Below are 68587 nucleotides of genomic sequence, written 5' to 3' on the forward strand. Positions count from 1 at the left end.
GCCCTGTGGTGCCCGAAGTGTGTTCGCCGGGCCTTTTCCGGCCAATTCTCACGAGCGTTCTGCCCAAATCGGGATCGATTTGGGCAGAACGCTCGTGAGAATTGGCCGGCGTTGGGCAGCCCTGGTCAGCGCCAAGTTCCGCGTGGAGCAGGGCCCTTTCTCGCTCGGGGCATGTCGCGGCCACCCGGAAAAGGAGCCGCGACGATGGGGCGCGGCCGGCAGCCGCGGCGCCGGGGAGTTTTCCCCGAGCAGAGTGGATGGAGGCGCCGTGGCCGGGCGTCCGCCTCCGCCGTGGCGGGCGGCCGGGGCGCCCCTGGAGGGGGCTGGCCTCTGTGGGGAAACGGACTGGTCTCTCACTCCGCGGCTAGGACGAAGCCGCGAAAGGTGCCGTTGTCGCCGGGACGGTCGGGGGACTCGTCGCGCGGGACTCAGGGTTCCCCATGGGGAGGCCCCCAGGCTCAGGCCCCTGGCAACGGAAGGCTGAGCAAGCAGGCCCTGGCCCGGGCCCGGCTTTCGGGGCTGGCCCGGCCCCAGCTGCCGGCGCCAGGGAGGGGACCCCCGGAGGCTGAGGAGCGGGAGGCGTCGGCCTCCCCGCGGCACGCCTCCCGGAGCTCCTCCTGGCGGTGCCAGAACGCGACGACACGCGATCCCGGACAGGACCCCGGGGGGGGCCCCCCTGCGGCCCTGTGGTGCCCGAAGTGTGTTCGCCGGGCCTTTTCCGGCCAATTCTCACGAGCGTTCTGCACAATTCGGGATCGATTTGGGCAGAACGCACGTGAGAATTGGCCGGCGTTGGGCAGCCCTGGTCAGCGCCCAGTTCCGCGTGGAGCAGGGCCCTTTCTCGCTCGGGGCATGTCGCGGCCACGCGGAAAACGAGCCGCGACGATGGGGCGTGGCCGGCAGCAGCGGCGCCGGGGAGTTTTCCCCGAGCAGAGTGGATGGAGGCGCCGTGGCCGGGCGTCCGCCTCCGCCGTGGCGGGCGGCCGGGGCGCCCCTGGAGGGGGCTGGCCTCTGTGGGGAAACGGACTGGTCTCTCACTCCGCGACTGGGACGAAGCCGCGAAAGGTGCCATTGTGGCCGGGACGGTCGGGGGACTCGTGGCGCGGGACTCAGGGTTCCCCATGGGGAGGCCCCCAGGCTCAGGCCCCTGGCAACGGAAGGCTGAGCAAGCAGGCCCGGGCCCGGGCCCGGCTTTCGGGGCTGGCGCGGCCCCAGCTGCCAGCGCCAGGGAGGGGACCCCCGGAGGCTGAGGAGCGGGAGGCGTCGGACTCCCCGCGGCACGCCTCCCGGAGCTCCTCCTGGCGGTGCCGGAACGCGACGACACGCGGACCCGGACAGGGCCCCGGGGGGGGCCGCCCTGCGGCCCTGTGCTGCCCGAAGTGTTTTCGCCGGGCGTTTTCCTGCCAATTCTCACGAGCGTTCTGCCCAAATCGGGATCGGTTTGGGCAGAACGCTCGTGAGAATTGGCCGGCGTTGGGCAGCCCTGGTCAGCGCCCAGTTCCGCGTGGAGCAGGGCCCTTTCTCGCTCGGGGCATGTCGCGGCCACCCGGAAAACGAGCCGCGACGATGGGGCGCGGCCGGCAGCCGCAGCACCGGGGAGTTTTCCCCGAGCAGAGTGGATGGAGGCGCCGTGGCCGGGCGTCCGCCTCCGCCGTGGCGGGCGGACGGGGCGCCCCTGGATGGGGCTGGCCTCTGTGTGGAAACGGACTGCTCTCTCACTCCGCGGCTAGGACGAAGCGGCGAAAGGTGCCTTTGTGGCCGGGACGGTCGGGGGACTCGTGGCGCTGGACTCAGGGTTCCCCATGGGGAGGCCCCCAGGCTCAGGCCCCTGGCAACGGAAGGCTGAGCAAGCAGGCCCGGGCCCGGGCCCGGCTTTCGGGGCTGGCCCGGCCCCAGCTGCCGGCGCCAGGGAGGGGACCCCCGGAGGCTGAGGAGCGGGAGGCGTCGGCCTCCCCACGGCACGCCTCCCGGAGCTCCTCCTGGCGGTGCCGGAACGCGACGACACGCGGTCCCGGACAGGGCCCCGGGGGGGCCGCCCTGCGGCCCTGTGGTCCCCGAAGTGTGTTCGCCAGGCGTTTTCCGGCCAATTCTCACGAGCGTTCTGCCCAAATCGGGATCGATTTGGGCAGAACGCTCATGAGAATTGGCCGGCGTTGTGCAGCCCTGGTCAGCGCCCAGTTCCGCGTGGAGCAGGGCCCTTTCTCGCTCGGGGCATGTCGCGGCCACCCGGAAAACGAGCCGCGACGATGGGGCGCGGCCGGCAGCCGCGGCGCCGGGGAGTTTTCCCCGAGCAGAGTGGATGGAGGCGCCGTGGCCGGGCGTCCGCCTCCGCCGTGGCGGGCGGTTGGGGCGCCCCTGGAGGGGGCTGGCCTCTGTGGGGAAACGGACTGGTCTCTCACTCCGGGGCTAGGACGAAGCCGCGAAAGGTGCCGTTGTCGCCGGGACGGTCGGGGGACTCGTGGCGCGGGACTCAGGGTTCCCCATGGGGAGGCCCCCAGGCTCAGGCCCCTGGCAACGGAAGGCTGAGCAAGCAGGCCCTGGCCCGGGCCCGGCTTTCGGGGCTGGCCCGGCCCCAGCTGCCGGCGCCAGGGAGGGGACCCCCGGAGGCTGAGGAGCGGGAGGCGTCGGCCTCCCCGCGGCACGCCTCCCGGAGCTCCTCCTGGCGGTGCCAGAACGCGACGACACGCGATCCCGGACAGGACCCCGGGGGGGGCCCCCCTGCGGCCCTGTGGTGCCCGAAGTGTGTTCGCCGGGCCTTTTCCGGCCAATTCTCACGAGCGTTCTGCACAATTCGGGATCGATTTGGGCAGAACGCACGTGAGAATTGGCCGGCGTTGGGCAGCCCTGGTCAGCGCCCAGTTCCGCGTGGAGCAGGGCCCTTTCTCGCTCGGGGCATGTCGCGGCCACGCGGAAAACGAGCCGCGACGATGGGGCGTGGCCGGCAGCCGCGGCGCCGGGGAGTTTTCCCCGAGCAGAGTGGATGGAGGCGCCGTGGCCGGGCGTCCGCCTCCGCCGTGGCGGGCGGCCGGGGCGCCCCTGGAGGGGGCTGGCCTCTGTGGGGAAACGGACTGGTCTCTCACTCCGCGACTGGGACGAAGCCGCGAAAGGTGCCATTGTGGCCGGGACGGTCGGGGGACTCGTGGCGCGGGACTCAGGGTTCCCCATGGGGAGGCCCCCAGGCTCAGGCCCCTGGCAACGGAAGGCTGAGCAAGCAGGCCCGGGCCCGGGCCCGGCTTTCGGGGCTGGCGCGGCCCCAGCTGCCAGCGCCAGGGAGGGGACCCCCGGAGGCTGAGGAGCGGGAGGCGTCGGCCTCCCCGCGGCACGCCTCCCGGAGCTCCTCCTGGCGGTGCCGGAACGCGACGACACGCGGACCCGGACAGGGCCCCGGGGGGGGCCGCCCTGCGGCCCTGTGCTGCCCGAAGTGTTTTCGCCGGGCGTTTTCCTGCCAATTCTCACGAGCGTTCTGCCCAAATCGGGATCGGTTTGGGCAGAACGCTCGTGAGAATTGGCCGGCGTTGGGCAGCCCTGGTCAGCGCCCAGTTCCGCGTGGAGCAGGGCCCTTTCTCGCTCGGGGCATGTCGCGGCCACCCGGAAAACGAGCCGCGACGATGGGGCGCGGCCGGCAGCCGCAGCACCGGGGAGTTTTCCCCGAGCAGAGTGGATGGAGGCGCCGTGGCCGGGCGTCCGCCTCCGCCGTGGCGGGCGGACGGGGCGCCCCTGGATGGGGCTGGCCTCTGTGTGGAAACGGACTGCTCTCTCACTCCGCGGCTAGGACGAAGCGGCGAAAGGTGCCTTTGTGGCCGGGACGGTCGGGGGACTCGTGGCGCTGGACTCAGGGTTCCCCATGGGGAGGCCCCCAGGCTCAGGCCCCTGGCAACGGAAGGCTGAGCAAGCAGGCCCGGGCCCGGGCCCGGCTTTCGGGGCTGGCCCGGCCCCAGCTGCCGGCGCCAGGGAGGGGACCCCCGGAGGCTGAGGAGCGGGAGGCGTCGGCCTCCCCGCGGCACGCCTCCCGGAGCTCCTCCTGGCGGTGCCGGAACGCGACGACACGCGGTCCCGGACAGGGCCCCGGGGGGGCCGCCCTGCGGCCCTGTGGTCCCCGAAGTGTGTTCGCCAGGCGTTTTCCGGCCAATTCTCACGAGCGTTCTGCCCAAATCGGGATCGATTTGGGCAGAACGCTCATGAGAATTGGCCGGCGTTGTGCAGCCCTGGTCAGCGCCCAGTTCCGCGTGGAGCAGGGCCCTTTCTCGCTCGGGGCATGTCGCGGCCACCCGGAAAACGAGCCGCGACGATGGGGCGCGGCCGGCAGCCGCGGCGCCGGGGAGTTTTCCCCGAGCAGAGTGGATGGAGGCGCCGTGGCCGGGCGTCCGCCTCCGCCGTGGCGGGCGGTTGGGGCGCCCCTGGAGGGGGCTGGCCTCTGTGGGGAAACGGACTGGTCTCTCACTCCGCGGCTAGGACGAAGCCGCGAAAGGTGCCGTTGTGGCCGGGACGGTCGGGGGACTCGTGGCGCGGGACTCAGGGTTCCCCGTGGGGAGGCCCCAGGCTCAGGACCCTGGCAACGGAAGGCTGAGCAAGCAGGCCCGGGCCCGGGCCCGGCTTTCGGGGCTGGCCCGGCCCCAGCTGCCGGCGCCAGGGAGGGGACCCCCGGAGGCTGAGGAGCGGGAGGCGTCGGCCTCCCCGTGGCACGCCTCCCGGAGCTCCTCCTGGCGGTGCCGGAACGCGACGACACGCGGTCCCGGACAGGGCCCCGGGGGGGGCCCCCCTGCGGCCCTGTGGTGCCCGAAGTGTGTTCTCCGGGCGTTGTCCGGCCAATTCTCACGAGCGTTCTGCCCAAATCGGGATCGTTTTGGGCAGAACGCTCCTGAGAATTGGCCGGCGTTGGGCAGCCCTGGTCAGCGCCAAGTTCCGCGTGGAGCAGGGCCCTTTCTCGCTCGGGGCATGTCGCGGCCACCCGGAAAACGAGCCGCGACGATGGGGCGCGGCCGGCAGCCGCGGCGCCGGGGAGTTTTCCCCGAGCAGAGTGGATGGAGGCACCGTGGCCGGGCGTCCGCCTCCGCCGTGGCGGGCGGCCGGGGCGCCCCTGGAGGGGGCTGGCCTCTGTGGGGAAACGGACTGGTCTCTCACTCCGCGGCTAGGACGAAGCCGCGAAAGGTGCCGTTGTCGCCGGGACGGTCGGGGGACTCGTGGCGCGGGACTCAGGGTTCCCCTTGGGGAGGCCCCAGGCTCAGGACCCTGGCAACGGAAGGCTGAGCAAGCAGGCCCGGGCCCGGGCCCGGCATTCGGGGCTGGCCCGGCCCCAGCTGCCGGCGCCAGGGAGGGGACCCCCGGAGGCTGAGGAGCGGGAGGCGTCGGCCTCCCCGCGGCACGCCTCCCGGAGCTCCTCCTGGCGGTGCCGGACCGCGACGACACGCGGTCCCGGACAGGGCCCCGGGGGGGGCCGCCCTGCGGCCCTGTGGTGCCCGAAGTGTGTTCGCCGGGCCTTTTCCGGCCAATTCTCACGAGCGTTCTGCCCAAATCGGGATCGATTTGGGCAGAACGCTCGTGAGAATTGGCCGGCGTTGGGCAGCCCTGGTCAGCGCCAAGTTCCGCGTGGAGCAGGGCCCTTTCTCGCTCGGGGCATGTCGCGGCCACCCGGAAAAGGAGCCGCGACGATGGGGCGCGGCCGGCAGCCGCGGCGCCGGGGAGTTTTCCCCGAGCAGAGTGGATGGAGGCGCCGTGGCCGGGCGTCCGCCTCCGCCGTGGCGGGCGGCCGGGGCGCCCCTGGAGGGGGCTGGCCTCTGTGGGGAAACGGACTGGTCTCTCACTCCGCGGCTAGGACGAAGCCGCGAAAGGTGCCGTTGTCGCCGGGACGGTCGGGGGACTCGTGGCGTGGGACTCAGGGTTCCCCATGGGGAGGCCCCCAGGCTCAGGCCCCTGGCAACGGAAGGCTGAGCAAGCAGGCCCGGGCCCGGGCCCGGCTTTCGGGGCTGGCCCGGCCCCAGCTGCCGGCGCCAGGGAGGGGACCCCCGGAGGCTGAGGAGCGGGAGGCGTCGGCCTCCCCGCGGCACGCCTCCCGGAGCTCCTCCTGGCGGTGCCAGAACGCGACGACACGCGATCCCGGACAGGACCCCGGGGGGGGCCCCCCTGCGGCCCTGTGGTGCCCGAAGTGTGTTCGCCGGGCCTTTTCCGGCCAATTCTCACGAGCGTTCTGCACAATTCGGGATCGATTTGGGCAGAACGCACGTGAGAATTGGCCGGCGTTGGGCAGCCCTGGTCAGCGCCCAGTTCCGCGTGGAGCAGGGCCCTTTCTCGCTCGGGGCATATCGCGGCCACGCGGAAAACGAGCCGCGACGATGGGGCGTGGCCGGCAGCAGCGGCGCCGGGGAGTTTTCCCCGAGCAGAGTGGATGGAGGCGCCGTGGCCGGGCGTCCGCCTCCGCCGTGGCGGGCGGCCGGGGCGCCCCTGGAGGGGGCTGGCCTCTGTGGGGAAACGGACTGGTCTCTCACTCCGCGACTAGGACGAAGCCGCGAAAGGTGCCATTGTGGCCGGGACGGTCGGGGGACTCGTGGCGCGGGACTCAGGGTTCCCCATGGGGAGGCCCCCAGGCTCAGGCCCCTGGCAACGGAAGGCTGAGCAAGCAGGCCCGGGCCCGGGCCCGGCTTTCGGGGCTGGCGCGGCCCCAGCTGCCAGCGCCAGGGAGGGGACCCCCGGAGGCTGAGGAGCGGGAGGCGTCGGACTCCCCGCGGCACGCCTCCCGGAGCTCCTCCTGGCGGTGCCGGAACGCGACGACACGCGGACCCGGACAGGGCCCCGGGGGGGCCGCCCTGCGGCCCTGTGCTGCCCGAAGTGTTTTCGCCGGGCGTTTTCCTGCCAATTCTCACGAGCGTTCTGCCCAAATCGGGATCGGTTTGGGCAGAACGCTCGTGAGAATTGGCCGGCGTTGGGCAGCCCTGGTCAGCGCCCAGTTCCGCGTGGAGCAGGGCCCTTTCTCGCTCGGGGCATGTCGCGGCCACCCGGAAAACGAGCCGCGACGATGGGGCGCGGCCGGCAGCATCGGCGCCGGGGAGTTTTCCCCGAGCAGAGTGGATGGAGGCGCCGTGGCCGGGCGTCCGCCTCCGCCGTGGCGGGCGGCCGGGGCGCCCCTGGATGGGGCTGGCCTCTGTGTGGAAACGGACTGCTCTCTCACTCCGCGGCTAGGACGAAGCGCGAAAGGTGCCGTTGTGGCCGGGACGGTCGGGGGACTCGTGGCGCGGGACTCAGGGTTCCCCATGGGGAGGCCCCCAGGCTCAGGCCCCTGGCAACGGAAGGCTGAGCAAGCAGGCCCGGGCCCGGGCCCGGCTTTCGGGGCTGGCCCGGCCCCAGCTGCCGGCGCCAGGGAGGGGACCCCCGGAGGCTGAGGAGCGGGAGGCGTCGGCCTCCCCGCGGCACGCCTCCCGGAGCTCCTCCTGGCGGTGCCGGAACGCGACGACACGCGGTCCCGGACAGGGCCCCGGGGGGGCCGCCCTGCGGCCCTGTGGTGCCCGAAGTGTGTTCGCCAGGCGTTTTCCGGCCAATTCTCACGAGCGTTCTGCCCAAATCGGGATCGATTTGGGCAGAACGCTCGTGAGAATTGGCCGGCGTTGTGCAGCCCTGGTCAGCGCCCAGTTCCGCGTGGAGCAGGGCCCTTTCTCGCTCGGGGCATGTCGCGGCCACCCGGAAAACGAGCCGCGACGATGGGGCGCGGCCGGCAGCCGCGGCGCCGGGGAGTTTTCCCCGAGCAGAGTGGATGGAGGCGCCGTGGCCGGGCGTCCGCCTCCGCCGTGGCGGGCGGTTGGGGCGCCCCTGGAGGGGGCTGGCCTCTGTGGGGAAACGGACTGGTCTCTCACTCCGCGGCTAGGACGAAGCCGCGAAAGGTGCCTTTGTGGCCGGGACGGTCGGGGGACTCGTGGCGCGGGACTCAGGGTTCCCCGTGGGGAGGCCCCAGGCTCAGGCCCCTGGCAACGGAAGGCTGAGCAAGCAGGCCCGGGCCCGGGCCCGGCTTTCGGGGCTGGCCCGGCCCCAGCTGCCGGCGCCAGGGAGGGGACCCCCGGAGGCTGAGGAGCGGGAGGCGTCGGCCTCCCCGTGGCACGCCTCCCGGAGCTCCTCCTGGCGGTGCCGGAACGCGACGACACGCGGTCCCGGACAGGGCCCCGGGGGGGGCCCCCCTGCGGCCCTGTGGTGCCCGAAGTGTGTTCTCCGGGCGTTGTCCGGCCAATTCTCACGAGCGATCTGCCCAAATCGGGATCGATTTGGGCAGAACGCTCGTGAGAATTGGCCGGCGTTGGGCAGCCCTGGTCAGCGCCAAGTTCCGCGTGGAGCAGGGCCCTTTCTCGCTCGGGGCATGTCGCGGCCACCCGGAAAACGAGCCGCGACGATGGGGCGCGGCCGGCAGCAGCGGCGCCGGGGAGTTTTCCCCGAGCAGAGTGGATGGAGGCGCCGTGGCCGGGCGTCCGCCTCCGCCGTGGCGGGCGGCCGGGGCGCCCCTGGAGGGGGCTGGCCTCTGTGGTGAAACGGACTGGTCTCTCACTCCGCGGCTAGTACGAAGCCGCGAAAGGTGCCGTTGTCGCCGGGACGGTCGGGGGACTCGTGACGCGGGACTCAGGGTTCCCCATGGGGAGGCCCCCAGGCTCAGGCCCCTGGCAACGGAAGGCTGAGCAAGCAGTCCCGGGCCCGGGCCCGGGTTTCGGGGCTGGCCCGGCCCCAGCTGCCGGCGCCAGGGAGGGGACCCCCGGAGGCTGAGGAGCGGGAGGCGTCGGCCTCCCCGGGGCACGCCTCCCGGAGCTGCTCCTGGCGGTGCCGGAACGCGACGACACGCGATCCCGGACAGGGCCCCGGGGGGGCCCGCCCTGCGGCCCTGTGGTGCCCGAAGTGTGTTCACCGGGCGTTTTCCGGCCAAATCTCACGAGCGTTCTGCCCAAATCGGGTTCGATTTGGGCAGAACGCTCGTGAGAATTGGCAGGCGTTGGGCAGCCCTGGTCAGCGCCCAGTTCCGCGTGGAGCAGGGCCCTTTCTCGCTCGGGGCATGTCGCGGCCACGCAGAAAACGAGCCGTGACGATGGGGCGCGGCCGGCAGCCGCGGCGCCGGGGAATTTTCCCCGAGCAGAGTGAATGGAGGCGCCGTGGCCGGGCGTCCGCCTCCGCCGTGGCGGGCGGCCGGGGCGCCCCTGGAGGGGGCTGGCCTCTGTGGGGAAACGGACTGGTCTCTCACTCCGCGACTAGGACGAAGCCGCGAAAGGTGCCGTTGTGGCCGGGACGGTCGGGGGACTTGTGGCGCGGGACTCAGGGTTCCCCATGGGGAGGCCCCCAGGCTCAGGCCCCTGGCAACGGAAGGCTGAGCAAGCAGGCCCGGGCCCGGGCCCGGCTTTCGGGGCTGGCCCGGCCCCAGCTGCCGGCGCCAGGGAGGGGACCCCCGGAGGCTGAGGAGCGGGAGGCGTCGGCCTCCCCGCGGCACGCCTCCCGGAGCTCCTCCTGGCGGTGCCGGAACGCGACGACACGCGGTCCCGGACAGGGCCCCGGGGGGGCCGCCCTGCGGCCCTGTGCTGCCCGAAGTGTTTTCGCCGGGCGTTTTCCTGCCAATTCTCACGAGCGTTCTGCCCAAATCGGGATCGATTTGGGCAGAACGCTCGTGAGAATTGGCCGGCGTTGGGCAGCCCTGGTCAGCGCCCAGTTCCGCATGGAGCAGGGCCCTTTCTCGCTCGGGGCATGTCGTGGCCACCCGGAAAACGAGCCGCGACGATCGGGCGCGGCCGGCAGCCGCGGCGCCGGGGAGTTTTCCCCGAGCAGAGTGGATGGAGGCGCCGTGGCCGGGCGTCCGCCTCCGCCGTGGCGGGCGGCCGGGGCGCCCCTGGAGGGGGCTGGCCTCTGTGGGGAAACGGACTGGTCTCTCACTCCGCGGCTAGGACGAAGCCGCGAAAGGTGCCGTTGTGGCCGGGACGGTTGGGGGACTCGTGGCGCGGGACTCAGGGTTCCCCATGGGGAGGCCCCAGGCTCAGGCCACTGGCAACGGAAGGCTGAGCAAGCAGGCCCGGGCCCGGGCCCGGCTTTCGGGGCTGGCCCGGCCCCAGCTGCCGGCGCCAGGGAGGGGACCCCCGGAGGCTGAGGAGCGGGAGGCGTCGGCCTCCCCGCGGCACGCCTCCCGGAGCTCCTCCTGGCGGTGCCGGAACGCGACGACACGCGATCCCGGACAGGGCCCCGGGGGGGGCCGCCCTGAGGCCCTGTGGTGCCCGAAGTGTGTTCGCCGGGCGTTTTCCGGCCAATTCTCACGAGCGTTCTGCCAAATCGGGATCGATTTGGGCAGAACGCTCGTGACAAGTGGCCGGCGTTGGGCAGCCCTGGTCAGCGCCCAGTTCCGCGTGGAGCAGGACCTTTTCTCGCTCGGGGCATGTCGCGGCCACCCGGAAAACGAACCGCGACGATGGAACCAGATGGGCCTTCATATTTATACTGACCTATATACTTACTGGAGTCCATTATGGAAAGATTTCCATCTGGGTGTGAGCCTGAGTCCTGTGGTATTGCTCAGGCATCCCCAAATCCTAGGGCTTTGGAGCCCACCCTTAGGGGACGGAGACATGAGAACCCAAGCTAGGGATAGAGTTAGGGCCGAAGGACATTGCAGGCCCAAACAGCTGACAGTGTGTGTGGTTCCTAGAGGCTGGAATTAAGGATGAGTGTTTTGTTTCTGGTCAGGCACAGGGTTTGTGACCTAGAGGCCACTGAAATTGGGGGTTTGCTGGTATAGGCTCAGATGGGCAGGCATTTTAATCCTGCTTTGAATACTTTCTAGAGGTCTACATGGCACGCTTTCCTCCTGTCTGTTAGGATGAGTCCTGTGGTATGGCTAAGGTGACCCCAGTCCGTGGGGTAGGGAGCCAGACCCCTAGGAATTGAATGCTCAGAACACAAACTAAGCTTCAGTTAGGGGTTAGGAGCATGGCAGGCCCAATCTGATGGTGGTGTGGCAAGCTATCCAGAGGGCTGAGTACAGAGGGATGGATAGAGTAAGTGTCAGGTTCAGGTTTGTGTCCAGCTGCTGACTCTGGGTGAACTCAGTGGTGCGTGGCAGATTTCTCCTGCTCAGAATCCTTTGCAGAGTCCCAAATGGTATGGTTTCCTTCTGGGTGGCAGGCAGAGATCTCAAATCTTGCTCAGGGGTCCCCATCCGTGGGACTTGGGTGCCAGTCCTCTGGGGACAGAGCATGAAACCCCAACCTAGGGTTGGGGCTAGGTCCCAGCAACATGACAGGCCTGATTTGCTGGTGCTGTGCAGAGCTCTCACGGGGACTGAGTAGAGAACATGGGTCAGTCTGAGTCAGGCTCCGGGTTGGTGGCCATGGGGGGAAAGGCAGATTTCTCCTGCTCTCAGTCCTTGGCAGAGTTCCAATTCTACTGTTTCCTTCTGGGTTGAAGACAGAGTCCTCTGGCATTTCTCAGGGGTCCCACATATGTGGGGCTTTGGTACCTGTATTCTTGGGACACAAGACAGAAAATGTACCTAAGTTTTGGTTAGGGCTGAGGGTCATGTCAGTCTCAATAGGCCACCCTGAGAGGAGTGACCTGGGGAGCAGAGTTGAGGACGTGGGTCAGTGTGAGTGTTAAGATCCAGGTGTGAACGGGGGGTGCTGAAAGTGGGATAGCCTCAGGGGGCCAAGAAATATTCTGGTATAGTTCAGGTGTAACCCATCAGCGGAGCTTTGGTGTCAATCATCAGAGGACAGAAGACTGAAAACACAACCTAGGGCTTGGAAAAGAGCACAGGGGCATGGCTGGCCTGATCTGCTGGTGCCGAGGCTAGATGTCTGGGGTACTGAGTTGAGGGCCATGGTCAGGTGGTGCATTACGATCTGGGTTTGTGCCTGGGGGGTGGCCGAAGGTGGAGGTGGCTTCAGGGAGCATGAAGATTTCTCCCATTCCGATGGTTCTGTGCAGCTCCAAACAGAACGGTTTCCTCCCGGGTGGCAGACAGAGCACTGGGTTGTGGCTCAGGGGTCCAAATATGGAGGAATTGGGGGACCAGCCTCTGGGGATGAAGACTGAAAATGCAACCTAGGCTTAAGGTTAGGGTCAGGGGCATGGCAGGCCCAATTTGCTGGCACTGAGAAGGGATCCCAGGGGGATGAATTGAGGGCAGAGGTCCGGTGGCATGAGAGGGTCCAGGTTTGTGGTCAGGGGACCGCTGAAGGAGGGGGTTGTGCTCAGGGAGGCATGCAGTTTCTCCCACTCTGAGTGTTCTACTCAGTTTCAAATGGCACGGTTTCCTCCTGGGTGGTAGGCAGGCTGAGTGCCAGCCTCCACATTTGTGGCCCAATAGTGCGCAGAGGGTGGGGGATAGCCTCGGGTGAACCGTGCAGGTTTCTCCCGCTCTGAGGATTCGACACAGCTCCAAACAGCATGGTTTCCTCCTGCATGGTGGACAGAGTCCTGAGGTGTCACTCAGGATTCTTTAATCTTGGGGTCTTGGGGTCAGGACTCTTGGGGATGATACCTGAAAACCAAAATTAGGGATAGGGTTAAGGCCTAGGGCCATGGTAGACCTGATATGCTAGTGCAGAGGCAGGTGCCCTGGTGCGCTGAGTTGAGCTCGGGTGTCAGACGGGGCCTTAGCCTCTAGGTGTGTGTCCAGACGTTCGCATAACCTGGGGGTGACTTCAGGGGTGCATGGAAGTTTCTCCAGCTCTGAGGGTTCAGCGCAGCTCCAAACAGCACAGCGGTGCCCTGCGTGGCAGGCAGATTCCCAGCATGAGTATCAGGCATCCTCAATCCTTGTGACGCAGTATGTGGTCTATTCTGGAGAAGGTTCCATGTGCACTTGAGAAGAATGAGTATTCTGTTGTTTTAGGGTGGAATGTTCTGTATATGTCTATGAGGTCCATCTGGTCCAATGTTTCATTCAATGCTCTTATTTCTTTTTTAATTTTCTGCTTCGATGATCTGTCTATTTCTGAGAGAGGCGTATGAAGATCTCCTACTATTATTGTATTCATATCAATATGACTCTTTATCTTGATTAATAGTTTTCTTATGGAATTGGGTGCTCCCATATTGGGGGCATAGATATTCACAATTGTTAGATCATCTTGGCGGATAGTCCCTTTAAGAATTATGGAGTGTCCTTCTGTATCTCTGACTACAGTCTTTAGTTTAAAATCTAATTTATCTGATATGAGAATCGCTACCCCGGCCTTCTTTTGAGGCCCATTGGCATGAAAGATGCTTCTCCATCCGTTCACGTTCAGTCTGGGTGTATCCTTAGGTTCAAAATGGGTCTCTTGTAGACAACATATGGATGGGTCCTGTCGTTTTATCCAATCTGCAACCCTGTGTCGTTTTATGGGCGCATTTAGGCCATTCACATTGAGAGTGGTTATTGAGAGATAGGTTTTGATTCATGTCATGTTGCCTTTGAAGTCTTTCTGTCTGTAGATTGTTTCTATATTTCTGTTCAATGATATTCTTGGGATTTTTTCTCTTTTATAGGACCCCCCCTTAATATTTCCTGCAGTGTCGGCTTGCTGGTTGCATAGTCTTTTAAGCCTTGCTGGTCTTGGAAACTCTTTATCTCTCCATCCATTTTAAATGTCAGTCTTGCCGGATAGAGTATTCTTGGTTGCATGTTCTTCTCATTTAGTACTCTGAATATATTTTGCCAGCCCTTCCTGGCTTGCCAGGTCTCTGTGAAAAGGTCTGACGTTATTCTAATGGGCTTGGATGCCCACTCTCACCACTCTTGTTCAACATAGTATTAGAAGTCCTAGCAACGGCAATCAGACAACAAAGAGAAATAAAAGGTATCCAAATTGGCAAGGAAGAAGTCAAACTCTCTCTCTTCGCAGATGACATGATTTTGTATATGGAAAACCCCAAAGACTCCACCCCCAAACTACTAGACTCATACAGCAATTCAGTAACGTGGCAGGATACAAAGTCAATGTACAGAAATCAGTGGCTTTCTTATACACTAACAGTGAAAATACAGAAAGGGAAATTAGAGAATCGATTCCATTTACTATAGCACCAAGAACCATAAGATACCTGGGAATAAACCTAACCAAAGAGGTAAAGGATCTGTACTCGAGGAACTACAGCACACTCATGAAAGAAATTGAAGAAGACCCAAAAAGATGGAAGACAATTCCATGCTCTTGGATTGGAAGAATAATCATTGTTAAAATGTTTATACTGCCTAGAGCAATCTATGCTTTTAATGCCATTCCGATCAAAATTCCACCGGTAGTTTTCAAAGAGCTGGAGCAAATAATCCTAAAATTTGTATGGAATCAGAAGAGACCCCGAATTGCTAAGGCAATGTTGAAAAACAAAAACAAAACTGGCGGCATCACGTTACCCGATTTTAAGCTTTACTACAAAGCTGCGATCACCAAGACAGCGTGGCCCTGGCATAAAAACAGACACAAAGACCAGTGGAACAGAGTGGAGAGCCCATATATGGACCCTCAACTCCACGGTGAAATAATGTTCGACAAAACAGGAAAAAATATTCAATGGAAAAAAAGACAGTCTCTTCAATCAATGGTGCTGGGAAAACTGGACAGCTATATGTAGAATAATGAAACTCAACCATTCTCTTACACTCGAAATGGATAAAAGACCTCATCATGAGACAGGAATCCATCAGAATCCTAGAGGAGAACATAGGCAGTAACCTCTTCGATATCAGCCACAGCAACTTCTTTCAAGATATGTCTCCAAAGGCCAAGGAAACAAAAGCGAAAATAAACTTTTGGCACTTCATCAAGATCAAAAGCTTCTGCACAGCAAAGGAAACAGTCCACCAAACAAAAAGGCAACCCACGGAATGGGAGAAGATATTTGCAAATGACAGTACAGACAAAAGGTTGATATCCAGGATCTAGAAAGAACTTCTCAAACTCAACACACACAAAACAGAGAATCATATCCAAAAATGGGCAGAAGATATGAACAGACACTTCTCCAACGAAGACCTACAAATGGCTATCAGACACATGAAAAAATGTTCATCATCACTAGCCATCAGGGAGATTCAAATGAAAACCACATTGAGATACCACCTGACACCAGTTAGAATGGCCAAAATGAGCAAGACAGGAAACAACGTGTGTTGGAGAGGATGTGGAGAAAGGGGAACCCTCTTACACTGTTGGTGGGAATGCAAGTTGGTGCAGCCACTTTGGAGAACAGTGTGGAGATTCCTCCAGAAATTAAGAATAGAGCTTCCCTATGACCCTGCAATTGCACTGCTGGGTATTTACCCCAAAGATACAGATGTAGTGAAAAGAAGGGCCATCTGTACCCCAATGCTTATTGTAGCAATGGCTATGCTCACCAAACTGTGGAAAGAACCAAGATGCCCTTCAACGGATGAATGGATAAGGAAGATGTGGTACATATACGCAATGGAGTATTATGCCTCCATCAGAAAGGATGAATACCCAACTTTTGTAGCAACATGGACGGGACTGGAAGAAATTATGCTGAGCGAAATAAGTCAAGCAGAGAGAGAGTCATGTATCATATGGTCTCACTTATTTGTGGAGCATAGCAAATAACACGGAGGACATAGGGAGATGGAGAGGAGAGGGAGTTGAGAGAAACTGGAAGGGGAGATGAACCATGAGAGACTATGGACTCTGAAAAACAACCAGAGGGTTTTGGAGGGGCAGGGTGGGGTGGGAGTTTGAGGAATCAGGTGGTGGTTAATAGGGAGGGCACGTACTGCATGGAGCACTGGGTGTGATGCCAAAACAATGAACACTGTTATGCTGTAAATAAACAAATAAAAAAAAAAAATGAGTCTATGGAAGGCCCGGCAGTGCCAGTTCACTCCACTGGAGGGAGTGGTGAGCCGTGGTGTGAGATACCCTGGAAGGCATGGCGATGCTGCTTGCCACCACTGGAGGCAGCGGCGAGCTGCCATGGGAAACACACCTGAAGAGGAGTCAGTGCAGCTTGCTGGCTCTGAAGGCAGGGCGGAGGTGCCCGGTGAGAGACCCTGAAACGTGAGGCACTACAGCTTATTTTTACAGGATGGAGTGGTGAGCTGTATAGTCTCTGTTTCTCCAGGCTCAAGGGTGGTGGTAAGAATTGATGGAGCCTGTCCCCCACTCAGCATTGTGCCCTCTTTCCCCAGGTTTGCTGGTAATGTGCTGTCAGGATGGTTCAGGAGGGTCCTCCCAGTTGGGCTCTGGAGCCAGGGGAACCAAACCCGACTCATGGTGCATTTGGAACCGAGGAGCTGAGTGTTTGTTTGGAAAAGTATGTTTGTTTCTCCAAAAAGGACAAGGGCATTGACCAGCTTGAGAGGGAAGTGAATGACCAGTTAAGAAACAAGCCTGTGTCTCTCCTTCTCCCAGGAATCAGAGCAGATGTGCAGGCTTTAGGTGGGAGACGCCTGCTTATCTGCACCTGACAACCCTTCTTCACTCTGGCTCCATGAGACCTGAAGTTTGGAAGTCAGCGTCTGAGTCAGTCATGCAGCTTGTCCCAGGACGTCAGTGTTCAGAGAAAACAGCAGGCCTGTGGGTGACAATGTCACATCCATGCCAGGATGGCAGGTAAAAATTCCCTTTCACCCCAAATTTCCTGGGCTTTTCTCTTGTCTCCAGTGGAGCTCACAAATGGCACCCTGAACCAGCTGTAAGCAATCTCGTGTGGGTGCCAGAGCTCCTGAGTTTCTCTGCAGGGAGCACCTGGAGGGATCTCATTTTCTGTTTATTTCTGGCTTACAAAGGTATTTGGAACATCTCTTTCCTAGGAAATCCCTTGGATTCGAAAGGGAAGGTGAGATTGACTTGGTGTGCCTTTTGAACATAGAAAGTATTCCTTCACCGAACAGTGTTTACTCCACTGGGCCTAGACTCTGGTGGAACGGCTGGCATCTAGAGTGAGGTGGCTGTTTGTGGTCAGATAGAGACTTGGATGATGGCTTCTTCTTTGTCCAAGGTGATGTATCCTAATGGATTCGTCTTTGAATCCAAAGAGTTCCAATGAGGGCAGAGGGAAAATTCAAAATGATTCCAAGGAGTCTTGGACAATTTAAAAGGGATGCTTGTCTTCCTAGGTTCACTCAAACGGCTATATATGGTTGGACATGCTGTATTTTCTCTGCAGTTTCATGGGTAGTGAAGTCAGAAGGAGAGTCTTTGGGAATTTCCCTGGATAAAGGCACTCTGTTGGCTTCAAGGGACTTGGTGTCAGGAACCCTGGGCTGAATTTCTGTGGCTGCTTTCCTGATGCTCAGTGAGTCAGGTTTTCCCACAGGTTTTATATTTCCTCCTTAGGAAATTGCTGGCAGGGAATGTTCTGTTTAAAGTGGAACCCTCGGGGGCACCTGTGTGGCTCAGTGGGTTAAGCCACTGCCTTCGGCTCAGGTCATGGTCTCAGGGTCCTGAGATCGAGCCCCGCATTGGGCTCTCTGCTCAGCGGGGATTCTGCTTCGTCCTCTCTCTCTGCCTGCCTCTCTGCCTACTTGTGACCTCTGTCAAATAAATAAATAAAATCTAAAAAAAAAAAAAAACAAAACCCAAAACCGGGACCCTCCTACATTGTTGGTGGGCCTGCGTGTTGTTGCAGCCACTCTTGGAAAGAATACAGTCTGTCCTCCAAAAGCTAAGAACTGAACAACAGTAGGATCCAGCAATTGTCCTCCTAGTTATTTCCCTAAAGGGCACAAAAATGCACATTCAGTGGGGTATAAGCACCGTGATATTTACAGCAGCATTTTCAACCATTGTAAAACAATGGAGGGAGACCAAATGTCCATTCACTGATGAGTGATATATATATATATATATCACTCGTATATATCATATGTGTGTGTGTGTGTGTGTATGTGTATTCATTCTCCCACATCTTCTTAATGGAATAGGATCCAGGTTCAAAAAGGATGAAATCTTACCATCTGCAAGGATGTGGATGGATCTACAGTGGATTTAGCTAAGTAAAATCAGTAAGAAAAGACCAATAGCCTATATCTTGACCTCTATGGAATTTCAGAAAGAAAACAGATGAACATAGTGAGGGGAGAAAGGCCAATGAGGAAACAGACTCTAACCTAGAGCAAAATCGAGGGTTGCTAGGGGGCAGGGGTGTGGGGCGAAGGGTTAAGTGGGTGACAGCTATTAGGGAGAGTACTTGTTGTGATGAGCTCTGGGTGTTCTATGCAGGTGAGGAATCACAAAATCCTACCCCTGAAGGAGAGGAATGAACATTGCATGGAAACGAATTGGAATTGAAGTCAATGAAGAAAAGAAGACCATGTTCTACTTCATGAAGACTGAGGTCAAACTGGAATGACTTTTGCTCTCCTGTTCTGTAGCTGTTCATTATGAAACACTCTGTGGCAGGATACACTAGTTTCCTATTGCCCTCAGGAGCCCTCAGAAAGTTGCCATGAAAGATTTAGATCTCAGAGCATGTACATGTTCCATTGATATGTTACTTTCAGTTTGCCCAGGTGCAAAGGTAAGTGGAGAGAAATAGGGCTGAAGAGGAAAGGAGGTATTAAGCATTCAAGAGGTAGCCTTCCCCTTTCTCATGAATGCCTGGGCCAGTGTAAATTGGGAAGAAGGAGGGGGGATCCCAGAGCTTTGCCGCAGACAGGGGAGTTCTAGGTCTGCCTAGAGCTGGTGGTGTCCATGAGCAGAGCTGAGCTAGTGGCGTGGCAGGCCCGAACTGCTGGTGTTGAGGTGAGTTCCCCAAGGAGCTGAGTTGAGAATGGGGGTCAGGTGGTGAATCAGGCTCTGGGTTTGTGGCCAGGGGGCTGCAGAATGTGGGGGAGTCCTAATGGGGTCATGCAGGTTTCTCTGGCTCTGAGGGTTCTGCACAGCTCCAAAGGGACAAGTTTCCTGCTGGGTGGCAGGGGGACTCCTACAGTGTGGCTCCAAGTTTACCAATCTAGAGGGCTTGGTGGATAGGCCCCTGGGGAAGGAAGCCTGAAAATGCAACATAGGGTTAAGGGTAATGGGCTGGGCAGGACAGGCCTGATCAGCCTACACAGAGGTGAGATACCCTCAGAATTGAGTTGAGGAAATGCATCCTGCAATGCAGAAGAGTCAGGGTTTCTGGCCAGAGGGACGGCTGATCGTGGGGGTGGCTTTAGAGGGGCATGCTGGTTTCTCCCTCTCTGAGGAAACTTTGGAGCTCCAAATGTCATGGCTTCCCCCTGCATGGCATTCAGGTTTCTGCCTTGTTACAGGGGGGTCCTGAATCTGGGGAGTTTGGGGGCCAGGCCTCTTGGGATGGAAGCCCGAAATCAGAAACTAGAGCTACGGTAAGGGCGTAGGGGCATGGCATGCTCAATCTGCTACTGCTGAGGTGGGCTCCCTGGTGGGCTGACTTCAGGGTGGGTATCAGGTGGCATGTCAGACTCAGAGTTTGTGTCCAGGGATGCCACAGAAGCTGGGCGTGACCTCAGGGTTGCATGCAGGTTTCTCCTACCCTGAGGGTTCTGCAGAGCTCCAAATGGCATGGTTTCCTCCTGTGTGGCAGACGCAGTCCTGGGGTGTCACTGAGGAATCCTTAATCTCTACTGGCATGAATCTCGGAGGTGCCCAATCTGGCGGGCTTGGGGGACAGGCCTCTGTTCATGAAAGCCTGTACACCCCACCTAGGTTTATGGTTAGGGCCGAAGGGCATGGCAGGTCCAATGTGCCGGTGCTGATGCGGGCTCCCCTAAGGGTCGAGTTGAGGGCATAGATCTGGCATCGCAGGAGAATCTGGTTTTATGGCCATGGGGGTGACTCATGGTGGGGTGGCATTACGGGGGTTTGCAGGTTTCTCCCCGTCTGAGTGTTCAGTGCAGCTCTAAACCACAAGTTTTCCTCATGAGTGCCAGGTGGAGTCCCGTGGTGGCGCTCAGTAGACCTTAATCTGGGGGGACATGGGAGGCAGGCCCCTGGGATGGAAGCCTGAAAACCTAAAGAGGGGTTCTGGTAAGGGCTTAGGGGCATGGTGGCCTGATCTGCTTATGTTGAGGTGGGGCGCCCTAGGGTCTGAATTTATGGCATGCGTCCGGCAGCTCAGCAGAATCTGGTTTATGGCCGGGGGGACGGGTGCAGATGATGGGAGTGCCTTTAGAGGGGCAAGTTTCTCCCCCTCTGAGGGTTCAGCACAACTCCAAGGCACAGGTTCCTACTGTGTGGCAAGCGGAGTCCTGAGGTGTATGTCAAGATTCCTTAATCCAGGGGATTTTGTTGCCTGGACCCTCAGAATGGAAGACTGAACACCCAAACTTGTGTTAGGGTTAGGGCCTAGGGGCAATGGCAGGCCCGATCTGCCAGTGCTGAGGCGGGATCCCCTATGGGCTCAGTTGAGGGTATGCATTTGGTGGCGGGATGGAATCCAGCTCTATGGCCAGAGTGGCTGTTGATTATTGGGGTGGCTTTAGGGTGGCATGAAAGTTTCTCCCCATCTGAGGGTTCATTGCAGCTCCAAACCACAAGGTTTCCACTTGTGTGACAGGCTGTGTCCTGTGGTGTTGCTCAGAAGTCCTTAATCTGGGGGGCGTGGGGGCCAGGCCTCTTGGGATGGAAGCCTGAAAATCCAAACTAGGGTTAGGGTTAAGGCTTAGGGACATGGCAGGCCCGATCTGCTGCAATTGAGGTGGTCTCCTGGATAGGCCGAATGGAGGGTGGGAATCAGGCAGGACTTGAGGTCTGTGTTTGTGTTTGTGGGGGCAAAGAAGCTAGTGGTGTCCGCGGGGGGCATGCAGCTTTCTCCTGCTCTGAGGTTCCTGCACAGTTCCAAATGGCACCATTTTGCCCTAGGAGGCTGGAGGAGTGCTGGCGGGAGTCTCAGTCATCCCCAGTCTGATGGGCTTGGGGTACAGGCCTCTGGGCACGGAAGGCTGTATACCCCACCTAGGGTTAGGGTTAGGGTCTAGGGTCATGGCAGGCCCAATCTGCCGGCGCTGAGATGGGCTCCCCTCAGGGCTGAGTTGAGGGCATGTGTCCGGTAGCTTCATAGAAAACAGCTTTCTGGCCTGGGGTGCCGCAAATTGTGCGGATAGCTTTACGGGGGCTTGAAGGTTTCTCACCCTCTGAGTATTCAGCAGCTCCAAACTGCAAGGTTTCATCCTGCGTGGCTGTTGGAGTCCTGCAATGTCACTCAGGGGTCCTTAATCCAGGGGGCCTGGAGGCTAGGCATCTTGGGATGGAAGCCTGGAAACTCAAACTAAGGGTGAGGTCTTGGGGCGCGACAGGCCCAATCTGCCAGTGCTGAGGCGGACTCCCCGGTGGCCTGAGTTGAGGGTCGGTGATAGGTGGCTAGTGTGAATCTGGGTTTGTGTTCAGGAGGGGCTCAGATGCTGGGGCTTGCCTTGGGGGGCATGAAGTTATCTTTTGCTCTGAGGTCTAAGTAGCTCCAAATGGCACTGTAACAGCATAGGCAGCCTCCAGACTGCCAGAGTGAGTCTCATGCATCCACAATCTGGCGGGTTTGGGGGCTAGGCCTCTGGGTACGGAAGACTGTACACCCAACCTAGGGTTAGGGTTAAGGCCTAGGGGCATGGCAGTTCTGATATGCTGCTGATATGCTGTGTTGAGGCGGGCTCCCTCAGGGCTGAGTGGATGACATGCATCTGGCGTTGTGGCAGAATCTGGCATTATGTCTGGGGCATTTCCAATGGCGGGTGTGTTTAGGTGCTCATGCACCTTTCTTTCTGGAGGGCAGGCAGAGTCCTGTGTTGTGACTTTGGAATCCCCAGTCTGGAGGGTTAGGGTTAGGGATAGAGGTTCGGAGAGTGTTAGGGTTAGTTGTTAGGGGTTAGGGTTAGGGTTAGGGTTAGGAGTTAGGGGATAGGGTTAGAGGTAAGGTTTAGGGTTAGGCTTAGGGTTAGGCGTATGTCTTAGGGACAAGGCATGTCAGATCTGCCAACACAGATATGGACTCACCCAAGGGCTGTGTTGAGGGCGGGACTCAGGAGTCTCCTCAGGCCCTGGATTTTTGGACTGGAGGGGCAAAGAAGGTGGGAATCGCCTCTGGGGAGCATGATGGTTTCTACTGCTCCGAGGTTGTTATGTTAGGTTTAGAGGTTAGGGTTAGGTTTTGTGGTTAGGGTTAGTGTTAAGATTAGTGTTAAGGTGGGGCGCCTGGGTGGCTCAGTTGGTTAAAGCCTCTGCCTTCCGCTCAGGTCATGATCTCAGGGTCCTGGGATGGAGCCCCACATCAGGCTCTCTGCTCAGCGGGGAGCGTGCTTCGTCCTCTCTGTGCCTTCTTCTGATCTGTCTCTGTCAAAGAAATGAATAAAATCTTAAAAAAAATAAAAAGATTAGGGTTAGGGTTATGTCTTAGGGACAAGGCATGTTGGATCTGGTAACACTTATATGGGCTCACCCAAGGGCTGAGTTGAAGGCGGGACTCAGGAGGCTCCTTAGGCCCTGGGTTTTTTTCCTAGAAGGTAAAGATGGTGGGAATGGCCTCAGGGGAGCATGCTGGTTTCGAGGTCTCTGAGAGTGTTAGATAGCACTAAATGAAATGGTTTATTTCATTTATTCTCCTGGCTGAGAGGCTGAGTCCTGCCATCAGTCTGATGTTCCTATCCACTGGGATGGAATTGGGTATCAGGCCTCTGGGGTCCAGAGCCTGACCACCTGAGCTAGGGTATTAGGGTTTGGTCCTGGGAGCATGGCAGGCCTGAGGTGCCAGTGCGGACTCAGGCTCTCCGGAGGGCTGAGTTGAGGGTATTGCTCTGGAGGCCCATCAGGCACTGGGCGGTGGTGTGTGGGTCCTCGGAAGGTGTGGGTGTCTTTAGGGGGCGTGGAGGTTTCTCCGGCCAGGAGCGTACTGCACAGGGCCATGTGGGCCATTTTCCTTGTGGGTGGCAGCCGGAGTCCAGCATTGCAAATACAGGGTCCCCAGTCTGGACGGCTAGGGAGCCAGGCCTCTGTGGATCGAAGCATAAACACCCATCCTAGCATTATGGTTAAGTCTTTGGGGCATGGTAACCCCGATCTGCCGGTGCTGTGGTGACCCATCCTGATGCCTGAGTTGAGGCTATGTCTGCAGGACATTGAGACTCTGGTTCCCGGTCCTTGGGAGGGTCCAGAAGTGCTTTGGCCTCAGGGAGACTTGCAGGCTTCTCCTGCTCTGTGGCTTCAGCCCATTTCTAAACGGCACGGTTCATGCTGGGATCATGTGCAATTATGGGGTGCAACTCAGGGGTCCCCTATCTGGGGTTTTGAGGACCAGTTCTGGGAGGATGATGCCTGAGCACGAACCTGGGCTAGGGTTAGTATTAGGATTAGGGTTAAGGTTATGTCTTAGGGACAAGGCATGTCGGATATGCAAGCACAGATATCAGCTCGCCCAAGGGCTGAGTTGAGGGTGGGACTCAGGAGGCTCCTCGGGCACTGGGGTTTTGGGCTGTACGGGCAAAGATGTTGAAAATCGCCTCAGGGGAGCATGCCAGTTTCTACAATTCTCAGGGCATTAGATAGCACGAAATGAAAGGTCACCTTCTGGCTGAGAGGGTGAGTCCTGCTGTGAGGGTTAGGTTGTAGGGGCATTGCAGCCCCAATCTGCTGGCGCTGTGGTGGCCCATCCCAATGCTTGAGTTCAGAGCGTGTGTCTGCAGGACCATGAGACTCCTGGTTCTTGGTCCTTGGGGGCGCTGGAAGTGGGGTGGCCTCAGGGAGACATTCAAATTTATCCCGCTCTGTGGGTTCAGCACAATTCTAAACAGCATGGTTTCCTCCTGGTGTCAGGTTCAATGATGGGGTATCGCTCACGGGTCCCCCATCTGGGGCCTTGGGGACCAGGAGTCAGAGTATGGACGCCTGAACACACAACCTGGGCTAGGTATAGTATTATGGTTAGTGTTAGGCTTAGGGACAGGGCATGTCGGATCTGCTAGCACAGATACGGGCTCACCCAAGGGCTGAGTTGAGGGCAGGACTCAGGAGGCTCCTCAGGCCCTGGGTTCTTGGCCTGGAGGAGCAAAGCTGGTGGGAATGGCCTCAAGGGAGAATGGCTAGTTGCTACTGCTCTGAGGGTGTGAGAGAACACCAAATGAAAAGGTCTCCTCCTGGCTGAGAACTGAGTCCTGCCGACAGTCTGATGCTCAACCCATGGGAGGAATTGGGTGTCAGGCCTCTGGGTCCAATGCCTGAACACCCAAGCTAGTGTTAGGGTTTCGTCCTGGGAGAATGGCAGGCCTGCCAGTGCGGCTCAGGTTCTCCGGAGGGCTGAGTTGAGGGCATTGCTCTGGTGGCCTGTCAGGCTCTGGGTTTGTGGTGTGGCATTTCTTGGAAGGCGTGGGTGGCTTTAGGGGGCATGGAGGATTCTGTGGCCAGGAGCATACTGCACAGGATCATATGGTCCAGTTTCATCGTGGGTGGCAGCCAGAGTCCTGCATTGGGAATCCAGGGTCCCCAGTCTGGAGGGCTAGGGGTCCAGTCCTCAGGGGACAGAAGCCTGACACCCAACCTAGGGTTAGGGTAGGGTTGTAAGGGCATGGCAGCCCCGATCTGATGGCGCTGTGGTGATGCTTCCCAATGCCTGAGTTGAGGGCGCGAGTCTGTAGCACTGTGAGAGTCCTGGTTCCTGGTCCTTGGGTGTGCCAGAAGTGGCAGTGGGCTCTGGGAGGCATGCAGGTTTCTCCCGCTCTGCGGGTTCAACACATTTCTAAAGGGCAGGGTTTCCTCCTGGGATCAGGCGCAATTATGGGGTGCAGCTCAGGGGTCCCCCATCTGGCCGTTTGGGGGACCAGGCTATGGAGGAGGGATGCCTGAACACACAACCTGGGCTAGAGTTAGTATTAGGGTTAGGCTTAGCGTTAAGGTTATGTCTTAGGGAGAAGGCATGTGGGATCTGCCAGCACAGATATTGGCTCACTCAAGGGCTGAGTTGAGGGCAGGGCTCCGGAGGCTTCTCAGGCCCTGGGTTTTTGGCCTGGAGGTGCAAAGATGGCGGGAATGGCCTCAGGGCAGCTTGGCCGGTTCCTAGGGCTCTGAGGGTGTTGGAGAGCACCAAATGGAATCTCCTGCTGGTTGAGAAGCTGAGTCATGCCATCAGTTTGATGCTCCCACCCATGGGTGGAATTGGGTGTCAGGGTTCTAGAACCTGAACACCCAACCTAGGCTTAGGGTTTGGTCCTGGGAGAATGGCAGGCCTGATGTGCCAGCACGGACTCAGGCTCTCTGGAGGGCTGGGCTGAGGGCATTGTTCTGGCGGCCTGTAAGGCTAAGGAATTGTGGTGTGGGGGTGCTCAGAAGATGTGGTTGGCTTTAGGGGTCATGGAGGTTTCTCCGGCAAGGAGCGTTCTGCAAAGGTCCATTGGTCAAGTTTCATCATGGGTGGCGGCCAGAGTCCTACGTTGGGAATATGGGGTCCCCAGTCTGGAGGGCTAGGGAGCCAGTCCTCTGGGGACTGAAGCCTGAACACCCAACGAAGGGTTAGGTTTAGGTCACAGGGGCATGGCGGCCCTGATCTGCCGGCACAGTGATGACCAATCCCGATGCCTGAGTTGAGGACGTGAGTCTGCAGGACCGTGAGACTCCTCATTCCTGCTCCTCAGGGGCGCCGGTATTGGGGGTGGCGTCAGGGAGGCATTCTGGTTTCTTCTGCTCTGTAGGTTCAGCACATTCCTTTTTTTTTTTCACTTTCAATATCTATCTATCTATCTATATTATTTCTTTTCAGCATAACAGTATTCCTTATATTTGCACCACACCCAGTGCTCCATGCAACACGTGCCCTCCCTAATACCCACCACCTTGTTCTCCCAACCTCCCACTCCCCACCCATTCAAGACCCTCAGGTTCTTTTTCAGAGTCCGTAGTCTCTCATGGTTCACATCCCCTTCCCATTTCCCACAACTTCCTTCTCCTCTCCATCTCCCCATGTCCTCCTTGTTCTTTGTTATGCTCCACAAATAAGTGAAACCATATGATAGTTGACTCTCTCTGCTTGACTTATTTCACGCAGCATAATCTCTTCCACTCCCGTCCATATTGCTACAAAAGTTGGTATTCATCCTTTCTGATGGAGGCATAATACTCCATCTTGTATATGGACCACATCTTCCTTATCCATTCGTCCATTGAAGGGCATCTTGGTTCCTTCCACAGTTTGGCGACCGAGGCCTTTGCTGCTATAAACATTGGGGTACAGATGGCCCTTCTTTTCACTACATCTGTATCTTTGGGGTAAATACCCAGCAGTGCAATTGCAGGGTCATAGGGAAGCTCTATTCTTAATTTCTGGAGGAATCTCCACACTGTTCTCCAAAGTGACTGCACCAACTTGCATTCCCACCAACAGTGTAAGAGGGTTCCCCTTTCTCCACATCCTCTCCAACACACGTTGTTTCCTGTCTTGCTAATTGTGGCCTTTCTAACTGGTGTCAGGTGGTATCTCAATGTCGTTTTCATTTGAATCTCCCTGATGGCTAGTGATGATGAACATTTTGTCATGTGTCTGATAGCCATTTGTATGTCTTCGTTGGAGGAGTGTCTGTTCATATCTTCTGCCCATTTTTGGATATGATTATCTGTTTTGTGTGTGTTGAGTTTGAGAAGTTCTTTCTAGATCCTGGATATCAACCTTTTGTCTGAACTGTCATTTACAAATATCTTCTCCCATTCCGTGGGTTGCCTTTTGATTGGTGGACTGTTCCCTTTGCTGTGCAGAAGCTATTGATCTTGATGAAGTGCCAAAAGTTCATTTTCGCTTTTCTTTCCTTGGCCTTTGGAGACATATCTTGAAAGAAGTTGCTGTGGCTGATATCGAAGAGGTTACTGCCTATGTACTCCTCTAGGATTCTGAGAGAATCCTGTCTCACGTTGAGCTCCTTTATCGAGTTCGAGTTTATCATTGTGTATGGTGTAAGAGAATGGTCGAGTTTCATTCTTCTACATATCGCTGTCCAGTTTTCCCAGCACCATTGATTGAGGAGAATGTCTTTTGTTACATTGAATATTTTTTCCTGATTTCTCGATGATTATATCACAATAGAGTTGAGGGTCCATATCTAATCGGGATCGATTTGGGCAGAGCGCTCATGAAAATTAGCTGGCGTTGGACAACCATGGGGACGGCCTTGTTCCGCGTGGCCCAGGACCCTTTCTCGCTCGGGGTATGTCCCAGCCACCCAAAAACGCGCCGAGACGACGGGGCCCGGCCGGGGGCCTCAGCGCCGTGGAGCTTGCTCCGAGCAGAGTTGATGGAGGGGCTGTGGTCGGGCATTCGGCTCCGCCTTGGAGGGAGGCCGGGGCGCCCGGGAAGGGCTTGGCCTCTCTGGGGGAACAAGAAGATCTGTCGCTCCACAGCTGTGTCGCAGCCGCAAAACGTGCCGTTGTCGCCGGGACGGTCAGGGGACTCGTGGCGCGGGACTCAGGGTTCCCCATGCGGAGGCCCCCAGGCTCAGGCCCCTGGCAACGGAAGGCTGAGCAAGCAGGCCCGGGCCCGGGCCCGGCTTTCGCGGCTGGCCCGGCCCCAGCTGCCGGCGCCAGGGAGGGGACCCCCGGAGGCTGAGGAGCGGGAGGCGTCGGCCTCCCCGGGGCCCGCCTCCTGGAGCTCCTCCTGGCGGTGCCGGAACGCGTCGACACGCGATCCCGGACAGGGCCCGGGGGGGGCGGCCCTGCGGCCCTGTGGTGCCCGAAGTGTGTTCGCCGGGCGTTTTCCGGCCAATTCTCACGAGCGTTCTGCCAAAATCGGGATCGATTTGGGCAGAACGCTCGTGAGAATAGGCCGGCGTTGGGCAGCCCTGGTCAGCGCCCACTGCCGCGTGGAGCAGGGCCCCTACTCGCTCGGGGCATGTCGTTGCCACCCGGAAAAGGCGCAGTGACGATGGGGCGCGTCCGGCGGCACAAGGACCGGGGAGTTTTCCCCGAACAGAGTTGATGGCGCGGCTGTGGCCGGGCATCCGCCTCCGCCGTGGCGGGAGGCCGGGGCGCCCGTGGAGGGGGCTGGCCTCTGTGGGGAAACGGATGGATCTCTCAATCCATGGCTGGGACAAAGCCGCGAAAGGTGCCGTTGTAGCCGGGACGGTCAGGGGATTCGTGGCGCGGGACTCAGGGTTCCCCATGGGGAGGCCCCCAGGCTCAGGCCCCTGGAAACGGAAGGCTGAGCAAGCAGGCCCGGGCCGGGCCCGGCTTTCGGGGCTGGCCCGGGTTCACCTGCCGGCGCCAGGGAGAGGACCCCCGGAGGCTGAGGAGCGGGAGGCCTCGGCCTCCCCTGGGCACGCCTCCCGGAGCTCCTCCTGGCGGTGCCAGAACACGACGACACGCGATCCCGGACAGTGCCCCGGGGGGGCGGCCCTGCGGCCCTGTGGTGCCCGAAGTGTGTTCGCCGGGCGTTTTCCGGCCTATTCTCACGAGCGATCTGCCGAAATCGGGATCGATTTGGGCAGAACGCTCGTGAGAATTGGCCGGCGTTGGGCAGCCCTTGTCAGCGGCCAGTTCCGCGTGGAGCAGAGCCCTTTCTCGCTCGGGGCATGTCGCGGCCACCCGGAAAACGAGCCGCGACGATGGGGCGCGGCCGGCGGCTCCGGCGCCGGGAAGTTTTCCCCGAGCAGAGTGGATGGAGGCGCCGTGGCCGGGCGTCCGCCTCCGGCGTGGCGGGCGGCCAGGGCGCCCGTGGAGGGGGCTGGCCTCTGTGGGGGAACGGAGTGATCTCTCACTCCACGGCTAGGACGAAGCCGCGAAAGGTGCCGTTGTCGCCGGGACGGTGGGGGGGACTCGTCGCGCGGGACTCAGGGTTCCCCATGCGGAGGCCCCCAGGCTCAGGCCCCTGGCAACGGAAGGCTGAGCAAGCAGGCCAGGGCCCGGGCCCGGCTTTCGGGGATGGCTCGGCCCCAGCGGCCGTCGCCAGGGAGGGGACCCCCGGAGGCTGAGGAGCGGGAGGCGTCGGCCTCCAAAGGGCCCGCCTCCCGGAGCTCCTCCTGGCGGTGCCGGAACGCGACGACACGCGATCCCGGACAGGGCCCCGGGGGGGGCCGCCCTGCGGCCCTGTGGTGCCCGAAGTGTGTTCGCCGGGCGTTTTCCGGCCAATTCTCACGAGCGTTCTGCCCAAATCAGGATCGATTTGGGCAGAACGCTCGTGAGAATTGGCCGGCGTTGGGCAGGCCTGGTCAGCGCCCAGTTCCGCGTGGAGCAGGGCCCTTTCTCGCTCGGGGCATGTCGCGGCCACCCGGAAAACGAGCCGCGACGATGGGGCGCGGCCGGCAGCGGCGCCGCCGGGGAGTTTTCCCCGAGCAGAGTGGATGGAGGCGCCGTGGCCGGGCGTCCGCCTCTGCCGTGGCGGGAGGCCGGGGCGCCCCTGGAGGGGGCTGGCCTCTGTGGGGAAACGGACTGGTCTCTCGCTCCGCGGCTAGGACGAAGCCGCGAAAGGTGCCGTTGTCGCCGGGACGGTCGGGGGACTCGTGGCGCGGGACTCAGGGTTCCCCATGGGCAGGCCCCCAGGCTCAGGCCCCTGGCAACGGAAGGCTGAGCAAGCAGGCCCGGGCCCGGGCCCGTCTTTCGGGGCTGGCCCGGCCCCAGCTGCCGGCGCCAGGGAGGGGACCCCCGGAGGCTGAGGTGCGGGAGGCGTCGGCCTCCCCGCGGCACGCCTCCCGGAGCTCCTCCTGGCGGTGCCAGAACGCGACGACACGCGATCCCGGACAGGGCCCCGGGGGGGGCCGCCCTGCGGCCCTGTGGTGCCCGAAGTGTGTTCGCCGGGCCTTTTCCGGCCAATTCTCACGAGCGTTCTGCCGAAATCGGGATCGATTTGGGCAGAACGCTCGTGAGAATTGGCCGGCGTTGGGCAGCCCTGGTCAGCGCCCAGTTCCGCGTGGAGCAGGGCCCTTTCTCGCTCGGGGCATGTCGCGGCCACCCGGAAAACGAGCCGCGACGATGGGGCGCGGCCGGCAGCCGCGGCGCCGGGGAGTTTTCCCCGAGCAGAGTGGATGGAGGCGCCGTGGCCGGGCGTCTGCCTCCGCAGTGGCGGGCGGCCGGGGCGCCCCTGGAGGGGGCTGGCCTCTGTGGGGAAACGGACTGGTCTCTCACTCCGCGGCTAGGACGAAGCCGTGAAAGGTGCCGTTGTCGCCGGGACGGTCGGGGGACTCGTGGCGCGGGACTCAGGGTTCCCCAAGGGGATGCCCCCAGGCTCAGGCCCCTGGCAACGGAAGGCTGAGCAAACAGGCCCGGGCCCGGGCCCGGCTTTCGGGGCTGGCCCAGCCCCAGCTGCCGGCGCCAGGGAGGGGACCCCCGGAGGCTGAGGAGCGGGAGGCGTCGGCCTCCCCGCGGCACGCCTCCCGGAGCTCCTCCTGGCGGTGCCGGAACGCGACGACACGCGATCCCGGACAGGGCCCCGGGGGGGGCCGCCCTGCGGCCCTGTGGTGCCCGAAGTGTGTTCGCCGGGCGTTTTCCGGCCAATTCTCACGAGCGTTCTGCCCAAATCGGGATCGATTTGGGCAGAACGCTCGTGAGAATTGGCCGGCGTTGGGCAGCCCTGGTCAGCGCCCAGTTCCGCGTGGAGCAGGGCCCTTTCTCGCTCGGGGCATGTCGCGGGCACCCGGAAAACGAGCCGCGACGATGGGGCGCGGCCGGCAGCCGCGGCGCCGGGGAGTTTTCCCCGAGCAGAGTGGATGGAGGCGCCGTGGCCGGGCGTCCGCCTCCGCCGTGGCGGGCGGTCGGGGCGCCCCTGGAGGGGCTGGCCTCTGTGGGGAAACGGACTGGTCTCTCACTCCGCGGGTAGGACGAAGCCGCGAAAGGTGCCGTTGTCGCCGGGACGGTCGGGGGACTCGTGGCGCGGGACTCAGGGTTCCCCATGGGGAGGGCCCCAGGCTCAGGCCCCTGGCAACGGAAGGCTGAGCAAGCAGGCCCGGGCCCGGGCCCGGCTTTCGGGGCTGGCCCGGCCCCAGCTCCCGGCGCCAGGGAGGGGACCCCCGGAGGCTGAGGAGCGGGAGGCGTCGGCCTCCCCGCGGCACGCCTCCCGGAGCTCCTCCTGGCGGTGCCGGAACGCGACGACACGCGATCCCGGACAGGGCCCCGGGGGGGGGCCGCCCTGCGGCCCTGTGGTGCCCGAAGTGTGTTCGCCGGGCGTTTTCCGGCCAATTTTCACGAGCGTTCTGCCCAAATCGGGATCGATTTGGGCAGAACGCTCGTGAGAATTGGCCGGCGTTGGGCAGCCCTGGTCAGCGCCCAGTTCCGCGTGGAGCAGGGCCCTTTCTCGCTCGGGGCATGTCGCGGCCACCCGGAAAACGAGCCGCGACGATGGGGCGCGGCCGGCAGCCGCGGCGCCGGGGAGTTTTCCCCGAGCAGAGTGGATGGAGGCGTCGTGGCCGGGCGTCCGCCTCCGCCGTGGCGGGCGGCCGGGGCGCCCCTGGAGGGGGCTGGCCTCTGTGGGGAAACGGACTGGTCTCTCGCTCCGCGGCTAGGACGAAGCCGCGGAAGGTGCCGTTGTCGCCGGGACGGTCGGGGGACTCGTGGCGCGGGACTCAGGGTTCCCCATGGGGAGGCCCCCAGGCTCAGGCCCCTGGCAACGGAAGGATGAGCAAGCAGGCCCGGGCCCGGGCCCGGCTTTCGGGGCTGGCCCGGCCCCAGCTCCCGGCGCCAGGGAGGGGACCCCCGGAGGCTGAGGAGCGGGAGGCGTCGGCCTCCCCGCGGCACGCCTCCCGGAGCTCCTCCTGGCGGTGCCAGAACGCGACGACACGCGATCCCGGACAGGGCCCCGGGGGGGGGCCGCCCTGCGGCCCTGTGGTGCCCGAAGTGTGTTCGCCGGGCGTTTTCCGGCCAATTCTCACGAGCGTTCTGCCCAAATCGGGATCGATTTGGGCAGAACGCTCGTGAGAATTGGCCGGCGTTGGGCAGCCCTGGTCAGCGCCCAGTTCCGCGTGGAGCAGGGCCCTTTCTCGCTCGGGGCATGTCGCGGCCACCCGGAAAACGAGCCGCGACGATGGGGCGCGGCCGGCAGCCGCGGCGCCGGGGAGTTTTCCCCGAGCAGAGTGGATGGAGGCGCCTTGGCCGGGCGTCCGCCTCCGCCGTGGCGGGCGGCCGGGGCGCCCCTGGAGGGGGCTGGCCTCTGTGGGGAAACGGACTGGTCTCTCGCTCCGCGGCTAGGACGAAGACGCGAAAGGTGCCGTTGTCGCCGGGAAGGTCGGGGGACTCGTGGCGCGGGACTCAGGGTTCCCCATGGGGAGGCCTCCAGGCTCAGGCCCCTGGCAACGGAAGGCTGAGCAAGCAGGCCCGGGCCCGGGCCCGGCTTTCGGGGCTGGCCCGGCCCCAGCTGCCGGCGCCAGGGAGGGGACCCCCGGAGGCTGAGGAGCGGGAGGCGTCGGCTTCCCCGCGGCACGCCTACCGGAGCTCCTCCTGGCGGTGCCGGAACGCGACGACACGCGATCCCGGACAGGGCCCCGGGGGGGGCCGCCCTGCGGCCCTGTGGTGCCCGAAGTCTGTTCGCCGGGCCTTTTCCGGCCAATTCTCACGAGCGTTCTGCACAAATCGGGATCGATTTGGGCAGAACGCTCGTGAGAATTGGCCGGCGTTGGGCAGCCCTGGTCAGCGCCCAGTTCCGCGTGGAGCAGGGCCCTTTCTCGCTCGGGGCATGTCGCGGCCACCCGGAAAACGAGCCGCGACGATGGGGCGCGGCGGGCAGCCGCGGCGCCCGGGAGTTTTCCCCGAGCAGAGTGGATGGAGACGCCGTGGCCGGGCGTCCGCCTCTGCCGTGGCGGGCGGCCGGGGCGCCCCTGGAGGGGGCTGGCCTCTGTGGGGAAACGGACTGGTCTCTCGCTCCGCGGCTAGGACGAAGCCGCGAAAGGTGCCGTTGTCGCCGGGACGGTCGGGGGACTCGTTGCGCGGGACTCAGGGTTCCCCATGGGGAGGCCCCCAGGCTCAGGCCCCTGGCAACGGAAGGCTGAGCAAGCAGGCCCGTGCCCGGGCCCGGCTTTCGGGTCTGGCCCGGCCCCAGCTCCCGGCGCCAGGGAGGGGACCCCCGGAGGCTGAGGAGCGGGGGGCGTCGGCCTCCCCGCGGCACGCCTCCCGGAGCGCCTCCTGGCGGTGCCGGAACGCGATGACACGCGATCCCGGACAGGGCCCTGGGGGGGGCCGCCCTGCGGACTGTGGTGCCCGAAGTGTGTTCGCCGGGCGTTTTCCGGCAAATTCTCACGAGCGTTCTGCCCAAATCGGGATCGATTTGGGCAGAACGCTCGTGAGAATTGGCCGGCGTTGGGCAGCCCTGGTCAGCGCCCAGTTCCGCGTGGAGCAGTGCCCTTTCTCGCTCGGGGCATGGCGCGGCCACCCGGAAAACGAGCCGCGACGATGGGGCGCGGCCGGCAGCCGCGGCGCCGGGGAGTTTTCCCCGAGCAGAGTGGATGGAGGCGCCGTGGCCGGGCGTCCGCCTCCGCCGTGGCGGGCGGCCGGGGCGCCCCTGGAGGGGGCTGGCCTCTGTGGGGAAACGGACTGGTCTCTCACTCCGCGGCTAGGACGAAGCCGCGAAAGGTGCCGTTGTCGCTGGGACGGTCGGGGGACTCGTGGCGCGGGACTCAGGGTTCCCCATGGGGAGGCCCCCAGGCTCAGGCCCCTGGCAACGGAAGGCTGAGCAAGCAGGCCCGGGCCCGGGCCCGGCTTTCGGGGCTGGCCCGGCCCCAGCTCCCGGCGCCAGGGAGGGGACCCCCGGAGGCTGAGGAGCGGGAGGCGTCGGCCTCCCCGCGCCACGCCTCCCGGAGCTCCTCCTGGTGGTGCCGGAACGCGACGACACGCGATCCCGGACAGGGCCCCGGGGGGGGCCGCCCTGCGGCCCTGTGGTTCCCGAAGTGTGTTCGCCGGGCGTTTTCCGGCCAATTCTCACGAGCGTTCTGCCCAAATCGGGATCGATTTGGGCAGAACGCTCGTGAGAATTGGCCGGCGTTGGGCAGCCCTGGTCAGCGCCCAGTTCCGCGTGGAGCAGGGCCCTTTCTCGCTCGGGGCATGTCGCGGCCACCCGGAAAACGAGCCGCGACGATGGGGCGCGGCCAGCAGCCGCGGCGCCGGGGAGTTTTCCCCGAGCAGAGTGGATGGAGGCGCCGTGGCCGGGCGTCCGCCTCCGCCGTGGCGGGCGGCCGGGGCGCCCCTGGAGGGGGCTGGCCTCTGTGGGGAAACGGACTGGTCTCTCGCTCCGCGGCTAGGACGAAGACGCGAAAGGTGCCATTGTCGCCGGGAAGGTCGGGGGACTCGTGGCGCGGGACTCAGTGTTCCCCATGGGGAGGCCTCCAGGCTCAGGCCCCTGGCAACGGAAGGCTGAGCAAGCAGGCCCGGGCCCGGGCCCGGCTTTCGGGGCTGGCCCGGCCCCAGCACCCGGCGCCAGGGAGGGGACCCCCGGAGGCTGAGGAGCGGGAGGCTTTGACCTCCCCGCGGCACGCCTCCCGGAGCTCCTCCTGGCGGTGCCGGAACGCGACGACACGCGATCCCGGACAGGGCCCCGGGGGGGCGGCCCGGCGGCCCTGTGGTGCCCGAAGCGTGTTCGCCGGGCGTTTTCCGGCCAATTCTCACGAGCGTTCTGCCCAAATCGGGATCGATTTGGGCAGAACGCTCGTGTGAATTGGCCGGCGTTGGGCAGCCCTGGTCAGCGCCCAGTTCCGCGTGGAGCAGGGCCCTTTCTCGCTCGGGGCATGTCGCGGCCACCCGGAAAACGAGCCGCGACGATGGGGCGCGGCCGGCAGCCGCGGCGCCGGGGAGTTTTCCCCGAGCAGAGTGGATGGAGGCGCCGTGGCCGGGCGTCCGCCTCCCCCGTGGCGGGCGGCCGGGGCGCCCCTGGAGGGGGCTGGCCTCTGTGGGGAAACGGACTGGTCTCTCGCTCCGCGGCTAGGACGAAGCCGCGAAAGGTGCCGTTGTCGCCGGGACGGTCGGGGGACTCGTTGCGCGGGACTCAGGGTTCCCCATGGGGAGGCCCCCAGGCTCAGGCCCCTGGCAACGGAAGGCTGAGCAAGCAGGCCCGGGCCCGGGCCCGGCTTTCGGGGCTGGCCCGGCCCCAGCTCCCGGCGCCAGGGAGGGGACCCCCGGAGGCTGAGGAGCGGGCGCGTCGGCCTCCCCGCGGCACGCCTCCCGGAGCTCCTCCTGGCGGTGCCGGAACGCGACGACACGCGAACCCGGACAGGGCCCCGGGGGTGCCGCCCTGCGGCCCTGTGGTGCCCGAAGTGTGTTCGCCGGGCCTTTTCCGGCCAATTCTCACGAGCGTTCTGCCCAAATCGGGATCGATTTGGGCAGAACGCTCATGAGAATTGGCCGGCGTTGGGCAGCCCTGGTCAGCGCCCAGTTCCGCGTGGAGCAGGGCCCTTTCTCGCACGGGGCATGACGCGGCCACCTGGAAAACGAGCCGTGACGATGGGGCGCGGCCGGCAGCCGCGGCGCCGGGGAGTTTTCCCCGAGCAGAGTGGATGGAGGCGCCGTGGCCGGGCGTCCGCCTCCGCCGTGGCGGGCGGCCGGGGCGCCCCTGGAGGGGGCTGGCCTCTGTGGGGAAACGGACTGGTCTCTCACTCCGCGGCTAGGACGAAGCCGCGAAAGGTGCCGTTGTCGCCGGGACGGTCGGGGGACTCGTGGCGCGGGACTCAGGGTTCCCCATGGGGAGGCCCCCAGGCTCAGGCCCCTGGCAACGGAAGGCTGAGCAAGCAGGCCCGGGCCCGGGCCCGGCTTTCGGGGCTGGCCCGGCCCCAGCTGCCGGCGCCAGGGAGGGGACCCCCGGAGGCTGAGGAGCGGGAGGCGTCGGCCGCCCCGCGGCACGCCTTCCGGAGCTCCTCCTGGCGGTGCCGGAACGCGACGACACGCGATCCCGGACAGGGCCCCGGGGAGGCGGCCCGGCGGCCCTGTGGTGCCCGAAGCGTGTTCGCCGGGCGTTTTCCGGCCAATTCTCACGAGCGTTCTGCCCAAATCGGGATCGATTTGGGCAGAACGCTCGTGAGAATTGGCCGGCGTTGGGCAGCCCTGGTCAGCGCCAAGTTCCGCGTGGAGCAGGGCCCTTTCTCGCTCGGGGCATGTCGCGGCCACCCGGAAAACGAGCCGCGACGATGGGGCGCGGCCGGCAGCCGCGGCGCCGGGGAGTTTTCCCGGAGCAGAGTGGATGGAGGCGCCGTGGCCGGGCGTCCGCCTCTGCCGTGGCGGGCGGCCGGGGCGCCCCTGGAGGGGGCTGGCCTCTGTGGGGAAACGGACTGGTCTCTCGCTCCGCGGCTAGGACGAAGCCGCGAAAGGTGCCGTTGTCGCCGGGACGGTCGGGGGACTCGTGGCGCGGGACTCAGGGTTCCCCATGCGGAGGCCCCCAGGCTCAGGCCCCTGGCAACGGAAGGCTGAGCAAGCAGGCCCGGGCCCGGGCCCGGCTTTCGGGGCTGGCCCGGCCCCAGCTGCCGGCGCCAGGGAGGGGACCCCCGGAGGCTGAGGAGCGGGAGGCATCGGCCGCCCCGCGGCACGCCTTCCGGAGCTCCTCCTGGCGGTGCCGGAACGCGACGACACGCGATCCCGGACAGGGCCCCGGGGGGGCGGCCCAGCGGCCCTGTGGTGCCCGAAGCGTGTTCGCCGGGCGTTTTCCGGCCAATTCTCACGAGCGTTCTGCCCAAATCGGGATCGATTTGGGCAGAACGCTCGTGAGAATTGGCCGGCGTTGGGCAGCCCTGGTCAGCGCCCAGTTCCGCGTGGAGCAGGGCCCTTTCTCGCTCGGGGCATGTCGCGGCCACCCGGAAAACGAGCGGCGACGATGGGGCGCGGCCGGCAGCCGCGGCGCCGGGGAGTTTTCCCCGAGCAGAGTGGATGGAGGCGCCGTGGCCGGGCGTCCGCCTCTGCCGTGGCGGGCGGCCGGGGCGCCCCTGGAAGGGGCTGGCCTCTGTGGGGAAACGGACTGGTCTCTCACTCCGCGGCTAGGACGAAGCCGCGAAAGGTACCGTTGTCGCCGGGACGGTCGTGGGACTCGTGGCGCGGGACTCAGGGTTCCCCATGGGGAGGCCCCCAGGCTCAGGCCCCTGGCAACGGAAGGCTGAGCAAGCAGGCCCGGGCCCGGGCCCGGCTTTCGGGGCTGGCCCGGCACCAGCTGCCGGAGCCAGGGAGGGGACCCCCGGAGGCTGAGGTGCGGGAGGCGTCGGCCTCCCCGCGGCACGCCTCCCGGAGCTCCTCCTGGCGGTGCCGGAACGCGACGACACGCGATCCCGGACAGGGCCCCGGGGGGGGCCGCCCTGCGGCCCTGTGGTGCCCGAAGTGTGTTCGCCGGGCCTTTTCCGGCCAATTCTCACGAGCGTTCTGCCCAAATCGGGATCGATTTGGGCAGAACGCTCGTGAGAATTGGCCGGCGTTGGGCAGCCCTGGTCAGCGCCCAGTTCCGCGTGGAGCAGGGCCCTTTCTCGCTCGGGGCATGTCGCGGCCACCCGGAAATCGAGCCGCGACGATGGGGCGCGGCCGGCAGCCGCGGCGCCGGGGAGTTTTCCCCGAGCAGAGTGGATGGAGGCGCCGTGGCCGGGCGTCCGCCTCCGCCGTGGCGGGCGGCCGGGGCGCCCCTGGAGGGGGCTGGCCTCTGTGGGGAAACGGACTGGTCTCTCAATCCGCGGCTAGGACGAAGCCGCGAAAGGTGCCGTTGTCGCCGGGACGGTTGGGGGACTCGTGGCGCGGGACTAGGGTTCCCCATGGGGAGGCCCCCAGGCTCAGGCCCCTGGCAACGGAAGGCTGAGCAAGCAGGCCCGGGCCCGGGCCCGGCTTTCGAGGCTGGCCTGGCCCCAGCTGCCGGCGCCAGGGAGGGGACCCCCGGAGGCTGAGGAGCAGGAGGCGTCGGCCTCCCCGCGGCACGCCTCCCGGAGCTCCTCCTGGCGGTGCCGGAACGCGACGACACGCGATCCCGGACAGGGCCCCGGGGGGGGCCGCCCTGCGGCCCTGTGGTGCCCGAAGTGTGTTCGCCGGGCCTTTTCCGGCCAATTCTCACGAGCGTTCTGCCCAAATCGGGATCGATTTGGGCAGAACGCTCGTGAGAATTGGCCGGCGTTGGGCAGCCCTGGTCAGCGCCAAGTTCCGCGTGGAGCAGGGCCCTTTCTCGCTCGGGGCATGTCGCGGCCACCCGGAAAACGAGCCGCGACGATGGGGCGCGGCCGGCAGCCGCGGCGCCGGGGAGTTTTCCCCGAGCAGAGTGGATGGAGGCGCCGTGGCCGGGCGTCCGCCTCTGCCGTGGCGGGCGGCCGGGGCGCCCCTGGAGGGGGCTGGCCTCTGTGGGGAAACGGACTGGTCTCTCACTCCGCGGCTAGGACGAAGCCGCGAAAGGTGCCGTTGTCGCCGGGACGGTCGTGGGACTCGTGGCGCGGGACTCAGGGTTCCCCATGGGGAGGCCCCCAGGCTCAGGCCCCTGGCAACGGAAGGCTGAGCAAGCAGGCCCGGGCCCGGGCCCGGCTTTCGGGGCTGGCCCGGCACCAGCTGCCGGAGCCAGGGAGGGGACCCCCGGAGGCTGAGGAGCGGGAGGCGTTGGCCTCACCGCGGCACGCCTCCCGGAGCTCCTCCTGGCGGTGCCGGAACGCGATGACACGCGATCCCGGACAGGGCCCCGGGGGGGGCCGCCCTGCGGCTCTGTGGTGCCCGAAGCGTGTTCGCCGGGCGTTTTCCGGCCAATTCTCACGAGCGTTCTGCCCAAATCGGGATCGATTTGGGCAGAACGCTCGTGAGAATTGGCCGGCGTTGGGCAGCCCTGGTCAGCGCCCAATTCCGCGTGGAGCAGGGCCCTTTCTCGCTCGGGGCATGACGCGGCCACCCGGAAAACGAGCCGTGACGATGGGGCGCGGCCGGCAGCCGCGGCGCCGGGGAGTTTTCCCCGAGCAGAGTGGATGGAGGCGCCGTGGCCGGGCGTCCGCCTCCGCCGTGGCGGGCGGCCGGGGCGCCCCTGGAGGGGGCTGGCCTCTGTGGGGAAACGGACTGGTCTCTCACTCCGCGGCTAGGACGAAGCCGCGAAAGGTGCCGTTGTCGCCGGGACGGTCGGGGGACTCGTGGCGCGGGACTCAGGGTTCCCCATGGGGAGGCCCCCAGGCTCAGGCCCCTGGCAACGGAAGGCTGAGCAAGCAGGCCCGGGCCCGGGCCCGGCTTTCGGGGCTGGCCCGGCCCCAGCTGCCGGCGCCAGGGAGGGGACCCCCAGAGGCTGAGGAGCGGGAGGCGTCGGCCGCCCCGCGGCACGCCTTCCGGAGCTCCTCCTGGCGGTGCCGGAACGCGACGACACGCGATCCCGGACAGGGCCCCGGGGGGGCGGCCCGGCGGCCCTGTGGTGCCCGAAGCGTGTTCGCCGGGCGTTTTCCGGCCAATTCTCACGAGCGTTCTGCCCAAATCGGGATCGATTTGGGCAGAACGCTCGTGTGAATTGGCCGGCGTTGGGCAGCCCTGGTCAGCGCCCAGTTCCGCGTGGAGCAGGGCCCTTTCTCGCTCGGGGCATGTCGCGGCCACCCGGAAAACGAGCCGCGACGATGGGGCGCGGCCGGCAGCCGCGGCGCCGGGGAGTTTTCCCCGAGCAGAGTGGATGGAGGCGCCGTGGCCGGGCGTCCGCCTCTGCCGTGGCGGGCGGCCGGGGCGCCCCTGGAGGGGGCTGGCCTCTGTGGGGAAACGGACTGGTCTCTCGCTCCGCGGCTAGGACGAAGCCGCGAAAGGTGCCGTTGTCGCCGGGACGGTCGGGGGACTCGTGGCGCGGGACTCAGGGTTCCCCATGGGGAGGCCCCCAGGCTCAGGCCCCTGGCAACGGAAGGCTGAGCAAGCAGGCCCGGGCCCGGGCCCGGCTTTCGGGGCTGGCCCGGCCCCAGCTGCCGGCGCCAGGGAGGGGACCCCCGGAGGCTGAGGAGCGGGAGGCGTCGGCCTCCCCGCGGCACGCCTCCCGGAGCTCCTCCTGGCGGTGCCGGAACGCGACGACACGCGATCCCGGACAGGGCCCCGGGGGGGGCCGCCCTGCGGCCCTGTGGTGCCCGAAGCGTGTTCGCCGGGCGTTTTCCGGCCAATTCTCACGAGCGTTCTGCCCAAATCGGGATCGATTTGGGCAGAACGCTCGTGAGAATTGGCCGGCGTTGGGCAGCCCTGGTCAGCGCCCAGTTCCGCGTGGAGCAGGGCCCTTTCTCGCTCGGGGCATGACGCGGCCATCCGGAAAACGAGCCGTGACGATGGGGCGCGGCCGGCAGCCGCGGCGCCGGGGAGTTTTCCCCGAGCAGAGTGGATGGAGGCGCCGTGGCCGGGCGTCCGCCTCCGCCGTGGCGGGCGGCCGGGGCGCCCCTGAAGGGGGCTGGCCTCTGTGGGGAAACGGACTGGTCTCTCACTCCGCGGCTAGGACGAAGCCGCGAAAGGTGCCGTTGTCGCCGGGACGGTCGGGGGACTCGTGGCGCGGGACTCAGGGTTCCCCATGGGGAGGCCCCCAGGCTCAGGCCCCTGGCAACGGAAGGCTGAGCAAGCAGGCCCGGGCCCGGGCCCGGCTTTCGGGGCTGGCCCGGCCCCAGCTGCCGGCGCCAGGGAGGGGACCCCCGGAGGCTGAGGAGCGGGAGGCGTCGGCCGCCCCGCGGCACGCCTTCCGGAGCTCCTCCTGGCGGTGCCGGAACGCGACGACACGCGATCCCGGACAGGGCCCCGGGGGGGCGGCCCGGCGGCCCTGTGGTGCCCGAAGCGTGTTCGCCGGGCGTTTTCCGGCCAATTCTCACGAGCGTTCTGCCCAAATCGGGATCGATTTGGGCAGAACGCTCGTGAGAATTGGCCGGCGTTGGGCAGCCCTGGTCAGCGCCCAGTTCCGCGTGGAGCAGGGCCCTTTCTCGCTCGGGGCATGTCGCGGCCACCCGGAAAACGAGCCGCGACGATGGGGCGCGGCCGGCAGCCGCGGCGCCGGGGAGTTTTCCCCGAGCAGAGTGGATGGAGGCGCCGTGGCCGGGCGTCCGCCTCTGCCGTGGCGGGCGGCCGGGGCGCCCCTGGAGGGGGCTGGCCTCTGTGGGGAAACGGACTGGTCTCTCACTCCGCGGCTAGGACGAAGCCGCGAAAGGTGCCGTTGTCGCCGGGACGGTCGTGGGACTCGTGGCGCGGGACTCAGGGTTCCCCATGGGGAGGCCCCCAGGCTCAGGCCCCTGGCAACGGAAGGCTGAGCAAGCAGGCCCGGGCCCGGGCCCGGCTTTCGGGGCTGGCCCGGCACCAGCTGCCGGAGCCAGGGAGGGGACCCCCGGAGGCTGAGGTGCGGGAGGCGTCGGCCTCCCCGCGGCACGCCTCCCGGAGCTCCTCCTGGCGGTGCCGGAACGCGACGACACGCGATCCCGGACAGGGCCCCGGGGGGGGCCGCCCTGCGGCCCTGTGGTGCCCGAAGTGTGTTCGCCGGGCCTTTTCCGGCCAATTCTCACGAGCGTTCTGCCCAAATCGGGATCGATTTGGGCAGAACGCTCGTGAGAATTGGCCGGCGTTGGGCAGCCCTTGTCAGCGCCCAGTTCCGCGTGGAGCAGGGCCCTTTCTCGCTCGGGGCATGACGCGGCCACCCGGAAAACGAGCCGCGACGATGGGGCGCGGCCGGCAGCCGCGGCGCCGGGGAGTTTTCCCCGAGCAGAGTGGATGGAGGCGCCGTGGCCGGGCGTCCGACTCTGCCGTGGCGGGCGGCCGGGGCGCCCCTGGAGGGGGCTGGCCTCTGTGGGGAAACGGACTGGTCTCTCGCTCCGCGGCTAGGACGAAGCCGCGAAAGGTGCCGTTGTCGCCGGGACGGTCGGGGGACTCGTGGCGCGGGACTCAGGGTTCCCCATGGGGAGGCCCCCAGGCTCAGGCCCCTGGCAACGGAAGGCTGAGCAAGCAGGCCCGGGCCCGGGCCCGGCTTTCGGGGCTGGCCCGGCCCCAGCTGCCGGCGCCAGGGAGGGGACCCCCGGAGGCTGAGGAGCGGGAGGCGTCGGCCTCCCCGCGGCACGCCTCCCGGAGCTCCTCCTGGCGGTGCCGGAACGCGACGACACGCGATCCCGGACAGGGCCCCGGGGGGGGCCGCCCTGCGGCCCTGTGGTGCCCGAAGCGTGTTCGCCGGGCGTTTTCCGGCCAATTCTCACGAGCGTTCTGCCCAAATCGGGATCGATTTGGGCAGAACGCTCGTGAGAATTGGCCGGCGTTGGGCAGCCCTGGTCAGCGCCCAATTCCGCGTGGAGCAGGGCCCTTTCTCGCTCGGGGCATGACGCGGCCACCCGGAAAACGAGCCGTGACGATGGGGCGCGGCCGGCAGCCGCGGCGCCGGGGAGTTTTCCCCGAGCAGAGTGGATGGAGGCGCCGTGGCCGGGCGTCCGCCTCCGCCGTGGCGGGCGGCCGGGGCGCCCCTGGAGGGGGCTGGCCTCTGTGGGGAAACGGACTGGTCTCTCACTCCGCGGCTAGGACGAAGCCGCGAAAGGTGCCGTTGTCGCCGGGACGGTCGGGGGACTCGTGGCGCGGGACTCAGGGTTCCCCATGGGGAGGCCCCCAGGCTCAGGCCCCTGGCAACGGAAGGCTGAGCAAGCAGGCCCGGGCCCGGGCCCGGCTTTCGGGGCTGGCCCGGCCCCAGCTGCCGGCGCCAGGGAGGGGACCCCCAGAGGCTGAGGAGCGGGAGGCGTCGGCCGCCCCGCGGCACGCCTTCCGGAGCTCCTCCTGGCGGTGCCGGAACGCGACGACACGCGATCCCGGACAGGGCCCCGGGGGGGCGGCCCGGCGGCCCTGTGGTGCCCGAAGCGTGTTCGCCGGGCGTTTTCCGGCCAATTCTCACGAGCGTTCTGCCCAAATCGGGATCGATTTGGGCAGAACGCTCGTGTGAATTGGCCGGCGTTGGGCAGCCCTGGTCAGCGCCCAGTTCCGCGTGGAGCAGGGCCCTTTCTCGCTCGGGGCATGTCGCGGCCACCCGGAAAACGAGCCGCGACGATGGGGCGCGGCCGGCAGCCGCGGCGCCGGGGAGTTTTCCCCGAGCAGAGTGGATGGAGGCGCCGTGGCCGGGCGTCCGCCTCTGCCGTGGCGGGCGGCCGGGGCGCCCCTGGAGGGGGCTGGCCTCTGTGGGGAAACGGACTGGTCTCTCGCTCCGCGGCTAGGACGAAGCCGCGAAAGGTGCCGTTGTCGCCGGGACGGTCGGGGGACTCGTGGCGCGGGACTCAGGGTTCCCCATGGGGAGGCCCCCAGGCTCAGGCCCCTGGCAACGGAAGGCTGAGCAAGCAGGCCCGGGCCCGGGCCCGGCTTTCGGGGCTGGCCCGGCCCCAGCTGCCGGCGCCAGGGAGGGGACCCCCGGAGGCTGAGGAGCGGGAGGCGTCGGCCTCCCCGCGGCACGCCTCCCGGAGCTCCTCCTGGCGGTGCCGGAACGCGACGACACGCGATCCCGGACAGGGCCCCGGGGGGGGCCGCCCTGCGGCCCTGTGGTGCCCGAAGCGTGTTCGCCGGGCGTTTTCCGGCCAATTCTCACGAGCGTTCTGCCCAAATCGGGATCGATTTGGGCAGAACGCTCGTGAGAATTGGCCGGCGTTGGGCAGCCCTGGTCAGCGCCCAGTTCCGCGTGGAGCAGGGCCCTTTCTCGCTCGGGGCATGACGCGGCCATCCGGAAAACGAGCCGTGACGATGGGGCGCGGCCGGCAGCCGCGGCGCCGGGGAGTTTTCCCCGAGCAGAGTGGATGGAGGCGCCGTGGCCGGGCGTCCGCCTCCGCCGTGGCGGGCGGCCGGGGCGCCCCTGAAGGGGGCTGGCCTCTGTGGGGAAACGGACTGGTCTCTCACTCCGCGGCTAGGACGAAGCCGCGAAAGGTGCCGTTGTCGCCGGGACGGTCGGGGGACTCGTGGCGCGGGACTCAGGGTTCCCCATGGGGAGGCCCCCAGGCTCAGGCCCCTGGCAACGGAAGGCTGAGCAAGCAGGCCCGGGCCCGGGCCCGGCTTTCGGGGCTGGCCCGGCCCCAGCTGCCGGCGCCAGGGAGGGGACCCCCGGAGGCTGAGGAGCGGGAGGCGTCGGCCGCCCCGCGGCACGCCTTCCGGAGCTCCTCCTGGCGGTGCCGGAACGCGACGACACGCGATCCCGGACAGGGCCCCGGGGGGGCGGCCCGGCGGCCCTGTGGTGCCCGAAGCGTGTTCGCCGGGCGTTTTCCGGCCAATTCTCACGAGCGTTCTGCCCAAATCGGGATCGATTTGGGCAGAACGCTCGTGAGAATTGGCCGGCGTTGGGCAGCCCTGGTCAGCGCCCAGTTCCGCGTGGAGCAGGGCCCTTTCTCGCTCGGGGCATGTCGCGGCCACCCGGAAAACGAGCCGCGACGATGGGGCGCGGCCGGCAGCCGCGGCGCCGGGGAGTTTTCCCCGAGCAGAGTGGATGGAGGCGCCGTGGCCGGGCGTCCGCCTCTGCCGTGGCGGGCGGCCGGGGCGCCCCTGGAGGGGGCTGGCCTCTGTGGGGAAACGGACTGGTCTCTCACTCCGCGGCTAGGACGAAGCCGCGAAAGGTGCCGTTGTCGCCGGGACGGTCGTGGGACTCGTGGCGCGGGACTCAGGGTTCCCCATGGGGAGGCCCCCAGGCTCAGGCCCCTGGCAACGGAAGGCTGAGCAAGCAGGCCCGGGCCCGGGCCCGGCTTTCGGGGCTGGCCCGGCACCAGCTGCCGGAGCCAGGGAGGGGACCCCCGGAGGCTGAGGTGCGGGAGGCGTCGGCCTCCCCGCGGCACGCCTCCCGGAGCTCCTCCTGGCGGTGCCGGAACGCGACGACACGCGATCCCGGACAGGGCCCCGGGGGGGGCCGCCCTGCGGCCCTGTGGTGCCCGAAGTGTGTTCGCCGGGCCTTTTCCGGCCAATTCTCACGAGCGTTCTGCCCAAATCGGGATCGATTTGGGCAGAACGCTCGTGAGAATTGGCCGGCGTTGGGCAGCCCTTGTCAGCGCCCAGTTCCGCGTGGAGCAGGGCCCTTTCTCGCTCGGGGCATGACGCGGCCACCCGGAAAACGAGCCGCGACGATGGGGCGCGGCCGGCAGCCGCGGCGCCGGGGAGTTTTCCCCGAGCAGAGTGGATGGAGGCGCCGTGGCCGGGCGTCCGACTCTGCCGTGGCGGGCGGCCGGGGCGCCCCTGGAGGGGGCTGGCCTCTGTGGGGAAACGGACTGGTCTCTCGCTCCGCGGCTAGGACGAAGCCGCGAAAGGTGCCGTTGTCGCCGGGACGGTCGGGGGACTCGTGGCGCGGGACTCAGGGTTCCCCATGGGGAGGCCCCCAGGCTCAGGCCCCTGGCAACGGAAGGCTGAGCAAGCAGGCCCGGGCCCGGGCCCGGCTTTCGGGGCTGGCCCGGCCCCAGCTGCCGGCGCCAGGGAGGGGACCCCCGGAGGCTGAGGAGCGGGAGGCGTCGGCCTCCCCGCGGCACGCCTCCCGGAGCTCCTCCTGGCGGTGCCGGAACGCGACGACACGCGATCCCGGACAGGGCCCCGGGGGGGGCCGCCCTGCGGCCCTGTGGTGCCCGAAGCGTGTTCGCCGGGCGTTTTCCGGCCAATTCTCACGAGCGTTCTGCCCAAATCGGGATCGATTTGGGCAGAACGCTCGTGAGAATTGGCCGGCGTTGGGCAGCCCTGGTCAGCGCCCAGTTCCGCGTGGAGCAGGGCCCTTTCTCGCTCGGGGCATGACGCGGCCATCCGGAAAACGAGCCGTGAGGATGGGGCGCGGCCGGCAGCCGCGGCGCCGGGGAGTTTTCCCCGAGCAGAGTGGATGGAGGCGCCTTGGCCGGGCGTCCGCCTCCGCCGTGGCGGGCGGCCGGGGCGCCCCTGAAGGGGGCTGGCCTCTGTGGGGAAACGGACTGGTCTCTCACTCCGCGGCTAGGACGAAGCCGCGAAAGGTGCCGTTGTCGCCGGGACGGTCGGGGGACTCGTGGTGCGGGACTCAGGGTTCCCCATGGGGAGGCCCCCAGGCTCAGGCCCCTGGCAACGGAAGGCTGAGCAAGCAGGCCCGGGCCCGGGCCCGGCTTTCGGGGCTGGCCCGGCCCCAGCTCCCGGCGCCAGGGAGGGGACCCCCGGAGGCTGAGGAGCGGGAGGCTTCGGCCTCCCCGCGCACGCCTCCCGGAGCTCCTCCTGGCGGTGCCGGAACGCGAAGACACGCGATCCCGGACAGGGCCCCGGGGGGGGCCGCCCTGCGGCCCTGTGGTGCCCGAAGTGTGTTCGCCGGGCGTTTTCCGGCGAATTCTCACGAGCGTTCTGCCCAAATCGGGATCGATTTGGGCAGAACGCTCGTGAGAATTGGCCGGCGTTGGGCAGCCCTGGTCAGCGCCCAGTTCCGCGTGGAGCAGGGCCCTTTCTCGCTCGGGGCATGTCGCGGCCACCCGGAAAACGAGCCGCGACGATGGGGCGCGGCCGGCAGCCGCGGCGCCGGGGAGTTTTCCCCGAGCAGAGTGGATGGAGGCGCCTTGGCCGGGCGTCCGCCTCCGCCGTGGCGGGCGGCCGGGGCGCCCCTGGAGGGGGCTGGCCTCTGTGGGGAAACGGACTGGTCTCTCGCTCCGCGGCTAGGACGAAGACGCGAAAGGTGCCGTTGTCGCCGGGAAGGTCGGGGGACTCGTGGCGCGGGACTCAGGGTTCCCCATGGGGAGGCCCCCAGGCTCAGGCCCCTGGCAACGGAAGGCTGAGCAAGCAGGCCCGGGCCCGGGCCCGGCTTTCGGGGCTGGCCCGGCCCCAGCTGCCGGCGCCAGGGAGGGGACCCCCGGAGGCTGAGGAGCGGGCGCGTCGGCCTCCCCGCGGCACGCCTCCCGGAGCTCCTCCTGGCGGTGCCGGAACGCGACGACACGCGAACCCGGACAGGGCCCCGGGGGTGCCGCCCTGCGGCCCTGTGGTGCCCGAAGTGTGTTCGCCGGGCCTTTTCCGGCCAATTCTCACGAGCGTTCTGCCCAAATCGGGATCGATTTGGGCAGAACGCTCGTGAGAATTGGCCGGCGTTGGGCAGCCCTGGTCAGCGCCCAGTTCCGCGTGGAGCAGGGCCCTTTCTCGCTCGGGGCATGTCGCGGCCACCCGGAAAACGAGCCGCGACGATGGGGCGCGGCCGGCAGCCGCGGCGCCGGGGAGTTTTCCCCGAGCAGAGTGGATGGAGGCGCCGTGGCCGGGCGTCCGCCTCCGCCGTGTCGGGCGGCCGGGGCTCCCCTGGAGGGGGCTGGCCTCTGTGGGGAAACGGACTGGTCTCTCACTCCGCGGCTAGGACGAAGCCGCGAAAGGTGCCGTTGTGGCCGGGACGGTCGGGGGACTCGTGGGGCGGGACTCAGGGTTCCCCATGGGGAGGCCCCCAGGCTCAGGCGCCTGGCAACGGAAGGCTGAGCAAGCAGGCCCGGGCCCGGGCCCGGCTTTCGGGGCAGGCCCGGCCCCAGCTGCCGGCGCCAGGGAGGGGACCCCTGGAGGCTGAGGAGCGGGAGGCGTCGGCCTCCCCGGGGCACGCCTCCCGGAGCTCCTCCTGGCGGTGCCGGAACGCGACGACACGCGATCCCGGACAGGGCCCCGGGGGGGCCGGCCCTGCGGCCCTGTGGTGCCCGAAGTGTGTTCGCCGGGCCTTTTCCGGCCAATTCTCACGAGCGTTCTGCCCAAATCGGGATCGATTTGGGCAGAACGCTCGTGAGAATTGGCCGGCGTTGGGCAGCCCTGGTCAGCGCCCAGTTCCGCGTGGAGCAGGGCCCTTTCTCGCTCGGGGCATGTCGCGGCCACCCGGAAAACGAGCCGCGACGATGGGGTGCGGCCGGCAGCCGTGGCGCCGGGGAGTTATCCCCGAGCAGAGTGGATGGAGGCGCCGTGGCCGGGCGTCAGCCTCCGCCGTGTCGGGCGGACGGGGCGCCCCTGGAGGGGGCTGGCCTCTGTGGGGAAACGGACTGGTCTCTCACTCCGCGGCTAGGACGAAGCCGCGAAAGGTGCCGTTGTCGCCGGGACGGTCGGGGGACTCGTGGCGCGGGACTCAGGGTTCCCCATGGGGAGGCCCCCAGGCTCAGGCCCCTGGCAACGGAAGGCTGAGCAAGCAGGCCCGGGCCCGGGCCCGGCTTTCGGGGCTGGCCCGGCCCCAGCTCCCGGCGCCAGGGAGGGGACCCCCGGAGGCTGAGGAGCGGGAGGCGTCGGCCTCTCCGCGGCACGCCTCCCGGAGCTCCTCCTGGCGGTGCCGGAACGCGACGACACGCGATCCCGGACAGGGCCCCGGGGGGGGCCGCCCTGCGGCCCTGTGGTGCCCGAAGTGTGTTCGCCGGGCGTTTTCCGGCCAATTCTCACGAGCGTTCTGCCCAAATCGGGATCGATTTGGGCAGAACGCTCGTGAGAATTGGCCGGCGTTGGGCAGCCCCGGTCAGCGCCCAGTTCCGCGTGGAGCAGGGCCCTTTCTCGCTCGGGGCATGTCGCGGCCACCCGGAAAACGAGCCGCGACGATGGGGCGCGGCTGGCAGCCGCGGCGCCGGGGAGTTTTCCCCGAGCAGAGTGGATGGAGGCGCCGTGGCCGGGCGTCCGCCTCTGCCGTGGCGGGCGGCCGGGGCGCCCCTGGAAGGGGCTGGCCTCTGTGGGGAAACGGACTGGTCTCTCGCTCCGCGGCTAGGACGAAGCCGCGAAAGGTGCCGTTGTCGCCGGGACGATCGGGGGACTCGTGGCGCGGGACTCAGGGTTCCCCATGGGGAGGCCCCCAGGCTCAGGCCCCTGGCAACGGAAGGCTGAGCAAGCAGGCCCGGGCCCGGGCCCGGCTTTCGGGGCTGGCCGGGCCCTAGCTGCCGGCGCCAGGGAGGGGACCCCCGGAGGCTGAGGAGCGGGAGGCGTCGGCCTCCCCGCGGCACGCCTCCCGGAGCTCCTCCTGGCGGTGCCGGAACGCGACGACACGCGATCCGGGACAGGGCCCCGGGGGTGCCGCCCTGCGGCCCTGTGGTGCCCGAAGTGTGTTCGCCGGGCGTTTTCCGGCCAATTCTCACGAGCGTTCTGCCCAAATCGGGATCGATTTGGGCAGAACGCTCGTGAGAATTGGCCGGCGTTGGGCAGCCCTGGTCAGCGCCCAGTTCCGCGTGGAGCAGGGCCCTTTCTCGCTCGGGGCATGTCGCGGCCACCCGGAAAACGAGCCGCGACGATGGGGCGCGGCCGGCAGCCGCGGCGCCGGGGAGTTTTCCCCGAGCAGAGTGGATGGAGGCGCCGTGGCCGGGCGTCCGCCTCTGCCGTGGCGGGCGGCCGGGGCGCCCCTGGAGGGGGCTGGCCTCTGTGGGGAAACGGACTGGTCTCTCGCTCCGCGGCTTGGACGAAGCCGCGAAAGGTGCCGTTGTCGCCGGGACGGTCGGGGGACTCGTGGCGCGGGACTCAGGGTTCCCCATGGGGAGGCCCCCAGGCTCAGGCCCCTGGCAACGGAAGGCTGAGCAAGCAGGCCCGGGCCCGGGCCCGGCTTTCGGGGCTGGCCCGGCCCCAGGTCCCGGCGCCAGGGAGGGGAACCCCGGAGGCTGAGGAGCGGGAGGCTTCGGCCTCCCCGCGGCACGCCTCCCGGAGCTCCTCCTGGCGGTGCCGGAACGCGACGACACGCGATCCCGGACAGGGCCCCGGGGGGGGCCGCCCTGCGGCCCTGTGGTGCCCGAAGTGTGTTCGCCGGGCGTTTTCCGGCCAATTCTCACGAGCGTTCTGCCCAAATCGGGATCGATTTTGGCAGAACGCTAGTGAGAATTGGCCGGCGTTGGGCAGCCCTGGTCAGCGCCCAGTTCCGCGTGGAGCAGGGCCCTTTCTCGCTCGGGGCATGTCGCGGCCACCCGGAAAACGAGCCGCGACGATGGGGCGCGGCCGGCAGCCGCGGCGCCGGGGAGTTTTCCCCGAGCAGAGTGGATGGAGGCGCCGTGGCCGGGCGTCCGCCTCCGCCGTGGCGGGCGGCCGGGGCGCCCCTGGAGGGGGCTGGCCTCTGTGGGGAAACGGACTGGTCTCTCACTCCGCGGCTAGGACGAAGCCGCGAAAGGTGCCGTTGTCGCCAGTACGGTCGGGGGACTCGTGGCGCGGGACTCAGGTTTCCCCATGGGGAGGCCCCCAGGCTCAGGCCCCTGGCAACGGAAGCCTGAGCAAGCAGGCCCGGGCCCGGGCCCGGCTTTCGGGGCTGGCCCGGCCCCAGCTGCCGGCGCCAGGGAGGGGACCCCCGAAGGCTGAGGAGCGGGAGGCGTCGGCCTCCCCGCGGCACGCCTCCCGGAGCTCCTCCTGGCGGTGCCGGAACGCGACGACACGCGATCCCGGACAGGGCCCCGGGGGGGGCCGCCCTGCGGCCCTGTGGTGCCCGAAGTGTGTTCGCCGGGCCTTTTCCGGCCAATTCTCACGAGCGTTTTGCCCAAATCGGGATCGATTTGGGCAGAACGCTCGTGAGAATTGGCCGGCGTTGGGCAGCCCTGGTCAGCGCCAAGTTCCGCGTGGAGCAGGGCCCTTTCTCGCTCGGGGTATGTCGCGGCCACCCGGAAAACGAGCCGCGACGATGGGGCGCGGCCGGCAGCCGCGGCGCCGGGGAGTTTTCCCCGAGCAGAGTGGATGGAGGCGCCGTGGCCGGGCGTCCGCCTCCGCCGTGGCAGGCGGCCGGGGCGCCCCTGGAGGGGGCTGGCCTCTGTGGGGAAACGGACTGGTCTCTCGCTCCGCGGCTAGGACGAAGCCACGAAAGGTGCCGTTGTCGCCGGGACGGTCGTGGGACTCGTGGCGCGGGACTCAGGGTTCCCCATGGGGAGGCCCCCAGGCTCAGGCCCCTGGCAACGGAAGGCTGAGCAAGCAGGCCCGGGCCCGGGCCCGGCTTTCGGGGCTGGCCCGGCCCCAGCTGCCGGCGCCAGGGAGGGGACCCCCGAAGGCTGAGGAGCGGGAGGCGTCGGCCTCCCCGCGGCACGCCTCCCGGAGCTCCTCCTGGCGGTGCCGGAACGCGACGACACGCGATCCCGGACAGGGCCCCGGGGGGGGGCCGCCCTGCGGCCCTGTGGTGCCCGAAGTGTGTTCGCCGGGCCTTTTCCGGCCAATTCTCACGAGCGTTCTGCCCAAATCGGGATCGATTTGGGCAGAACGCTCGTGAGAATTGGCCGGCGTTGGGCAGCCCTGGTCAGCGCCAAGTTCCGCGTGGAGCAGGGCCCTTTCTCGCTCGGGGCATGTCGCGGCCACCCGGAAAACGAGCCGCGACGATGGGGCGCGGCCGGCAGCCGCGGCGCCGGGGAGTTTTCCCCGAGCAGAGTGGATGGAGGCGCCGTGGCCGGGCGTCCGCCTCTGCCGTGGCGGGCGGCCGGGGCGCCCCTGGAGGGGCCTGGCCTCTGTGGGGAAACGGACTGGTCTCTCACTCCGCGGCTAGGACGAAGCCGCGAAAGGTGCCGTTGTCGCCGGGACGGTCGTGGGACTCGTGGCGCGGGACTCAGGGTTCCCCATGGGGAGGCCCCCAGGCTCAGGCCCCTGGCAACGGAAGGCTGAGCAAGCAGGCCCGGGCCCGGGCCCGGCTTTCGGGGCTGGCCCGGCACCAGCTGCCGGAGCCAGGGAGGGGACCCCCGGAGGCTGAGGAGCGGGAGGCGTTGGCCTCACCGCGGCACGCCTCCCGGAGCTCCTCCTGGCGGTGCCGGAACGCGATGACACGCGATCCCGGACAGGGCCCCGGGGGGGGCCGCCCTGCGGCTCTGTGGTGCCCGAAGCGTGTTCGCCGGGCGTTTTCCGGCCAATTCTCACGAGCGTTCTGCCCAAATCGGGATCGATTTGGGCAGAACGCTCGTGAGAATTGGCCGGCGTTGGGCAGCCCTGGTCAGCGCCCAATTCCGCGTGGAGCAGGGCCCTTTCTCGCTCGGGGCATGACGCGGCCACCCGGAAAACGAGCCGTGACGATGGGGCGCGGCCGGCAGCCGCGGCGCCGGGGAGTTTTCCCCGAGCAGAGTGGATGGAGGCGCCGTGGCCGGGCGTCCGCCTCCGCCGTGGCGGGCGGCCGGGGCGCCCCTGGAGGGGGCTGGCCTCTGTGGGGAAACGGACTGGTCTCTCACTCCGCGGCTAGGACGAAGCCGCGAAAGGTGCCGTTGTCGCCGGGACGGTCGTGGGACTCGTGGCGCGGGACTCAGGGTTCCCCATGGGGAGGCCCCCAGGCTCAGGCCCCTGGCAACGGAAGGCTGAGCAAGCAGGCCCGGGCCCGGGCCCGGCTTTCGGGGCTGGCCCGGCCCCAGCTGCCGGCGCCAGGGAGGGGACCCCCAGAGGCTGAGGAGCGGGAGGCGTCGGCCGCCCCGCGGCACGCCTTCCGGAGCTCCTCCTGGCGGTGCCGGAACGCGACGACACGCGATCCCGGACAGGGCCCCGGGGGGGCGGCCCGGCGGCCCTGTGGTGCCCGAAGCGTGTTCGCCGGGCGTTTTCCGGCCAATTCTCACGAGCGTTCTGCCCAAATCGGGATCGATTTGGGCAGAACGCTCGTGTGAATTGGCCGGCGTTGGGCAGCCCTGGTCAGCGCCCAGTTCCGCGTGGAGCAGGGCCCTTTCTCGCTCGGGGCATGTCGCGGCCACCCGGAAAACGAGCCGCGACGATGGGGCGCGGCCGGCAGCCGCGGCGCCGGGGAGGTTTCCCCGAGCAGAGTGGATGGAGGCGCCGTGGCCGGGCGTCCGCCTCTGCCGTGGCGGGCGGCCGGGGCGCCCCTGGAGGGGGCTGGCCTCTGTGGGGAAACGGACTGGTCTCTCGCTCCGCGGCTAGGACGAAGCCGCGAAAGGTGCCGTTGTCGCCGGGACGGTCGGGGGACTCGTGGCGCGGGACTCAGGGTTCCCCATGGGGAGGCCCCCAGGCTCAGGGCCCTGGCAACGGAAGGCTGAGCAAGCAGGCCCGGGCCCGGGCCCGGCTTTCGGGGCTGGCCCGGCCCCAGCTGCCGGCGCCAGGGAGGGGACCCCCGGAGGCTGAGGAGCGGGAGGCGTCGGCCTCCCCGCGGCACGCCTCCCGGAGCTCCTCCTGGCGGTGCCGGAACGCGACGACACGCGATCCCGGACAGGGCCCCGGGGGGGGCCGCCCTGCGGCCCTGTGGTGCCCGAAGCGTGTTCGCCGGGCGTTTTCCGGCCAATTCTCACGAGCGTTCTGCCCAAATCGGGATCGATTTGGGCAGAACGCTCGTGAGAATTGGCCGGCGTTGGGCAGCCCTGGTCAGCGCCCAGTTCCGCGTGGAGCAGGGCACTTTCTCGCTCGGGGCATGACGCGGCCATCCGGAAAACGAGCCGTGACGATGGGGCGCGGCCGGCAGCCGCGGCGCCGGGGAGTTTTCCCCGAGCAGAGTGGATGGAGGCGCCGTGGCCGGGCGTCCGCCTCCGCCGTGGCGGGCGGCCGGGGCGCCCCTGAAGGGGGCTGGCCTCTGTGGGGAAACGGACTGGTCTCTCACTCCGCGGCTAGGACGAAGCCGCGAAAGGTGCCGTTGTCGCCGGGACGGTCGGGGGACTCGTGGCGCGGGACTCAGGGATCCCCATGGGGAGGCCCCCAGGCTCAGGCCCCTGGCAACGGAAGGCTGAGCAAGCAGGCCCGGGCCCGGGCCCGGCTTTCGGGGCTGGCCCGGCACCAGCTGCCGGAGCCAGGGAGGGGACCCCCGGAGGCTGAGGTGCGGGAGGCGTCGGCCTCCCCGCGGCACGCCTCCCGGAGCTCCTCCTGGCGGTGCCGGAACGCGACGACACGCGATCCCGGACAGGGCCCCGGGGGGGGCCGCCCTGCGGCCCTGTGGTACCCGAAGTGTGTTCGCCGGGCCTTTTCCGGCCAATTCTCACGAGCGTTCTGCCCAAATCGGGATCGATTTGGGCAGAACGCTCGTGAGAATTGGCCGGCGTTGGGCAGCCCTTGTCAGCGCCCAGTTCCGCGTGGAGCAGGGCCCTTTCTCGCTCGGGGCATGACGCGGCCACCCGGAAAACGAGCCGCGACGATGGGGCGCGGCCGGCAGCCGCGGCGCCGGGGAGTTTTCCCCGAGCAGAGTGGATGGAGGCGCCGTGGCCGGGCGTCCGCCTCCGCCGTGGCGGGCGGCCGGGGCGCCCCTGGAGGGGGCTGGCCTCTGTGGGGAAACGGACTGGTCTCTCACTCCGCGGCTAGGACGAAGCCGCGAAAGGTGCCGTTGTCGCCGGGAGGGTCGGGGGACTCGTGGCGCGGGACTCAGGGTTCCCCATGGGGAGGCCCCCAGGCTCAGGCCCCTGGCAACGGACGGCTGAGCAAGCAGGCCCGGGCCCGGGCCCGGCTTTCGGGGCTGGCCCGGCCCCAGCTGCCGGCGCCAGGGAGGGGACCCCCGGAGGCTGAGGAGCGGGAGGCGTCGGCCTCCCCGCGGCACGCCTCCCGGAGCTCCTCCTGGCGTTGCCGGAACGCGACGACACGCGATCCCGGACAGGGCCCCGGGGGTGCCGCCCTGCGGCCCTGTGGTGCCCGAAGTGTGTTCGCCGGGCGTTTTCCGGCCAATTCTCACGAGCGTTCTGCCCAAATCGGGATCGATTTGGGCAGAACGCTCGTGAGAATTGGCCGGCGTTGGGCAGCCCTGGTCAGCGCCCAGTTCCGCGTGGAGCAGGGCCCTTTCTCGCTCGGGGCATGTCGCGGCCACCCGGAAAACGAGCCGCGACGATGGGGCGCGGCCGGCAGCCTCGGCGCCGGGGAGTTTTCCCCGAGCAGAGTGGATGGAGGCGCCGTGGCCGGGCGTCCGCCTCCGCCGTGGCGGGCGGCCGGGGCGCCCCTGGAGGGGGCTGGCCTCTGTGGGGAAACGGACTGGTCTCTCGCTCCGCGGCTAGGACGAAGCCGCGAAAGGTGCCTTTGTCGCCGGGAAGGTCGGGGGACTCGTGGCGCGGGACTCAGGGTTCCCCATGGGGAGGCCCCCAGGCTCAGGCCCCTAGCAACGGAAGGCTGAGCAAGCAGGCCCGGGCCCGGGCCCGGCTTTCGGGGCTGGCCCGGCCCCAGCTGCCGGCGCCAGGGAGGGGACCCCCATAGGCTGAGGAGCGGGAGGCGTCCGCCGCCCCGCGGCACGCCTTCCGGAGCTCCTCCTGGCGGTGCCGGAACGCGACGACACGCGATCCCGGACAGGGCCCCGGGGGGGCGGCCCGGCGGCCCTGTGGTGCCCGAAGCGTGTTCGCCGGGCGTTTTCCGGCCAATTCTCACGAGCGTTCTGCCCAAATCGGGATCGATTTGGGCAGAACGCTCGTGTGAATTGGCCGGCGTTGGGCAGCCCTGGTCAGCGCCCAGTTCCGCGTGGAGCAGGGCCCTTTCTCGCTCGGGGCATGTCGCGGCCACCCGGAAAACGAGCCGCGACGATGGGGCGCGGCCGGCAGCCGCGGCGCCGGGGAGTTTTCCCCGAGCAGAGTGGATGGAGGCGCCGTGGCCGGGCGTCCGCCTCCGCCGTGGCGGGCGGCCGGGGCGCCCCTGGAGGGGGCTGGCCTCTGTGGGGAAACGGACTGGTCTCTCGCTCCGCGGCTAGGACGAAGCCGCGAAAGGTGCCGTTGTCGCCGGGACGGTCGGGGGACTCGTGGCGCGGGACTCAGGGTTCCCCATGGGGAGGCCCCCAGGCTCAGGCCCCTGGCAACGGAAGGCTGAGCAAGCAGGCCCGGGCCCGGGCCCGGCTTTCGGGGCTGGCCCGGCCCCAGCTGCCGGCGCCAGGGAGGGGACCCCCGGAGGCTGAGGAGCGGGAGGCGTCGGCCTCCCCGCGGCACGCCTCCCGGAGCTCCTCCTGGCGGTGCCGGAACGCGACGACACGCGATCCCGGACAGGGCCCCGGGGGGGGCTGCCCTGCGGCCCTGTGGTGCCCGAAGCGTGTTCGCCGGGCGTTTTCCGGCCAATTCTCACGAGCGTTCTGCCCAAATCGGGATCGATTTGGGCAGAACGCTCGTGAGAATTGGCCGGCGTTGGGCAGCCCTGGTCAGCGCCCAGTTCCGCGTGGAGCAGGGCCCTTTCTCGCTCGGGGCATGACGCGGCCATCCGGAAAAAGAGCCGTGAGGATGGGGCGCGGCCGGCAGCCGCGGCGCCGGGGAGTTTTCCCCGAGCAGAGTGGATGGAGGCGCCGTGGCCGGGCGTCCGCCTCCGCCGTGGCGGGCGGCCGGGGCGCCCCTGAAGGGGGCTGGCCTCTGTGGGGAAACGGACTGGTCTCTCACTCCGCGGCTAGGACGAAGCCGCGAAAGGTGCCGTTGTCGCCGGGACGGTCGGGGGACTCGTGGCGCGGGACTCAGGGTTCCCCATGGGGAGGCCCCCAGGCTCAGGCCCCTGGCAACGGAAGGCTGAGCAAGCAGGCCCGGGCCCGGGCCCGGCTTTCGGGGCTGGCCCGGCCCCAGCTGCCGGAGCCAGGGAGGGGACCCCCGGAGGCTGAGGTGCGGGAGGCGTCGGCCTCCCCGCGGCATGCCTCCCGGAGCTCCTCCTGGCGGTGCCGGAACGCGACGACACGCGATCCCGGACAGGGCCCCGGGGGGGGCCGCCCTGCGGCCCTGTGGTGCCCGAAGTGTGTTCGCTGGGCCTTTTCCGGCCAATTCTCACGAGCGTTCTGCCCAAATCGGGATCGATTTAGGCAGAACGCTCGTGAGAATTGGCCGGCGTTGGGCAGCCCTGGTCAGCGCCCAGTTCCGCGTGGAGCAGGGCCCTTTCTCGCTCGGGGCATGTCGCGGCCACCCGGAAAACGAGCCGCGACGATGGGGCGCGGCCGGCAGCCTCGGCGCCGGGGAGTTTTCCCCGAGCAGAGTGGATGGAGGCGCCGTGGCCGGGCGTCCGCCTCCGCCGTGGCGGGCGGCCGGGGCGCCCCTGGAGGGGGCTGGCCTCTGTGGGGAAACGGACTGGTCTCTCGCTCCGCGGCTAGGACGAAGCCGCGAAAGGTGCCTTTGTCGCCGGGAAGGTCGGGGGACTCGTGGCGCGGGACTCAGGGTTCCCCATGGGGAGGCCCCCAGGCTCAGGCCCCTAGCAACGGAAGGCTGAGCAAGCAGGCCCGGGCCCGGGCCCGGCTTTCGGGGCTGGCCCGGCCCCAGCTGCCGGCGCCAGGGAGGGGACCCCCAGAGGCTGAGGAGCGGGAGGCGTCCGCCGCCCCGCGGCACGCCTTCCGGAGCTCCTCCTGGCGGTGCCGGAACGCGACGACACGCGATCCCGGACAGGGCCCCGGGGGGGCGGCCCGGCGGCCCTGTGGTGCCCGAAGCGTGTTCGCCGGGCGTTTTCCGGCCAATTCTCACGAGCGTTCTGCCCAAATCGGGATCGATTTGGGCAGAACGCTCGTGTGAATTGGCCGGCGTTGGGCAGCCCTGGTCAGCGCCCAGTTCCGCGTGGAGCAGGGCCCTTTCTCGCTCGGGGCATGTCGCGGCCACCCGGAAAACGAGCCGCGACGATGGGGCGCGGCCGGCAGCCGCGACGCCGGGGAGTTTTCCCCGAGCAGAGTGGATGGAGGCGCCGTGGCCGGGCGTCCGCCTCTGCCGTGGCGGGCGGCCGGGGCGCCCCTGGAGGGGGCTGGCCTCTGTGGGGAAACGGACTGGTCTCTCGCTCCGCGGCTAGGACGAAGCCGCGAAAGGTGCCGTTGTCGCCGGGACGGTCGGGGGACTCGTGGCGCGGGACTCAGGGTTCCCCATGGGGAGGCCCCCAGGCTCAGGCCCCTGGCAACGGAAGGCTGAGCAAGCAGGCCCGGGCCCGGGCCCGGCTTTCGGGGCTGGCCCGGCCCCAGCTGCCGGCGCCAGGGAGGGGACCCCCGGAGGCTGAGGAGCGGGAGGCGTCGGCCTCCCCGCGGCACGCCTCCCGGAGCTCCTCCTGGCGGTGCCGGAACGCGACGACACGCGATCCCGGACAGGGCCCCGGGGGGGGGCTGCCCTGCGGCCCTGTGGTGCCCGAAGCGTGTTCGCCGGGCGTTTTCCGGCCAATTCTCACGAGCGTTCTGCCCAAATCGGGATCGATTTGGGCAGAACGCTCGTGAGAATTGGCCGGCGTTGGGCAGCCCTGGTCAGCGCCCAGTTCCGCGTGGAGCAGGGCCCTTTCTCGCTCGGGGCATGACGCGGCCATCCGGAAAACGAGCCGTGAGGATGGGGCGCGGCCGGCAGCCGCGGCGCCGGGGAGTTTTCCCCGAGCAGAGTGGATGGAGGCGCCGTGGCCGGGCGTCCGCCTCCGCCGTGGCGGGCGGCCGGGGCACCCCTGAAGGGGGCTGGCCTCTGTGGGGAAACGGACTGGTCTCTCACTCCGCGGCTAGGACGAAGCCGCGAAAGGTGCCGTTGTCGCCGGGACGGTCGGGGGACTCGTGGCGCGGGACTCAGGGTTCCCCATGGGGAGGCCCCCAGGCTCAGGCCCCTGGCAACGGAAGGCTGAGCAAGCAGGCCCGGGCCCGGGCCCGGCTTTCGGGGCTGGCCCGGCCCCAGCTGCCGGAGCCAGGGAGGGGACCCCCGGAGGCTGAGGTGCGGGAGGCGTCGGCCTCCCCGCGGCACGCCTCCCGGAGCTCCTCCTGGCGGTGCCGGAACGCGACGACACGCGATCCCGGACAGGGCCCCGGGGGGGGCCGCCCTGCGGCCCTGTGGTGCCCGAAGTGTGTTCGCCGGGCGTTTTCCGGCCAATTCTCACGAGCGTTCTGCCCAAATCGGGATCGATTTGGGCAGAACGCTCGTGAGAATTGGCCGGCGTTGGGCAGCCCTGGTCAGCGCCCAGTTCCGCGTGGAGCAGGGCCCTTTCTCGCTCGGGGCATGTCGCGGCCACCCGGAAAACGAGCCGCGACGATGGGGCGCGGCCGGCAGCCTCGGCGCCGGGGAGTTTTCCCCGAGCAGAGTGGATGGAGGCGCCGTGGCCGGGCGTCCGCCTCCGCCGTGGCGGGCGGCCGGGGCGCCCCTGGAGGGGGCTGGCCTCTGTGGGGAAACGGACTGGTCTCTCGCTCCGCGGCTAGGACGAAGCCGCGAAAGGTGCCTTTGTCGCCGGGAAGGTCGGGGGACTCGTGGCGCGGGACTCAGGGTTCCCCATGGGGAGGCCCCCAGGCTCAGGCCCCTAGCAACGGAAGGCTGAGCAAGCAGGCCCGGGCCCGGGCCCGGCTTTCGGGGCTGGCCCGGCCCCAGCTGCCGGCGCCAGGGAGGGGACCCCCAGAGGCTGAGGAGCGGGAGGCGTCCGCCGCCCCGCGGCACGCCTTCCGGAGCTCCTCCTGGCGGTGCCGGAACGCGACGACACGCGATCCCGGACAGGGCCCCGGGGGGGCGGCCCGGCGGCCCTGTGGTGCCCGAAGCGTGTTCGCCGGGCGTTTTCCGGCCAATTCTCACGAGCGTTCTGCCCAAATCGGGATCGATTTGGGCAGAACGCTCGTGTGAATTGGCCGGCGTTGGGCAGCCCTGGTCAGCGCCCAGTTCCGCGTGGAGCAGGGCCCTTTCTCGCTCGGGGCATGTCGCGGCCACCCGGAAAACGAGCCGCGACGATGGGGCGCGGCCGGCAGCCGCGGCGCCGGGGAGTTTTCCCCGAGCAGAGTGGATGGAGGCGCCGTGGCCGGGCGTCCGCCTCTGCCGTGGCGGGCGGCCGGGGCGCCCCTGGAGGGGGCTGGCCTCTGTGGGGAAACGGACTGGTCTCTCGCTCCGCGGCTAGGACGAAGCCGCGAAAGGTGCCGTTGTCGCCGGGACGGTCGGGGGACTCGTGGCGCGGGACTCAGGGTTCCCCATGGGGAGGCCCCCAGGCTCAGGCCCCTGGCAACGGAAGGCTGAGCAAGCAGGCCCGGGCCCGGGCCCGGCTTTCGGGGCTGGCCCGGCCCCAGCTGCCGGCGCCAGGGAGGGGACCCCCGGAGGCTGAGGAGCGGGAGGCGTCGGCCTCCCCGCGGCACGACTCCCGGAGCTCCTCCTGGCGGTGCCGGAACGCGACGACCCGCGATCCCGGACAGGGCCCCGGGGGGGGCCGCCCTGCGGCCCTGTGGTGCCCGAAGCGTGTTCGCCGGGCGTTTTCCGGCCAATTCTCACGAGCGTTCTGCCCAAATCGGGATCGATTTGGGCAGAACGCTCGTGAGAATTGGCCGGCGTTGGGCAGCCCTGGTCAGCGCCCAGTTCCGCGTGGAGCAGGGCCCTTTCTCGCTCGGGGCATGACGCGGCCATCCGGAAAACGAGCCGTGAGGATGGGGCGCGGCCGGCAGCCGCGGCGCCGGGGAGTTTTCCCCGAGCAGAGTGGATGGAGGCGCCGTGGCCGGGCGTCCGCCTCCGCCGTGGCGGGCGGCCGGGGCGCCCCTGAAGGGGGCTGGCCTCTGTGGGGAAACGGACTGGTCTCTCACTCCGCGGCTAGGACGAAGCCGCGAAAGGTGCCGTTGTCGCCGGGACGGTCGGGGGACTCGTGGCGCGGGACTCAGGGTTCCCCATGGGGAGGCCCCCAGGCTCAGGCCCCTGGCAACGGAAGGCTGAGCAAGCAGGCCCGGGCCCGGGCCCGGCTTTCGGGGCTGGCCCGGCCCCAGCTGCCGGCGCCAGGGAGGGGACCCCCGGAGGCTGAGGAGCGGGAGGCGTCGGCCGCCCCGCGGCACGCCTTCCGGAGCTCCTCCTGGCGGTGCCGGAACGCGACGACACGCGATCCCGGACAGGGCCCCGGGGGGGCGGCCCGGCGGCCCTGTGGTGCCCGAAGCGTGTTCGCCGGGCGTTTTCCGGCCAATTCTCACGAGCGTTCTGCCCAAATCGGGATCGATTTGGGCAGAACGCTCGTGAGAATTGGCCGGCGTTGGGCAGCCCTGGTCAGCGCCCAGTTCCGCGTGGAGCAGGGCCCTTTCTCGCTCGGGGCATGTCGCGGCCACCCGGAAAACGAGCCGCGACGATGGGGCGCGGCCGGCAGCCGCGGCGCCGGGGAGTTTTCCCCGAGCAGAGTGGATGGAGGCGCCGTGGCCGGGCGTCCGCCTCTGCCGTGGCGGGCGGCCGGGGCGCCCCTGGAGGGGGCTGGCCTCTGTGGGGAAACGGACTGGTCTCTCACTCCGCGGCTAGGACGAAGCCGCGAAAGGTGCCGTTGTCGCCGGGACGGTCGTGGGACTCGTGGCGCGGGACTCAGGGTTCCCCATGGGGAGGCCCCCAGGCTCAGGCCCCTGGCAACGGAAGGCTGAGCAAGCAGGCCCGGGCCCGGGCCCGGCTTTCGGGGCTGGCCCGGCACCAGCTGCCGGAGCCAGGGAGGGGACCCCCGGAGGCTGAGGTGCGGGAGGCGTCGGCCTCCCCGCGGCACGCCTCCCGAGGCTCCTCCTGGCGGTGCCGGAACGCGACGACACGCGATCCCGGACAGGGCCCCGGGGGGGGCCGCCCTGCGGCCCTGTGGTGCCCGAAGTGTGTTCGCCGGGCCTTTTCCGGCCAATTCTCACGAGCGTTCTGCCCAAATCGGGATCGATTTGGGCAGAACGCTCGTGAGAATTGGCCGGCGTTGGGCAGCCCTTGTCAGCGCCCAGTTCCGCGTGGAGCAGGGCCCTTTCTCGCTCGGGGCATGACGCGGCCACCCGGAAAACGAGCCGCGACGATGGGGCGCGGCCGGCAGCCGCGGCGCCGGGGAGATTTCCCCGAGCAGAGTGGATGGAGGCGCCGTGGCCGGGCGTCCGCCTCCGCCGTGGCGGGCGGACGGGGCGCCCCTGGAGGGGGCTGGCCTCTGTGGGGAAACGGACTGGTCTCTCACTCCGCGGCTAGGACGAAGCCGCGAAAGGTGCCGTTGTCGCCGGGAGGGTCGGGGGACTCGTGGCGCGGGACTCAGGGTTCCCCATGGGGAGGCCCCCAGGCTCAGGCCCCTGGCAACGGACGGCTGAGCAAGCAGGCCCGGGCCCGGGCCCGGCTTTCGGGGCTGGCCCGGCCCCAGCTGCCGGCGCCAGGGAGGGGACCCCCGGAGGCTGAGGAGCGGGAGGCGTCGGCCTCCCCGCGGCACGCCTCCCGGAGCTCCTCCTGGCGTTGCCGGAACGCGACGACACGCGATCCCGGACAGGGCCCCGGGGGTGCCGCCCTGCGGCCCTGTGGTGCCCGAAGTGTGTTCGCCGGGCGTTTTCCGGCCAATTCTCACGAGCGTTCTGCCCAAATCGGGATCGATTTGGGCAGAACGCTCGTGAGAATTGGCCGGCGTTGGGCAGCCCTGGTCAGCGCCCAGTTCCGCGTGGAGCAGGGCCCTTTCTCGCTCGGGGCATGTCGCGGCCACCCGGAAAACGAGCCGCGACGATGGGGCGCGGCCGGCAGCCTCGGCGCCGGGGAGTTTTCCCTGAGCAGAGTGGATGGAGGCGCCGTGGCCGGGCGTCCGCCTCTGCCGTGGCGGGCGGCCGGGGCGCCCCTGGAGGGGGCTGGCCTCTGTGGGGAAACGGACTGGTCTCTCGCTCCGCGGCTAGGACGAAGCCGCGAAAGGTGCCTTTGTCGCCGGGAAGGTCGGGGGACTCGTGGCGCGGGACTCAGGGTTCCCCATGGGGAGGCCCCCAGGCTCAGGCCCCTGGCAACGGAAGGCTGAGCAAGCAGGCCCGGGCCCGGGCCCGGCTTTCGGGGCTGGCCCGGCCCCAGCTCCCGGCGCCAGGGAGGGGACCCCCGGAGGCTGAGGAGCGGGAGGCTTCGGCCTCCCCGCGGCACGACTCCCGGAGCTCCTCCTGGCGGTGCCGGAACGCGACGACACGCGATCCCGGACAGGGCCCCGGGGGGGGCCGCCCTGCGGCCCTGTGGTGCCCGAAGTGTGTTCGCCGGGCGTTTTCCGGCCAATTCTCACGAGCGTTCTGCCCAATCGGGATCGATTTGGGCAGAACGCTCGTGAGAATTGGCCGGCGTTGGGCAGCCCTGGTCAGCGCCCAGTTCCGCGTGGAGCAGGGCCCTTTCTCGCTCGGGGCATGTCGCGCCCACCCGGAAAACGAGCCGCGACGATGGGGCGCGGCCGGCAGCCGCGGCGCCGGGGAGTTTTCCCCGAGCAGAGTGGATGGAGGCGCCGTGGCCTGGCGTCCGCCTCCGCCGTGGCGGGCGGCCGGGGCGCTCCTGGAGGGGGCTGGCCTCTGTGGGGAAACGGACTGGTCTCTCACTCCGCGGCTAAAACGAAGCCGCGAAAGGTGCCGTTGTGGCCGGGACGGTCGGGGGACTCGTGGCGCGGGACTCAGGGTTCCCCATGGGGAGGCCCCCAGGCTCAGGCCCCTGGCAACGGAAGGCTGAGCAAGCAGGCCCGGGCCCGGGCCCGGCTTTCGGGGCTGGCCCGGCCCCAGCTCCCGGCGACAGGGAGGGGACCCCCGGAGGCTGAGGAGCGGGAGGCGTCGGCCTCCCCGCGGCACGCCTCCCGGAGCTCCTCCTGGCGGTGCCGGAACGCGACGACACGCGATCCCGGACAGGGCCCCGGGGGGGGCCGCCCTGCGGCCCTGTGGTGCCCGAAGTGTGTTCGCCGGGCGTTTTCCGGCCAATTCTCACGAGCGTTCTGCCCAAATCGGGATCGATTTGGGCAGAACGCTCGTGAGAATTGGCCGGCGTTGGGCAGCCCTGGTCAGCGCCCAGTTCCGCGTGGAGCAGGGCCCTTTCTCGCTCGGGGCATATCGCGGCCACCCGGAAAACGAGCCGCGACGATGGGGCGCGGCCGGCAGCCGCGGCGCCGGGGAGTTTTCCCGAGCAGAGTGGATGGAGGCGCCGTGGCCGGGCGTCCGCCTCCGCCGTGGCGGGCGGCCGGGGCGCCCCTGGAGGGGGCTGGCCTCTGTGGGGAAACGGACTGGTCTATCACTCCGCGGCTTGGACGAAGCCGCGAAAGGTGCCGTTGTGGCTGGGACGGTCGGGGGACTCGTGGCGCGGGACTCAGGGTTCCCCATGGGGAGGCCCCCAGGCTCAGGCCCCTGGCAACGGAAGGCTGAGCAAGCAGGCCCGGGCCCGGGCCCGGCTTTCGGGGCTGGCCCGGCCCCAGCTGCCGGCGCCAGGGAGGGGACCCCCGGAGGCTGAGGAGCGGGAGGCGTCGGCCTCCCCGCGGCACGCCTCCCGGAGGTCCTCCTGGCGGTGCCGGAACGCGACGACACGCGGTCCCGGACAGGGCCCCAGGGGGGGCCGCCCTGCGGCCCTGTGGTGCCCGAAGTGTGTTCGCCGGGCGTTTTCCGGCCAATTCTCACGAGCGTTCTGCCCAAATCGGGATCGATTTGGGCAGAACGCTCGTGAGAATTGGCCGGCGTTGGGCAGCCCTGGTCAGCGCCCAGTTCCGCGTGGAGCAGGGCCCTTTCTCGCTCGGGGCATGTCGCGGCCACCCGGAAAACGAGCCGCGACGATGGGGCGCGGCCGGCAGCCGCGGCGCCGGGGAGTTTTCCCCGAGCAGAGTGGATGGAGGCGCCGTGGCCGGGCGTCCGCCACCGCCGTGGCGGGCGGCCGGGGCGCCCCTGGAGGGGGCTGGCCTCTGTGGGGAAACGGACTGGTCTCTCGCTCCGCGGCTAGGACGAAGCCGCGAAAGGTGCCGTTGTCGCCGGGACGGTCGGGGGACTCGTGGCGCGGGACTCAGGGTTCCCCATGGGGAGGCCCCCAGGCTCAGGCCCCTGGCATCGGACGGCTGAGCAAGCAGGCCCGGGCCCGGGCCCGGCTTTCGGGGCTGGCCCGGCCCCAGCTGCCGGCGCCAGGGAGGGGACCCCCGGAGGCTGAGGAGCGGGAGGCGTCGGCCTCCCCGCGGCACGCCTCCCGGAGCTCCTCCTGGCGGTGCCGGAACGCGACGACACGCGATCCCGGACGGCCCCGGGGGTGCCGCCCTGCGGCCCTGTGGTGCCCGAAGTGTGTTCGCCGGGCGTTTTCCGGCCAATTCTCACGAGCGTTCTGCCCAAATCGGGATCGAATTGGGCAGAACGCTCGTGAGAATTGGCCGGCGTTGGGCAGCCCTGGTCAGAGCCCAGTTCCGCGTGGAGCAGGGCCCTTTCTCGCTCGGGGCATGTCGCGGCCACCCGGAAAACGAGCCGCGACGATGGGGCCCGGCCGGCAGCCGCGGCGCCGGGGAGTTTTCCCCGAGCAGAGTGGATGGAGGCGCCGTGGCCGGGCGTCCGCCTCTGCCGTGGCGGGCGGCCGGGGCGCCCCTGGAGGGGGCTGGCCTCTGTGGGGAAACGGACTGGTCTCTCGCTCCGCGGCTAGGACGAAGCCGCGAAAGGTGCCGTTGTCGCCGGGACGGTCGGGGGACTCGTGGCGCGGGACTCAGGGTTCCCCATGGGGAGGCCCCCAGGCTCAGGCCCCTGGCAACGGAAGGCTGAGCAAGCAGGCCCGGGCCCAGGCCCGGCTTTCGGGGCTGGCCCGGCCCCAGCTCCCGGCGCCAGGGAGGGGACCCCCGGAGGCTGAGGAGCGGGAGGCGTCGGCCTCCCCGCGGCACGCCTCCCGGAGCTCCTCCTGGCGGTGCCGGAACGCGACGACACGCGATCCCAGACAGGGCCCCGGGGGGGGCCGCCCTGCGGCCCTCTGGTGCCCGAAGTGTTTTCGCCGGGCCTTTTCCGGCCAATTCTCACGAGCGTTCTGCCCAAATCGGGATCGATTTGGGCAGAACGCTCGTGAGAATTGGCCGGCGTTGGGCAGCCCTGGTCAGCGCCCAGTTCCGCGTGGAGCAGGGCCCTTTCTCGCTCGGGGCAAGTCGCGGCCACCCGGAAAACGAGCCGCGACGATGGGGCGCGGCCGGCAGCCGCGGCGCCGGGGAGTTTTCCCCGAGCAGAGTGGATGAAGGCGCCGTGGCCGGGCGTCCGCCCCCGCCGTGGCGGGCGGCCGGGGCGCCCCTGGAGGGGGCTGGCCTCTGTGGGGAAACGGACTGGTCTCTCGCTCCGCGGCTAGGACGAAGCCGCGAAAGGTACCGTTGTCGCCGGGACGGTCGGAGGACTCGTGGCGCGGGACTCAGGGTTCCCCATGGGGAGGCCTCCAGGCTCAGGCCCCTGGCAACGGAAGGCTGAGCAAGCAGGCCCGGGCCCGGGCCCGGCTTTCGGGGCTGGCCCGGCCCCAGCTCCCGGCGCCAGGGATGGGACCCCCGGAGGCGGAGGAGCGGGAGGCTTCGACCTCCCCGCGGCACGCCTCCCGGAGCTCCTCCTGGCGGTGCCGGAACGCGACGACACGCGATCCCGGACAGGGCCCCGGGGGGGGCGGCCCTGCGGCCCTGTGGTGCCCGAAGTGTGTTCGCCGGGCGTTTTCCGGCCAATTCTCACGAGCGTTCTGCCCAAATCGGGATCGATTTGGGCAGAACGCTCGTGAGAATTGGCCGGCGTTGGGCAGCCCTGCTCAGCGCCCAGTTCCGCGTGGAGCAGGGCCCTTTCTCGCTCGGGGCATGTCGCGGCCACCCGGAAAACGAGCCGCGAAGATGGGGCACGGCCGGCAGCCGCGGCGCCGGGGAGTTTTCCCCGAGCAGAGTGGATGGAGGCGCCGTGGCCGGGCGTCCGCCTCCGCCGTGGCGGGCGGCCGGGGCGCCCCTGGAGGGGGCTGGCCTCTGTGGGGAAACGGACTGGTCTCTCAGTCCGCGGCTAGTACGAAGCCGCGAAAGGTGCCGTTGTCGCCGAGACGGTCGGGGGACTCGTGGCGCTGGACTCAGGGTTCCCCATGGGGAGGCCCCCAGGCTCAGGCCCCTGGCAACGGAAGGCTGAGCAAGCAGGCCCGGGCCCGGGCCCGGCTTTCGGGGCTGGCCCGGCCCCAGCTTCCGGCGCCAGGGAGGGGACCCCCGGAGGCTGAGGAGCGGGAGGCGTCGGCCTCCCCGCGGCACGTCTCCCGGAGCTCCTCCTGGCGGTGCCGGAACGCGACGACACGCGATCCCGGACAGGGCCCCCGGGGGGGCCGCCCTGCGGCCCTGTGGTGCCCGACGTGTGTTCGCCGGGCGTTTTCCGGCCAATTCTCACGAGCGTTCTGCCCAAATCGGGATCGATTTGGGCAGAACGCTCGTGAGAATTGGCCGGCGTTGGGCAGCCCTGGTCAGCGCCCAGTTCCGCGTGGAGCAGGGCCCTTTCTCGCTCGGGGCATGTCGCGGCCACCCGGAAAACGAGCCGCGACGATGGGGCGCGGCCGGCAGCCGCGGCGCAGGGGAGTTTTCCCCGAGCAGAGTGGATGGAGGCGCCGTGGCCTGGCGTCCGCCTCCGCCGTGGCGGGCGGCCGGGGCGCCCCTGGAGGGGGCTGGCCTCTGTGGGGAAACGGACTGGTCTCTCACTCCGCGGCTAAAACGAAGCCGCGAAAGGTGCCGTTGTGGCCGGGACGGTCGGGGGACTCGTGGCGCGGGACTCAGGGTTCCCCATGGGGAGGTCCCAAGGCTCAGGCCCCTGGCAACGGAAGGCTGAGCAAGCAGGCCCGGGCCCGGGCCCGGCTTTCGGGGCTGGCCCGGCCCCAGCTCCCGGCGACAGGGAGGGGACCCCCGGAGGCTGAGGAGCGGGAGGCGTCGGCCTCCCCGCGGCACGCCTCCCGGAGCTCCTCCTGGCGGTGCCGGAACGCGACGACACGCGATCCCGGACAGGGCCCCGGGGGGGGCCGCCCTGCGGCCCTGTGGTGCCCGAAGTGTGTTCGCCGGGCGTTTTCCGGCCAATTCTCACGAGCGTTCTGCCCAAATCGGGATCGATTTGGGCAGAACGCTCGTGAGAATTGGCCGGCGTTTGGCAGCCCTGGTCAGCGCCCAGTTCCGCGTGGAGCAGGGCCCTTTCTCACTCGGGGCATGTCGCGGCCACCCGGAAAACGAGCCGCGACCATGGGGCGCGGCCGGCAGCCGCGGCGCCGGGGAGTTTTCCCCGAGCAGAGTGGATGGAGGCGCCGTGGCCGGGCGTCCGCCTCCGCCGTGGCGGGCGGCCGGGGCGCCCCTGGAGGGGGCTGGCCTCTGTGGGGAAACGGACTGGTCTCTCACTCCGCGGCTAGGACGAAGGCGCGAAAGGTGCCGTTGTGGCCGGGACGGTCGGGGGACTCGTGGCGCGGGACTCAGGGTTCCCCATGGGGAGGCCCCCAGGCTCAGGCCTCTGGCAACGGAAGGCTGAGCAAGCAGGCCCGGGCTCGGGCCCGGCTTTCGGGGCTGGCCCGGCCCCAGCTGCCGGCTCCAGGGAGGGGACCCCCGAGGCTGAGGAGCGGGAGGCGTCGGCCTCCCCGCGGCACGCCTCCCGGAGCTCATCCTGGCGGTGCCGGAACGCGACGACACGCGGTCCCGGACAGGGCCCCGGGGGGGGCCGCCCTGCGGCCCTGTGGTGCCCGAAGTGTGTTCGCCGGGCGTTTTCCGGCCAATTCTCACGAGCGTTCTGCCAAATCGGGATCGATTTGGGCAGAACGCTCGTGACAAGTGGCCGGCGTTGGGCAGCCCTGGTCAGCGCCCAGTTCCGCGTGGAGCAGGACCCTTTCTCGCTCGGGGCATGTCGCGGCCACCCGGAAAACGAACCGCGACGATGGAACCAGATGGGCCTTCATATTTATACTGACCTATATACTTACTGGAGTCCATTATGGAAAGATTTCCATCTGGGTGTGAGCCTGAGTCCTGTGGTATTGCTCAGGCATCCCCAAATCCTAGGGCTTTGGAGCCCACCCTTAGGGGACGGAGACATGAGAACCCAAGCTAGGGATAGAGTTAGGGCCGAAGGACATTGCAGGCCCAAACAGCTGACAGTGTGTGTGGTTCCTAGAGGCTGGAATTAAGGATGAGTGTTCTGGTTCTGGTCAGGCACAGGGTTTGTGACCTAGAGGCCACTGAAATTGGGGGTTTGCTGGTATAGGCTCAGATGGGCAGGCATTTTAATCCTGCTTTGAATACTTTCTAGAGGTCTACATGGCACGCTTTCCTCCTGTGTGTTAGGATGAGTCCTGTGGTATGGCTAAGGTGACCCCAGTCCGTGGGGTAGGGAACCAGACCCCTAGGAATTGAATGCTCAGAACACAAACTAAGCTTCAGTTAGGGGTTAGGAGCATGGCAGGCCCAATCTGATGGTGGTGTGGCAAGCTATCCAGAGGGCTGAGTACAGAGGGATGGATAGAGTAAGTGTCAGGTTCAGGTTTGTGTCCAGCTGCTGACTCTGGGTGAACTCAGTGGTGCGTGGCAGATTT

The sequence above is a fragment of the Meles meles genome, chromosome 5 (genome assembly GCF_922984935.1).
Source record: "Meles meles chromosome 5, mMelMel3.1 paternal haplotype, whole genome shotgun sequence".
Lineage (NCBI taxonomy): Eukaryota > Metazoa > Chordata > Mammalia > Carnivora > Mustelidae > Meles > Meles meles.